The following is a 71833-nucleotide window of genomic DNA, read 5'->3' as shown; positions in this document are numbered from 1 at the left end:
TAGACTACATAATACATTCATACGCACATACATACATATAAAGTACATCGATACATTCATACCTACATACATTTCAGATTCCCTTTTCTCGCTCCATTCCTTCCCTCCCTTCCCTTAAAAGAGGTTCCCGCAAGCCTTCTGTTGATCCCCTTCCCTCGGTGTAGCACAAAGTCGAGAGTTCCTAAACCTTCCTCCACGAGCCTTTTAGTCCGGTTGCATTTTCTTTCTTTTTGTCGTTTTATTTAAGTTTAGTGAATGTGTTGTTGCTAATTACTGGGTAGAGTATTTGTTGTTGTTTTTCTTTTTTTATATATTCTTTTCTTTTTTGTTGTTTTTTTAGTATTTTTCTATAGTTAATAATATTTTAACTGTCATTCTTCACCATCATATGCTTCGTTTCGCTACTTTTTCTTATGTCTTTTTCTCCTCTTTCTCCTCTTTCGCCCCTTCTGTACTCCTCCTCCTCCTCCTCCTCTTCCTCCTTCTCCTCCTCCTCCTCCTCCTCCATCACCGTCCTCACAACCTCTCTACAAATCCTCCTTCACCGCCTCCCTCGCTCTCCCTTCCCCTTTTACCTCTAACCGCTCCTCCTCCTCCTCCTCCTCCTCCTCCTCCAAGATGCTACATACGCAGTGCCACACGTCCACTTCGGCACTAGAAGGAAGGAAGGGAGGAGGAGAAGGAGGAGGAGGAGGAGGATAGCTTCCCTTCCCTTCCCTTCCCTACCAATCACCCTCCCCGGTTATGGCCACTCTATTGGCTCTCGCAGCTCACATATGAATTTCACAGGGACGGACATTTTCCTCTTATCGTCCCCCTAATGTGAAAATTATACAGGAAAGTAAGCTAACACAGGCCGCCGCACTGGGACAATGGTGCCTAGGGCGGGCCGGGAGCGTTTTCTTTCGAGTTTGTTTCACCGTCTTCGGCCGCCGCGCGAGGCCCCTCCGAAGTCCACAACCCAACCCACTGTCTTCCCCGCGCTCTCTTCTTCCTCCTCCGCCGCCGCCGCCTCCTCGCTCTCGTTCTTCGGCGGTGAGCGAGAGTAAACCAGTGAACGAAAGTCTCTGGCGGGAGTTTATGATGTGGGATCCATAAGTCTCCGTGGGGCAGGGCTGGGCGCGGGCCGGACCAGTGTTGAACATCGCGCGGACAAGGCGACTTCGGGGATGCGCTGTTGACACGGGGCGGCGCGCAACGACTCGCCGCTCTCTGACTTTGGGTCATTCTTTTTTTGTTCACACTAGTTCTTGTCTTGTATGTTTTGTGTATTTTGTTTCTCTGTCTCATCGTTTTTTTCTCTATTTTTATCTGTTTCTATTATTTTTATATTTCTTTGTTTTTCTTGGGATTTTAGTAGAGTTTTATTTTGTTACGCCGCCGTGGTCTAGTGGTCAGCGTGCCTGGCTTCTACTCCGCGGGCAGTCGGCGTGCAGTTCACCCAGCTGTTCATCCTCTCTCTCGGGCTGGTCGATAAATGGGTACCTGGGGAAACCTGGGGAAGGTAAACTGTGGTAACCCGGATGTCACACTGGCCCTGTGTCCCGAGGTAATGGGCTCCCTCCCACCACAGGCTCAAGGGCCAATGTTACGGAGATGAGCACCGAGGCCACGCGCTGCTACAGCGCGTGAGGGGGAGGGGGTCATTTTCTTACTTATGGATTTTTTTACGGTTATCTTCTTTTCATATTAATATTTCTTATGTTTTCTTATCGCACATATTTTATTGGGGTGGTAATGATGGTGGTAGTAATGGTTATAACTATGGTGGGGGGTGGGGGTAGTCTTGCCATAGTCAGTGTTGTTGAGAAAGCAGTAGGGATAGGTTAGGTTAAGTTAGGTCAGCTTAAATCAGGTAGAAGAAAAATAAGAAACCTCAGGTATTACAAATTCCTCGCACCTGTTATCTGTCCATCAAGATAAATAATAATGTAATAAAAAGTAGCAATAAAATAATAGAAAATTCTTACCCAGTGCGTATTTCGAGAGAGAGAGAGAGAGTCCTCATCGACATATATGTACTCATTTGCAAAATGTAGGATGTAAAAAAGAGAGAGAGAGAGAACACCTGTACATGCAAAACATCCCTTAACCGTTCTTTCATGACCCAACAGGAATCTAACGCCGCGGTGATGTTTCCTCGAACTCTCTCAGAGAAAAGAAAGACCGAGGTACAAGCAAAACACGGAGAGAGATAGGAACTGAAGGGAAGGGGGAGGGGAGGGGGAGGGGGAGGGGGAGACATAAGGAAGGGGGGGTTGCAGGATGAGGCGAAGAGGAGAGAAGGAGGAAAGATAGTGAAGAGGGGGGAAGGTACAAAGAAAAGGAGAATAGTTCATAGTAGGAAGTAGAAGAGGGGCAGGAAAGAAAGAGAAAGAGGATGGGAGGGAGAGGAGAAGGAGGAGAATTTGGAGGAGGAAGAGGTGCAGTAGAGGAAGAAGGGGAAGGGACCAGAAGAGAATAGTACTTAGATGGAGGGAGAGAAGGAGAGAAGCAGGAGGAGGAAGAGGGGCAGTGGAGATAGGGGAAGGGGAAGGAAACAGAGAATAGTATAAAAATGGAGGTAGAGGGGGAAGGGGGGAGAAGGAGGAGGAAGATGGGCAGTGGAGGAAGAAGAAAAAGCAGAAGAGAATAGGAGGAGGAGGAAGAGGTGACGATGGAGGAAGAGGAGAAGAATGGGAGGAGAGGAGAATAATACACAAATGAAGAAGAAGGAGGGAGCTCTACCATGTATAACCTCCACCACCACCACCACCACCACTGCTTTCCATCCCCATCCTTTACCCCTTCCCCATCCCTTCTAACCCCCCACCCCTCCCCACCCACCCACTCCTTAAAGAACACGTTTGTGGATCACGGAGTATGTGTGCGGACGACCCTTCCCCCTCCCACCCTTCCACCCCCTCCACTTGCTGTTGACATTGCCACATTTTCTGTACCCGGCGTCGCTCGGCATTAACATTTCTATGTGAACCAGACGGACGCCGGTACTCCGCTGCGAGGGCCGTGTTAATGGCTGGCCCGGGCACTCGAACCCCGCGTCAGGAACAATGGGTGAGTAAGCTGGACTCACGTTTTCACCCTCTCGCCTCCACTCGTTTTCTTTAGGGGCGCCCCGTGAAGAACTTGTACTGGAGGAGAAGGTGGAGGAGGCGGGGGAGGCGGGTGAATGGGTGGGTGGGAGGATGGCATGCGGAGGAAAGAGGAATAAGGGAATGTTTGGGTTGGGTTGTGTATGGGGCCATTTGAGGAGGGAGGATGTAAGGGGTTGTAATACTGGTGAAACGAGGGGTGTTTTAAGTGGGGAGGAGAAAGGGTATGGTAAGAATGAGGGGCTGTGTTAGGGAAAAGATAGAAGTAATAGTAAAGTAGTAAAGTAAGAGAGTGGAAATGGCTATGAACGAAGAGAGGCAGAGAGTGGAAGTGAGAGAAGAACGAGGAATTATGTAAGAGGAAGGATAGAAGTAGTAAAGTAGGAGTGGAAATGCCTGTGGATGTTAAGGAATGAAAGAAAAGACGAAGAGAAGAGGAGAGAAGATTTGCTGAGTGGAACGAGACGCAGGAAGGGAAGTGAGAGAAGATAGGGCAAGGAGAGACAGAGACGAGGAGGAGGAAAGAGCGGTCTAACACGATCAACATGGCAAAACGTAAAAGATAACTCCCTCTGTATTTGCATGTGATGCCCTTTGCCTTCAAGACGAGACGAAATGTGCCTCCTCCTCCTCCTCCTCCTCCTCCTGCAGTACGTCGTGTCTTGTTCCGCAACGTTTTCATTCCCTCCTCCTTTGGTGTCTGTCTGATGGTCTTTATGGAAGGTTGAGTTGACGTCGGCGGCGGGAACATCGAAGTCGTCCGTGTCGAAGTCGAAGAAAGGTCGGCGCCTCAGACCTCAAGTGCCTGCGCCCCCACAACACCTTTCCTTACCGTTCTTTCGATGTGCCTTGGAGGATGTTTGTGGAAGGTAATAATTCATGGCATCGAAGTGGTTTGTGTGTGTGTTGAAATAGAAAAAGAACAAGAACAAGAAGATGAGGAAAAAGAAGACGTATATGAAGAATAAGAAGAGGAAGAAGAGAGAAGAAGAAGAAGAAGAAGAAATAGAAGAAGATGAAGAAGACGAAGAAGAAGAACAATAACAACAACCCCGCAATAGCTACATAGTATACGAAGAGCGTTTGGCGAAGTAAAAGAGAGTTTACTACGACAGTTGAGGCGTCTTGCGATAACTTTCTGAACACGTCTGTGCTTCAAGACTTCATTGATTTCAACACCTATAATAACCATAAATTCCTCCTCCTCCTAACCTCCTCCTCCTCCTCTTCCACCTCCTTGTTACACCTTCCCGAACCTGACATTTCCACAAGACTTCCATGATTTCAACACCTATGGAGGGCATGAACTTTCCCTCCTCCTCCTCCTCCTCCTCCTCCTCCTCTTCCTCCTCTTCCTCCTTCTCCTCCTTCCCTCCATCACCCCGTTAGCCGCCGCACCGCCCTCACCTTCCACCTCCCACCTTCGCTGCACCTCTGTTCTCCGCCATTGATAATAACATTTGCATATTCAATTAGTATGTCGGAGGTTAAATTCCCGTCCAGCCTGACCCCAAAGCTGGTTCTCACGGGGACGCTTGCCGGGGCCTGGATGGGTGGATAAGTGGAGAGGAGGGACGAAGTGAATAGTGCAGGCGTGGACAGGTGGAGAGGAAAGGTGGAATGAGTGAGTGGATACAGAATTAACTTTTACACATAGTTTGTCTTACGTGAAAATGTATGCCGATCGTGACCTTTAGATTTAGAGAGAAAGAGAAGGTTTGTCAGAGCGAGATTACGGAGAGGAAGAAGAGGAGCAGGAAAATGGCGCTAGAAACAGAGATACAGAACAGTAATTGAGGTGTTACAATACCTCGAGTCTTTTAGTTTTCAGGAGATATTTTGAGTCTACGTATCGACCCCCCCCCCCCCCTCTTGTTCTTGTGGGTCTCTTAGAGTGAAGAAAGAACTGGCCTTGCCCCTTCCTCCTGGTCCCAATAATGATGATGGTGATTATAAGAAGTGATTGCCTTATGTAATTGTTAAAGGATGGAGGTATGTAGTAATGGGTGTTATAATAGTGATGTTATTTAGTGATGGTGATGGTTGTGATGTCCTTACATTCGCCAGCACCAACACCACCATCACCAAATCAACACCACCAAATCAACACCACCATCACCAAATCAACACCACCAAATCAACACCACCATCACCAAATCAACACCACCAAATCAACACCACCATCACCAAATCAACACTACCAAATCAACACCACCATCATCAAATCAACACCACCAAATCAACACCACCATCACCAAATCAACACCACCATCACCAGGTCAACACCACCATCACCAAATCAACACCACCATCACCATGTCAACACCACCATCACCAAATCAACACCACCATCACCAGGTCAACACCACCATCACCAAATCAACACCACCATCACCAGGTCAACACCACCATCACCAAATCAACACCACCATCACCAAATCAACACCACCATCACCAAATCAACACCACCATCACCAGGTCAACACCACCATCACCAAATCAACACCACCATCACCAGGTCAACACCACCATCACCAAATCAACACCACCATCACCAAATCAACACCACCATCACCAAATCAACACCACCATCACCAAATCAACACCACCATCACCAAATCAACACCACCATCACCAAATCAACACCACCATCACCAAATCAACACCACCATCACCAAATCAACACCACCATCACCAAATCAACTCCACCATCACCAAATCAACACTACCATCACCAAATCAACACCACCATCACCAAATCAATACCACCATCAACGAATCAACACCACCATCACCAAATCAACACCACCATCACCAAATCAACACCACCATCACCAAATCAACACCACCATCACCAAATCAACACCACCATCACCAGGTCAACACCACCATCACCAAATCAACACCACCATCACCAGGTCAACACCACCATCACCAAATCAACACCACCATCACCAAATCAACACCACCATCACCAAATCAACACCACCATCACCAGGTCAACACCACCATCACCAAATCAACACCACCATCACCAGGTCAACACCACCATCACCAAATCAACACCACCATCACCAAATCAACACCACCATCACCAAATCAACACCACCATCACCAGGTCAACACCACCATCACCAAATCAACACCACCATCACCAGGTCAACACCACCATCACCAAATCAACACCACCATCACCAAATCAACACCACCATCACCAAATCAACACCACCATCACCAAATCAACACCACCATCACCAGGTCAACACCACCATCACCAAATCAACACCACCATCACCAAATCAACACCACCATCACCAAATCAACACCACCATCACCAAATCAACACCACCATCACCAAATCAACACCACCATCACCAAATCAACACCACCATCACCAAGTCAACACCACCATCACCAAATCAACACCACCATCACCAAATCAACACCACCATCACCAAATCAACACCACCATCACCAGGTCAACACCACCATCACCAAATCAACACCACCATCACCAAATCAACACCATCATCACCAAATCAACACCACCATCACCAGGTCAACACCACCATCACCAAATCAACACCACCATCACCAAGTCAACACCACCATTACCAAATCAACATCACCATCACCAAATCAACACCACCATCACCAAAGCAACACTATACCAACACCAAATCAACACCACCATCACCAAATCAACACCACCATCACCAAATCAACACCACCATCACCAAATCAACACCACCATCACCAAATCAACACCACCATCACCAAATCAACTCCACCATCACCAAATCAACACCACCATCACCAAAGCAACACTATACCAACACCATTACCACCACCACCAATGACCATCACTATCATCAGCAACTTTCACTAATACCACCACCACCGGTCACCACCAATACCAGTACCAAACCAGTAACCATCATCACTACCACCTCTACTATCACCACGACCACCACCAAAAGCCAAGAAAAACACCACCAAAATAACCACCACCACCATAGCATCCCCACCCCAACCACCCTTCACCACCACCACCACCACCAGTCACCCATTCCCCCCCTGCCGCCGCCGCACGGACAAGCAGCCTCCTTCTCCCTCTCTCTCTCTCTCTCTCCTCTCCTTCTCGCTCTCCCGTAATTGAAGTTTTGTAAGAGTATTTGGTCAGCCTCGGCCGCCTCGTCTGATTCAGGGATCCTTGTTGACATAGACCCTCCCCCCGTCGCTCCCCCCCACCTCTCTCTCTCTCTCTCTCTCTCTCTCTCTCTCTCTCTCTCTCTCTCTCTCTCTCTTGTGCTCGGTATCTTCCCTCCAAGCTTTCTTTTTTCTGTTCCTCCGTCTGTTTTCATGTCTTTCTTCCTCTCTTCATCTTCCCTCCCTCTCTTCCTCCCGTTTTCTTTGTGTGTTCTTCATTTCGTTTCTGTTCTTTCTTTTGTGATTCACTTTTCCTCTTCCGTCTTTTCCTCTTCCTTCTTTTTTTCTTCTCTTTCTTTCCTCTTTTCCTCTACTTCATATTTTCTTTTTTGTCCTCGTTACTTTTATTTCTTTCCGTTCTTCCTAAATTTTTCTCCTTACTTTTTTTTTCCCTTTCTCCCTTTCTTTTTTGCACTGTAAGGTAGAACACATTTTGTTTTTTTTATTTTCTCTCTCTCTCTCTCTCTCTCTCTCTCTCTCTCTCTCTCTCTCTCTCTCTCTCTCTCTCTCTCTCTCTCTCTCTCTCTCTCTCTCTCTCTCTCTCTCTCTCTCTCTCTCTCTCTCTCTCTCTCTCTCTCTCTCTCTCTCTCTCTCTCTCTCTCTCTCTCTCTCTCTCTCTCTCTCTCTCTCTCTCTCTCTCTCTCTCTCTCTCTCACCACTCCCCTCTTCACCTCTCTCCCCCTTCATTCCTATCTCCACTCACAGGTCGTCCTCTCTCCCCTCTACATCCATCCTCTTTGTTCTTCCCCTCGTTCTGTTTCCCCTTCCGACTGTCCTCCTCCTCCTCCTCCTCCTCCTCTGGTCGGTCTTCTCCCTTCCCCTGCCTATATACCCTTACGCAAGGAAGATGAAGGAGGGGTAAGAGGAAGAGGAAGGGGAGGAGGAGGAGGAGGAGAAGTCTGATGTTTACACTAGTTTGAGGCGTCTCTTACTGGACAGACAAACAGACAGATAAGATTGCTTCACCACCACCACCATTACCGCCACCATCACCAACAACATCAACAACACCTAAAAGATTCGTGTGTTCATACATACTCCGTTATCCTCATGCATAAGAAATAGTTACATTATTTCGTCTTCCTGCATTGATTTCTTTTGCTTTTCTTCTCTCCGATTCACTGAACTAATGTTTCCTAATGATCTCTTTAGTTTGACCTACACAGTCACTTGTCAATACTTCTTAGAATGCAATAAAACAGTAAGCATGACTTTGACAGATTATAGGAAAGCATTTGATTCAATTTAAACGTCGGCAATCATGCAGGCACTGAAGGGGAAGGGCGTAGATGAACCGTACATAAAAGTGATGTAAATATTTATGAAGAACACGGTCATTAGAAAAAGTGAGGAGTAAACGGAGAAAATGGTGTTTAGAACAGCGATACAATTTCTCCTTAATTATTCTCGGCTTGCTTAGAGGTAGTATTTTATTTATATTGACATTGCATAGAAATCAAGTTAACGGTGAACATTTTAACGATTTGATTCGCTGATGGCATGGTCTTAGTGCGTGATTCTGGGGCACGGTCGAGGAACTACACCGGAAGAGAGTGAAAAAAAAGTCCTGTCACGAAGGTAATAATTTAACCCGGTAGCAGCGACGGCCCAAATTTGTGGCTTTACCGTGTAGCAGCGACGGCTCAAATTTGTGGCTTTACCGTGTAGCAGCGACGGCCCAAATTTGTGGCTTTACCGTGTAGCAGCGACGGCTCAAATTTGTGGCTTTACCGTGTAGCAGCGACGGGCCAAATTTGTGGCTTTACCGTGTAGCAGCGACGACCCAAATTTGTGACTTTACCGTGTAGCAGAGACGGCCCAAATTTGTGGCTTTACCGTGTAGCAGCGACGGCCCAAATTTGTGGCTTTACCGTGTAGCAGCGACGGCCCAAATTTGTGGCTTTACCGTAAATGCGACAGCCCAAATTTGTGGCTTTACCGTGTAGCAGAGACGGCCCAAATTTGTGGCTTTACCGTGTAGCAGCGACGGCCCAAATTTGTGGCTTTACCGTGTAGCAGCGACGGCCCAAATTTGTGGCTTTACCGTGTAGCAGAGACGGCCCAAATTTGTGGCTTTACCGTGTAGCAGCGACGGCCCAAATTTGTGGCTTTACCGTGTAGCAGAGACGGCCCAAATTTGTGGCTTTACCGTGTAGCAAAGACGGGCCAAATTTGTGGCTTTACCGTGTAGCAGCGACAGCCAAATTTGTGGCTTTACCGTGTAGCAGCGACGGCCCAAATTTGTGGCTTTACCGTGTAGCAAAGACGGGCCAAATTTGTGGCTTTACCGTGTAGCAGCGACGGGCCAAATTTGTGGCTTTACCGTGTAGCAAAGACGGCCCAAATTTGTGGCTTTACCGTGTAGCAGCGACGGCCCAAATTTGTGGCTTTACCGTGTAGCAGCGACGGGCCAAATTTGTGGCTTTACCGTGTAGCAGCGACGGGCCAAATTTGTACCATGATTTAAACCCCCAAAAATAGATGATACATAAACTGATCAGAAATGCTTCGATATGTATTATGAAATGGTTTGTGTGAGTGATGATTTTTCTCATTTTTCTCGCTTAGAGGGACCATTAAGAAACATGATCCCTGCTGCTACCGGGTTAATACTCTGACGGCGGAACAAATAATGATCGGCAAGAAAACAAACAACAGTAGAAAAATATATACCTAGCGAGGGCACAGTGAGGGCAAACTTAGTGTAGGAAAGAAAAACAGGAATAGAGTGCTTTTGGTAAACACAGAAGTATTATGAATAGCAATCTACCACACTCTTTGCATGGAGATAGTCAAAAGAGGAGATAGAAAGCCTGTTTGGTGGATGGAGAAGAGACAAGCAAGGGTGAAAGAATAAATAGAAAGCCTGTTTGGTGGATGGAGACAGACGAAAGCAACGGTAAAAGAAGAAATTGAAAGCCCGTTTGGTGGATGGAGAAGAGACGGAAGCAACGGTAAAAGAAGAAATTGAAAGCCTGTTTGGTGGATGGAGAAGAGACGGAAGCAACGGTAAAAGAAGAAATTGAAAGCCTGTTTGGTGGATGGAGAAGAGACGGAAGCGGGAAGGAAGGTGTACAATCCTGCCAGGCCTAACAACACATGGCCCAGAAACATCCTTGTAGTCACTCCTTCCTCTCCACCAGCATCCTCTCTCCCTCCCCTCCATCCTTCCATTCCTACGCCCTCCCTCCTCCGCGCCGCCCGTCCCCGGCCATCAGCGGGCATAACCAAACAACTGGCAGTAACAATGTGAAACACGATCAATCATCCTTATAACGCGGGCTGTGTTAGAGCGTCATTATCGCACGTTGAACGAAACGACATGTACTAAGCCAGTGGGTGTCAGTGCCGGCTCCGGAAACATTCGCGACTTTCCATAATAAAACGTCCACTCCGAGAACATAAGTACGAAGAGATACCCTGAGGAGAAAGAGGTCATTCGGTGTCTTTCTCCTCCTTCCGCCAGGTGAAACGAGTACACAGGTGAAGGGCGGGATTGCAGTGACTCCTGACCTCACCTTTTTAACCTTGGGAGACCGACGTGAGTTCGTGAGTTCGTGTGACAATCAGATCATAAGATTCCGGAGACGTGACCAATCCGAGAGGGAGAGAGAGAGCAGTGCGGGGACAATATGGCGGCGGTGATTACAGCGCCATCTCCCCTCATAATCTCAAGGTAAACAGAGGGAGAGAGAGAGAGAGTGAGCGAGCGTGTGAGAGTGTGTGAGCCGGTCCGTGAGTGTGGGTTTGGTTCTGTCCGCGCGTCACTCTGCGATGGAATGATGTGAAGGGAAACAGTGTATAAGAGGGAGAGAGAGAGAGAGAGAGAGAGAGAGTCAAGTTAATCATCATTTTTCACACACACACACACACACACACACACACACACACACACACACACACACACACACACACACACACACACACACACACACACAGATTCAGACACACATAGTAAGGCTTCATCTGGCACATACACTAATCAGTTCCCGAAGTGTGTGTGTGTGTGTGTGTGTGTGTGTGTGTGTGTGTGTGTGTGTGTGTGTGTTTGGGACGTGCACGGGCAGACGTAACTAGCATTAAGTAAACCAAGTTAATCCCTTTTAGAGTGACGAGATACCCCTCCCTTGTGCCCTCTTTCAACGGTCACACCCCTCCCCCCTTCCCCCCTTTTCCTCCCCTTTCGTCTACACCTTTTCTCCCTCTCAGCTCCCATTCCCCTTCCTCTGCTCCCCTTCTCCTCTCCCCTTTCCCTTTTCCTCCCCTTTCGTTTACACCTTTTCACCCTCTCTGTTCCCATTCCCCTTCCTCTGCTCCCCTTCTCCTCTCCCCTTTCCCTTTTCCTCCCCTTTCGTTTACACTTTTTCACCCTCTCTGTTCCCATTCCCCTTCCTCTGCTCCCCTTCTCCTCTCCCCTTTCCCTTTTCCTCCCCTTTCGTCTACACCTTTTCTCCCTCTCAGTTCCCATTCCCCTTCCTCTGCTCCCCTTCTCCTCTCCCCTTTCCCTTTTCCTCCCTTTCGTCTACACCTTTTCACCCTCAGTTCCCATTCCCTTTCATCTGCTCCCCTTCTCCTCTCCCCTTTCCCTTTCCTTACCCCCTGTTACTCTCTCCCTCTCCATTTCCCTCTCCCCGGACACCCCCTATTCCCGTTTTCCTTTGCCCCTTGTCACCCTTTCTGTTCCCCTTCCCATCTCCCTTTACTCCACTCTTCCTCTTTCTCCTCTTCCTTTACTTCCCTTTCCTTCCTTTCCCTCTACTCTTTGTTACCCTATTCCACTTCTCTCCCCTTACCCCCCTTTTCTCCTTCCCTGAACGTTCCCCTTATTAGCCTCTCTGGTCCCCTTCCCCTCTCCACTTATCCCCTTTCCCCCTCTCTTTCTTAAGTTCCACCCTTCATGAATCATTTACCCCCCCTTTAGTTTACTCCTTTCCTCCACCCCCTTCCCCCCCCCCCCCGTTTGCCTATCCTTTTCCTCTTTCACGTCTTTCCCCTCTTCCTCTTCCCCTTCCCCTTCCTCCTATCCACCCCACCTCCTCCCCCCCCCCTACTTCGCCCTCCCTCCCCATTACCTTATTCGTGTTCCTCTTCCATATCTTTCCCTTCTCTTCTTTTCCTTTCCCCTGTTCCACCCTTTTATGCCCTCTATCCAAGCCACCTCCTTCGCTTCTCCCCTTCACCCATTTCCACCCCCCCCCCCCCCTCCAGAGTTATCGGTCCCTTGTGAAATAGCTTACTCTCTCACACACTCGTTCACTCCATAACTCACTCCCTTCTGTATGTGAACGTGCATGAGAATAAATAAGAGACTCCCTTCATTAAGTATTTTGTCATTTGTCACTTCGTTTATACCGTATGGGAAATTAGGAAAGATTGGGTTGTTGTTGTTGTTATTGATGTTTTTGTTGTTGTTGTCGTTGTTGTTGTTGTTGTTTTTCAGGGGGGGTAAAAGTGTGGCGCAATGATTTTATAGGTTTTCGTTTAGTACCTTTTTTTATTTACATACCAAAAAAAATAACACCCCCCACACCACACCCTCACACCTCCAAAGCAGACCCTCCCCCTCCCTGACATCCCCGCCTACCCACACCTTCACCTCCAAGCCTCAGACCCACTTCCAGACCCACGCCCCCAATATCCCCCACCACCACACCACTTATACCCACCTCCTTCCCCTTATGTCCCTCTCTCACCTCCCTCCCCACCACCTCATCCCCACCCTCACACCTCCAAACCAAACCCATCCCCTTCCCTGCCCCTCACCTCCTCACACCAACACATCCTCCTCCCATCGTCCCTCACCAACCTCCCCACACCCTCACACCCACCCCATCCCCTATCCTCCACCCACCTCCCAACACTCTCACCTCCAAAACCAGACCTAGCCCTCCTGCCCCCCCCCTTCAGCGCCATAATCATAACAAAATCAAGGGGTGCAGTTGTCGGCCGTTTCAGCAACAATCCCGCCGTTCATTGTACTACCACTTGTGACTACACGCGAGCAGTTAGTCCCTCGTAATTTCCGCGGCATTTATGGGGGGCGACCGGAGTAGTAGCAATTGCGGCCGTATGTGTAGAGTTAATTAATTGGAGCATTTGTAGCGCGGGGAAATGGCTGGCTGGCTGGCTGGCTGACTGGGGGGTTGGGTTCGATGCCTGGGTGGATGGCTGACTGGTTGGGTGGCTGGCTGGCTGGGTGGGGGGTTGGGTTCGATGCCTGGGTGGATGGCTGACTGGTTGGGTGAGTGGTAGTTGGGGTTGGGTTCGATGGCTGGGAGGAAGGTTGGCTGGGGGTGAGTGGATGACTGGCTGGCTGACAGGCTGGGGGTTGGGCTCGATGGCTGGGTGGATGATTGGGAGGCTGGGTTCGATGGCTGACTGGCTGGGTTATGGCTGGTTGGATGAAGGCTTGGTTTCGATGGCTGGGTGGACGGATGGCTGAGGGTTTGGGTGGCAAGATGATTAGGTTGGTAATTGGTTGGATGGCTTAATGGATGGCTGGTCAGGGGGTTGGTTGCGCGGGTGGATGGCTGTTGGTTGTGAGGAAAGGAGAAATGAGATAAGGTTATGTAGGGGAGATGAGGTGTGGTCAGGTAAGGTGACGAGGTAATGTGAGGTGTGCCTAAGAAAATTAGTTGAGGACAGGAAAGGTAAAGGTAAGATATGTTATTTATAGGAAAGGGAAACTAAGTGCAGCATAGGATAGGTTAGTTTAAATGAGGTATAAGAATAGAATAGTTGAGATGAGATGAAGTTAAAAAAAAAAAAGGTTAGGTAAAGTGAGGTAAGTTGAGGCTAGAAAAGGTACGATATGAGTATAGGAAAGGTCAGTCGAGGTGAAGTTAGGGTAGAAAAAAGGAGAGATGAGGTAAAGCTAGAAAATGTGAGGTAAAGTAAGGTGATTTGAGATGATAAGGTGGAACAAAAAAAAAGAATAGGTTAAGTAAGTTGAGGCTAGAAAAGGCAAGATGTGAGCACAGAAAAGGTTAGCTGAGATGAGGTTGGGGTAGAACAAGTAAGGTGAGGTGAATTGAGGAAAGGTAAAGTGAAATGAACTGAGACGAGATAGTGAAGTGATTTTCCCTGGTGGTTATTATTGTCGCTAGATGGCGTGTGAGTCGAGTTGATGTGCCTAATTAGTTTGTTATTTACTTGATTTGTTACTTATTTCATCAGTTAGTTAATCAGTGAGTCAATTAGTTAGCGAAAAAAATTAGCTGGATCCGTGTTGTTGTTGAAGGTGTGTATCAGGAGGAGGAGGAGGAGGAGGAGAAGGAGGAGGAGGAGGAGAAGGAGGAGGAGGAGGAGGAGAAGGAGGAGGAGGTACCAGTCAACAAGATCAAGTATAAGCGAGCGAACCAAACCTAATCAAGATCCTCTGTTTACGTTCGAGTTTCCCGAGAATTAACACTATCAGAAGGAGGAGGAGGAGGAGGAGGAGGAGGAGGAGGAGGAGGAGGAGGAGGAGGAGGAGGAAGGAGAAGAGGAGGAGGAGGAGGAGGAAGGAGATGGTGGTGGTGGTGGTGGTTGGGAAGGAGGAGGAGATAGGAAGAAATGGAGGCAAAAGCAAAAATTAAGAAAAGAAAAGAAAAAATCGAAGAAAAAGAACTAGAACAAGAACAGGAGGAATAATAATAAGAAGAGAAAGATGAAGAAGAGATCAACAGCGATACAAGAGAGAGCAAAAGTACCTTCATTCCTCCTCATCCTCCCTCCCATATACTTTCCCCTTCCTTAAAGAACACCCCACCACCAACAACCACCCTCCCACCACCACCACCCCAACCTTCCCATCCCGTACCACCACCAGCACCATCACCCCCTTACACCACCAGCTCTATCGGCGGATCTGTGCCATACATCAACAAGAACAATGAAGGGAGGTGGTGGCGGGCGGGATAATCCTGTGGCTGCCTGCCCTGATAGTGACGCCCAAACACCGCGGGAATCACGCCGGAGAATCGAGGCTCCGGCGTGCAGCTAAACGGATTTACATGCATATTAATTGCGTCGTCTGGGGGCACGGAGAAGAGTGTGTAGGGGGCGAGTGTAAGGGTGCGAGAGGGAGGGAGAAGGGTTGGAGGGGGGAAGGGGGATGTTAGCGAGGTGTCAAATGGGAGGTAGGAGGAGGTTGGCAGCGGAAGGAGTTGGTGTAGTAGTCAGCGTGTATGTGTGTGTATGTGTGCGTGTGTGTGTGTGTGTGTTGCTTTGTCGTGTTTGTTCTCTCTCCTTTGCGTACTTTTTTTTTTTTTTTTTTGAGTTTAGTTAAGGAGAGTGAAGGCGAAGAGAAAGAAGGTGTAGTAACGTGAAAATAATGAAAAGAACGACTAATATTATACCTTAGCGTCGTTATTCGATTCATAGAGTAATTAATGAAACTAATACAATAAGATCACAAATTGCTTGAACATCTAGAAGAAAAAAAAACACTGATAGTAAAATTCATTCACTAACTTCACACACCAATTCACACCTTTATTCCGTTTACACCCGACCGTCATACACCAGCCAGGATCGTCAGTCACGCCCCCTCCCCTGCACTATCATCCCTTATCATGTTCCCCTACTATAATAACACCACACATGTCCACCATCACCTCACTATCACCACGCGGCCTTTTTTTTGTTTTTTTGCTTTTATTTTTTTGCCCTATTATACTGTAAAAAAAATATAGCGCTAAAAATAAAGGCTACCATCACCAGACTCATAATGAAAACAATCACGCACGCACACACAAACAGATGAACAAAACAAACAAAACAAACCTTGCCAACCTTCCACCAGCCTGACGCACCTCCCTACACCAACGCAACAAACATAAACACACTCCCCCAACCCTTTCACACCTCACTCCCATCACCCCCTCCGCACCTCCCACCTTTACACACCTCCCTCCCATCACCTTTCCCCTCCCCTCCCCACCCCGACACCAACTCAACACCTCCCACACCAACACCAGCACCTCCTCGTACCACCCCCGAGAGCGCCGCCGCCCAGTCCATCAGGCCCCCGCGGGATTATGTATGGTAGGGTGTGTCGTGACAAAGGCGGCTAAGACGATTAACTTCAGTTGTCTAATGGAGATAAGGGGAGGGTGAGGGTGGTGATGCTAAGTACGACAGCAACACGCGGAGGGGGGGGGAGGGGGGGGGAGGAGAAGAAGGAGGAGGAGGAGGCTGGTAAACTGGTGGAAGTGGAGGTGGTAATAGGAGAGTGAGGCTGAAAATGATAAAGAAGAAGGTGAGAGAGATGTTTGTAATAATGGAGATGATTAAGAAGGAACGGGTGGAGATGGTGGTGGTGTAGGAGAAGGAGGCTGGTAGGTGTGAAGAAGAGGATGAAGGAGATGGTGATGATGGTAAAGTCGTGGTGATGGAGGTGGTGGTTGTATAGGAAAAGGCGGCCGGAATGGGTGAAGCCGAGGGTGGGGGAGAGGTTTGTGGTGATGGGGATGATGAGGAAGGAATAGTGATGGTGGAAAGTGGAGGTGGAGGAGGGAGTTAGTTGTAGTTTGTGTTTGTGGTGATGGGGATGTTTAGGAAGGAATAGTGATGGTGGAAAGTGGAGGTGGAGGAGGTATGTAGTTATAGTTTATGTTTGTGGTGATGGAGATGATTAGGAGGGAATAGTGGCGGTGGAAAGGGGTGGTGGAGGAGGTAGTTACTTATAGGATGAGGCTGTTAGTGATAAAGGAAAGTGTGAGGGAGATGTTGGCAATAATGGAGATGGATAAGAAGGAACAATTAAACAGGAATTACGAACAATGTGAAAATATGGAAAATTAGAGAAAACCAAATAGAAGTACAGAGAAAATTTGTCCATTTTACAAAAACAAATATGCAGGAATGGACCGTTTTTTTTAGTATGGAAAGGAAATAAATAAAAATAAGGAATACCTACGATGTTTCGTTTCCATTAAGACATCGGGGACGAAACGAAGAGAACTAAAAAAGATATTTATAATTCTATTCTATATTCTCTCTCTCTCTCTCTCTCTCTCTCTCTCTCTCTCTCTCTCTCTCTCTCTCTCTCTCTCTCTCTCTCTCTCTCTCTCTCTCTCTCTCTCTCTCCCTCAATAATCGCCGGACATAATCTGAGAGAGAAGTGACTTTTTGACCGCCACACAATGGTATTAGTGCGGCTTCTCTCCCTCTCTCTCTCTCCCTCTCTTTCCTTTCCTCCCTCCCTCCCTTTCTCTCCTCCTCCCTCATTCCCTCCCTCTCCGGCTCTCTTTTTCCCGTCATTTCTTCATTTCTTCCTAATTCCTTTCGTCTAACCTTTATTATTTTCTTCCACTTCCTCTTCCTCTCTTTCTCTCTTTTCTCCTCTCCTTGCTTTCTATTCTTTTCCTTTTTTGTGTCCTGATCCCTTTTTCGCCCTCCCTCCCTCCCTCCCTCCTTCCCTCCTCCAATCCCTCGCTCCCTCCTACTCGTGTCTTTTTGTATTTCTCTCTCTCTCTCTCTCTCTCTCTCTCTCTCTCTCTCTCTCTCTCTCTCTCTCTCTCTCTCTCTCTCTCTCGTTTACAAGAGAGAGAGAGAAGGAAAGAAGTGGGAGAGACAGAGAGAGGAAGGGGAGGAGAGAGAGGAAGAAAAAAAGAAAAAAATAAGAGGGAGGAAGCTGGAGAGGAAATAGAGAGAGATCAAGGGCGGATCCTCTCTCCCTCTCCCTCTCTCCCTCGCTCTCTTTCTCTCTCTCTCTCTCTCTCTAACTACCACCATCACAACCATTTTTATGAACACAACTACCACCATCACTTCATCGACCATTTCCCCTCTCCTCTTTTTTTTCAAGCTACCACCACCACCACCACCACCACCATCATCATCATCAACCGTCAACCGTTACCATACCATCACCATAATCATAACCATTTGTGCATGAGGTACCACTACTACTGCTACTACTACAACTGCTACCATTTCTACTACTACTACTACTACTACTACTACTACTACTACTATAGCTAATACTGTAAAAATACCTACTGTTAACACCAATTACAACCATCATTACCTACCACCACCACCAACAACAACAACAACAACAACAACAACAACCAGACAAACACTGGCTATCATTTTTTTACCATAATTTTAGTTGCTGGTATTTCCTCGACATAACAAATTTGATAAAAGAGGAATTAAGGTGAGGAGACGAAACTAAAGGAAAGGAAAGAAGAGAAAAAAAAAGAAAGAAGAGTGAAGGAAATTATAAGGGAAAATGAGAAGAGAAAGGAAAGGAAAAGAAAACATATGAAAGAAGGGGAAAGGAAAGGAGAAAAAAGGGAACGATAAGAGTAAATGATAGGAGAGAAGAAGAATTGAGGAAAGTAAGGAAAGAGAAGAGAAAAATGTGAGGAGAGAAAAAAAAGAAAATAGAATTAAGAAAAATAATATGTGAGAAAAGGAAAAGAGAAAAAAAAGGAAGGAGAAGAAAGAGGAAAAAGGAAAAGATGAGAGGTGAAAAACGTGATGGAAAGAAAGGAAAAGAAAAAAAGAAAGGTAAAGAAAAGGGGAAAAGGAAAAAATGAGAGATGAAAAACATAAGGAAAAGAAAGGAAAAGAAAAAAGGAAGGAGTAGAAAGGGGAAAAAGGAAAAGATGAGAACTGAAAAACGTGATGAAAAGAAAGAAAAGGAGAAGAAAAGGAACGATAAGGAAGGGGAAAAAGGAAAAGATGAGAGATGAAAAACATAATTAAAAGAAAGGAAAAGAGAAAAAAGGAAAGTGAAGAAAGGGGAAAAAGGAAAAGATGAGAGGTTAAAATCATAATGAAAAGAGATGAAAAGAAAACAAAAAGAAAGGAGTAGAAAGGGGAAAAAAGAAAAGATAAGAAGTGGAAAACATGATAAAAAGAAAGGAAAAGAGAAAAAGGTGAAGAAAGAGGAAAAAGGAAAAGATGAGAGGTGGAAAAACATGATGAAAAGAAAAAAATGAAAAGAGAATAAAAAATAGCTAGCTTGATTTCCTTTTATTTCTATTTCCATTAGTTTAACAAGGCGTTCGCTATATTAATTAATTTGTTTTTAGGCTGTATGTGTATGTGCGTATGTATGAATGTATGTGTGTTTGTTTATGAATGCGAATGTATTAATTTATTTTAGCATATAGAGGCTGTGTTTATTCATACATGCATTTCGAGTATGAATAAATTTGTTTCAGCTCATGTTTATAGATTAAATCGTCACACGAGCGTCACCATACTCCCTCACCACACCACTCCACACCACCACCCCCGTCACCACAACCACTAACACTAACCACTATACCACCACCACTACCACCACTAACCACCACCACCCTTTCCATCCCTCGTTAATTCTCACATTGTGTATCTCTGCATAAAAATACCATTTCGTGCAGCGGGCTCACTCACTTTCCCCTCCCCCACTACCCCGTCACATCCCACCTGTCCCTCCCATCCTTTCACCTCCTCTCTCTCTCGCTCACCTGGCCTAGCTCACCTGTATATATCCCTCCTCCTCCTCCTCCTCGTACCTACCTCCATCCCCCTCAGCCACCCACCTTTCCTGTGACTTTCCACTTTGGCAATTACTAACTACCTAGCGTGTATCAGAAGTATCCAATTACTAGATTACTCACAGCCCAAAAATGTATTCTGATGTGCTGTCGGCCGGTGGGCAACAGGAAAACAGCGGCTAAAAGGCTATATAGAAGCGACGCGAGCCGAAAAGTGGACTGGTGATGCTGGGTGATGCCGAGAGAGAGAGAGAGAGAGAGAGACATAGACGTGTGTAAAAAAAATTATACAAAGAGGAAAAGAGAGAAAGGTGACCAGGAGAGAGAGAGAGAGAGAGAGAGAGAGAGAGAAACAAATGACGCTTGGGGTTCAGCGCTGCCCTGCTCGCCCATTAAGTCTATTCCCGCCACTTTTTAAAAATAAACTAAAAGGATCATTTAGCGACTGACACACACACAGGAAAATATTTATAGGTGTATTTTACTCTCTCTCTCTCTCTCTCTCTCTCTCTCTCTCTCTCTCTCTCTCTCTCTCTCTCTCTCTCTCTCTCTCTCTCTCTCTCTCTCTCTCGTATAGATGGTAAGTAGAAAAATGGCAAAAAACAAGAAGTATTGGCCCTGGATTTTTTTTTTTTTTTTGTCGATGATTATTAGAAAGAGAGCAAATGCACCATTCTCTCTCTCTCTCTCTCTCTCTCTCTCTCTCTCTCTCTCTCTCTCTCTCTCTCTCTCTCTCTCTCTCTCTCTCGCTCTCTCTCTCTCTCTCTCTCTCTCTCTCTCTCTCTCTCTCTCTCTCTCTCTCTCTCTCTCTCTCTCTCTCTCTCTCTCTCTCTCTCTCTCTCTCTCTCTCTCTCTCTCTCTCTCTCTCTCTCTCTCTCTCTCTCTCTCTCTCTCTCTCTCTCTCTCTCTCTCTCTCTCTCTCTCTCTCTCTCTCTCTCTCTCTCTCTCCTCTTTTTCTCTCTCTCTCTCTCTCTCTCTCTCTCTCTCTTCTCTCTCTCTCCTTCTCTCTCTCTTTTCCTCCTCCTCCTCTCTCTTTCTCTCTTTCTCCCTCCTCTTCTGCCGCAAATGATGAAAAGTTTGGGTGATGTTTTTTATTTTTTATCCGTGTGTGTTTTTTCCGTTCCGTCTCGTGGAAGGGGAAGGCGGAACACACCGGCTCTCCCTGCTGCCAAATTAAGGGAAAGGTTAATTTTTTCTCACCTGCTGCAAATTAGATACGAGTCTGTTTCCGGCCGGATTTTTATATTGCGGCCTGCTGGTTCCTCCTCCGCCTCTTCCTCTTCCCTCTTCTTCCCCCTCCTCCTCTTCTTCCTCCTGCTACTCCTCCTCCTCTTCCTGTGTATGTGTCCGTCTGCTTGTGTGTCTTTGTTATCGTTTGTTCATACTTTTTTTTTTTGTATGTCACTTATCCAAACTTCTTTTTCTCTCTTCAGGTTCAGGTGTCACCCCAGCATACGCCTTACCTGCCCTCAATAATTAATACAAGTAAGATTGAGTGATTTTGTTGTTATTCAAAATGTCAGTCTTTTTATACGAGGCATGAAAACACCACTCGAATAGCTTAGTTCTTTTGATATAAATGAACACAAAAAATAATTATATGTTACGCACGAACTTAACCCTTCTGTACTATTTATTCCTCATCTCATTTCAAACCACTTCCCTTGATCCTTTTCCTTCTCCCGCCCTCCCATTCTTCCCTTCTCCTCCCTCACCCCACCTCACCCCTTTCCCGCGTGTCACATCCTCCTCATATTCCCCTTTTCCTACATAACCCCCTTCCCCTCATCCCTCACCTTCTCCCACCCTCTCCATCTCCCCTTTGCTCCTTCAACTCACCGCACTACTCTTCTTTTCATCCCTCTCCCTCTCACTTTCTTCCTCCACTCCTTCCTTTTGCTTCCTCACCTCTCCTCATACTTTGTCCACCATATGTTGCTTTCTCGTTTTTTCCCCTCCATTCCCGCTTTCCCTGGGTGTGGGGGGGGGGGGGGGCGACCGAGAATACGTAAACTTAATGAAAGGAGAGACGGAAAGGGGTTGTATCAGGTATAAGGAGAGGAATAGGGGAGATGGGGAAGAAGTGAAGGGAGTGTAAGGCAGGGGAAAAACGAGAAGAGAGGAAAACAAAATGAGGAAACGTAAACAAAATAAAAAAGGAAGGAAAGATTTAAAGGGAAAGGAGGAAAGATGGTAAAAGGGAATAAAGAAATAGGGAAGCAAGTGTAAGGTGAGGGGAAGGGAAGTGAGGGGAAGGGAGGGGAGGGGAAGGGAGGTGAATCGATGTTGCCAGTTCAGCGGTCGCTCAGTTTAGCGCTTATTGGCTGTGCTGTATCGGCAGGCTGCACGATAATGGCCGGCGTAATGAAAGGCGCCGCTGTTAATAGCTTCATTACAGACGAGATTCACTGATGTAATCGCTTGACGGCTGCCGGGACGCGGAACACCAACCAGCCTGCCGCCCGCCCGCCCTGCTCGGCCTGCCCCCACCTGCCCTTCCCTAACCTGCCTCGACTAACCTGCCAAACCTACCCTCACTCGCTTCACCTGTCTGGCCTTCCCTAACCTACTTTGCCTTACCTAGCTTACTTTACCTATCTGGCTTACCGTACCCTACCTTGCCTTACCTAGCCAATCTTAGTAACCTACCTCACCCTTCGTTGCCAACCCCACCTAACCTATCCTAACCTTCCTAGCCCTAAGAAGCCTGCCCTGACCTGCCTTCCCCTACAGAGCCTGCCCTAACTTAACCTGCCTTGTCCAACCTAGCCTACCGCACCTAACCTACTCAAGCCTAACTTAGTAACCTATCTTGCCTTCCCAAGCCTGCTTCATCTTAAATTCTAACCTACCTAACTATCCTACGCTAACCTACTTGTCCTACCCAGCCTACCCAACCATATTTAACCTATCCAATCCTGTCTAGGCTTCCCAACCTTACCTAGCCTACCCATTCCTACCTAGCCTACCCAAGTCTATGTGATCTACTTAAGACAATCAGACCTACCTATTCGTGTTTCATTCCATCATGTTGCATACTGTTTTTTTTTCTTCGGGGGGGGATAATTAATTGATATCGTTCTTCGTTTTGAGTTGATCATTAGTACTGTTTTCGCAGCTTTGATTTTTTTTTTTTTAGATTGTTTTCGATTTATTTTTGTTCGTCCGATACAAGACTATTTATTTTCTTTCCTCTCTCATTCACCTCCTCCTCTCCCTCTCTTCACCCCCTCCTCCTCCTCCTCCTCCTCCTAAGTTTGAGATGAATGTCTTGGGGTGATGATGGAGAGAGACAATTATTCCGTCCCCTATTTTTCTTTCCTGTGAGAGAGAGAGAGAGAGAGAGAGAGGAGGGGGGGGGAATGGGCGAAGGGTATAAGAAGTTGTTGAGGGTAAATTATTAATATCGTGTGTGTGTGTGTGTGTGTGTGTGTGTGTGTGTGTGTGTGTGTGTGTGTGTGTGTATCTTGATTTTCGTGTTATTAAATTTATTCTCTTCTTGTGCTTTCCGCAGTATTATACCACATCTGTGACTCCTCCTCCTCCTCCTCCTCCTCCTCCGCGGCTGAAGATTAATAAAAACTATTATAATATCCGCTGGCCCTCGATAATGAGTAAACTTTTTAGTCAGACCCGGAACAGATGTTTTCCTCTCTCTCTCTCTCTCTCTCTCTCTCTCTCTCTCTCTCTCTCTCTCTCTCTCTCTCTCTCTCTCTCTCTCTCTCTCTCTCTCTCTCTCTCTCTCTCTCTCTCTCTCTCTCTCTCTCTCTCTCTCTCTCTCTCTCTCTCTCTCTCTCTCTCTCTCTCTCTCTCTCTCTCTCTCTCTCTCTCTCTCTCTCTCTCTCTCTCTCTCTCTCTCTCTCTCTGATCATTCTTTTTCCTGGTATTATTTCACAAGATACATATTTTCGCTGCTTTACATATTATCTTTTCATCGTTTCCATTGTTTGTACCGTACTTTCTCTCTCCCTTCATTTTTCACTTTTTCTGCGATCTCCACAATGATTTTCTTCCTCCATTCCATCATCCTTATAATCACTCTCCGCCCTTTTCTTCCTACCCTCCTTCCTTCATTCATTCCTGCCTTCCCTTCTTTCTGCCTACCATTCTTTTTTTTCCTTACAAACGTCATTCGCATCATCATCGCCTTCCTTTTTGCACCTTCTCTCCTCTTTAACCTCCTCCTCCTCCTCCTCCTCTTCCTCATCTTGCAACTCCTCCTCTTCCTCCTCCTCCAGCGCCTCCTTCGAAGTGGATTCCGGCGCGTTCCGTCCAAGGAAAATCCGGGACAAATTAAATACCGATCGTTAGTTAAGCGACACGATCCATCATACGCCTTCCCCAGCCCCCCCTAGCCCCCTGCCCCTCCCCCTTCCCCCCTCTTTGCGCTCCCTCCACGCCCCTCCAACAATCTCAATCTCTCTGAAATTACGCTCAAATGAAGAGAGATGAGTCCACACGCCCCTCGCCCCTCAATATGTGGTGGGCGCGGCGCGTGTGGAATGTTGGATGTTCTTAATTACAAGCCTCTGATATACTGCCGACGCCTTGCCTCTGCCTCCTCCTCCTGCTGCTGCTCCTCCTTCTGCTCCTCCTTCTGGTGGTGGTGGTGGTGGTGATCTTCCTCCTGCTATTTCTTGAACTTCATTTGCTTCGTCTGGTGTTGGTGCTCGTCTTGTTCCTCGTTCGTTTGCAGTTGGTCTTTTTCCTGCTGTTATTTCTTCGTTTTTTCTTTCTTCTATTGCTCATTTTCCTGCTTTATTTTCTCCTACTGGGCCTCCTTCCGACTGATTCCTCCTCCTCCTCCTCCTCCTCCTTCTATTGCTCATTTTCCTGCTTCATGTTCTCCTACTGGCCCTCCTTCTTCCGACTGATTCCCCTCCTCCTCCTCCTCCTCCTCCTCGTCCTCGTCCCGTGCGTCTTCGTCGTATAATGCATATCCTTCTGCACTTGCACTGTGTTGTTCCGATGGAGGGAAGGAGGAGGAGGAGGTGGAGGAGGAGTTGATATCATGCATCTCATCATCAATCAAAATTTGTGGTGATCGTGATAATAATGATCATGTGTATATTAACTTGGATGATAAGAATAATTATAGATAAGTTAATGATAATAATAATAATAATAATAATAATAATAATAATAATAATAATAATAATAATAATAATAATAATAATAATAATAATAATAATAATAATAATAATAATAATAATAATAATAATAATAATAATAATAATAATATAATTCTTTACGGTTCACAATATTTCCGCGCAAAGTAAAAAATATTATAAAATGCAAACGAAATAATTAAGCCCGCGTAATTTTATACAGAACCGAGAGAGAGAGAGAGAGACGGACAGACAGACAGACAGACAGACAGACAGGCAGAAAATAACAGACGGACTGACGAATATCTATAAATACCGTAAATACAAACACACAGACGGACAAACTAACAACCAGGAAGAATACACACACACACACACACACACACACACACACACACACACTCTGTACGGTATAATGAGCGGAATGTTCCCTCGCCGGCCGCCACCACCTGTCCCTTGCCATAACGCGCCCACCTAAACTTGTCGCCACATTAGCATACGGGAAACGCGCACAGTTTTAATTACCCTCTCTCTCTCTCTCTCTCTCTCTCTCTCTCTCTCTCTCTCTCTCTCTCTCTCTCTCTCTCTCTCTCTCTCTCTCTCTCTCTCTCTCTCTCTCTCTCTCTCTCTCTCTCTCTCTCTCTCTCTCTCTCTCTCTCTCTCTCTCTCTCTCTCTCTCTCTCTCTCTCTCTCTCTCTCTCTCTCTCTTTGTATTTTTATCTGAGTGGGGAACAGGTTTTGCGGTGTGGGCAAGATTTTTTTTCGAATATCTTGGAAAATTAGTTTTGGGACCAGTGTGTGTGTGTGTGTGTGTGTGTGTGTGTGTGTGTGTGTGCATAATTATGGTATACTCTTGGTATTTTGTGAAAATGTTTGTAATTATTTACTTTTTCTCTCCTATCTCTTAATTTGTTATCATCCGGAGCTATTGTTCAAAACGTTCTGGTCCTTAAAATTAGATAAGAGTGACTAAGTAGCTACTATTGAAATACCCGGTAAGCACGAAAAGCGAGCCGATAAGACAGTGAGGCAGACGTGGAGGCATGCCTTTAAAAGAGGACATAAACAAGACAAAAATTGAGAAAGAGAAACAGAGACAGAAACAAATGAGACAGAACAAGATAAGGAGAAGTACTTTTATATTTTTTCACACCTAAACGCTTTGATCTCCCCCTCAACAAGTAGACTTTCCCTTTCATTACTAGTGGCAGCAGCGTGATGGCAGTGGATGCGATGTTGATGGCGGTGGTGATGATGTTTATGATGCAAGTGATAAGGTTTTGGTTAGTGTTGGTGGTGTCGGTAGCAGGGTGGTGATGATATTCCCGGTGATGATGGTGATGCTAGTGGTGAAGCCGGGGTAGAAAGTAACTCGATATTGCATGGACACAAGGAGGAAGGGTGGATAAGGATAAGGCTGAGGCAGGAATGGGGCAAACAGGGGCAAGTGGAATAGGTGTGAAAGGGCAAGGTGATGGGGCGGTCAGGGAAAGTGGGAAGAAGCAGTACAGGTAAGCTGCCGATAATGAGAAGTAAAAGGGAAGGTGGTGATGTAGCAAAGGTGGAGAGAGACAGGTGAGACAGGGAGCAGGGAAGGTAAGGCAGCGGTACAGTGAGTAGATTGGTAGGTAGGTAGGTGGGTAGGTTTAGTACTTTAGGGTAACGTTATGCGACAGAGAGCAAGGCAGGTGTAGTAGGCAGGTAGGTAGGTAGGTATAAGGTAACAGGTAGTAGGGAGGTAGGCCGACGGTATATTGCAAGGTAGATAGATAGGTAGGTAGGTAGGTATAGGCCATAGGGTAACAGTGACAAGGAACAGAGAAGGTAAAGCAAAAGTAGAGTGGGTAGATAGGCAGGTAGGGAAGGTAAGTAGGCATATAAAGGACTCTAGGGTGACGTGGTGTGACAGGGGGCAAGGGAAGAGAAGGCAACAGTACAGTGGGTAGGTTTAGGTAGGCAATTAGGTATAGGTAAGTAGGCACAGGACTCTAGGATAATGTAATTTGACAGGGGGCAAGGAAAGGTAAGTTAACAGTACAGTGGGTAGGTTTAGGTAGGCAATTAGGTAAGTAAGTAGGCATGGGACTCGGCAGGGGTGACAGGGGGGGCAGGGTGCGTTACAGTGAGGCTTCCAAACACTATCAAGTCATCTTTGCCGTCCCCGTTACGGTTATGGCGCGGCCCGACGTGGCGCCGCGCTTGTTATGTCCCCGTAACTCGCACCTGATTGTTACCTGGTCGGCGCCCGCTTTTTCCCGGCTTAATGGGCAGGTGTGTGTGGGGGGGGGTAGGGGGGGGAGGGAGGGTTTGTGTAGGGGGCGGGAGGGTGTTGCGTTGGGGGAAAGGCTGTGTTTGCGTTGGGGGTGGGGGGTTGTTTGTAGGGGGGAAGGGGGTCTATCTGTCTGTATTTATTCCTGAATGTCTGTTTGTCTATCTATGCGTCTCTCTTTTTTTTTTTTTATTCTCTCTCTCTCTCTCTCTCTCTCTCTCTCTCTCTCTCTCTCTCTCTCTCTCTCTCTCTCTCTCTCTCTCTCTCTCTCTCTCTCTCCCCATGTCCATACAGATGCCTCCAAAAAGGGTGACGGTGAGGCACAAAACGGGAAAAGTGCGTCGCGCGGAGACCCTGAAAATTAGCGGTGGAAGTGGACTTTTAATTTTTTTTTCTTTTTTTTTCTTTCCTTTTTTTCTGCATAAACGCCTCGACTCATCTCGCTTAGCCTCGCCTCGTTGAACAGTGCGTGGAAATGTCTCTCTCTCACTCTCGCTCTCGCACTCTTTTTTTTTTTCCTCTTGTTTAGTTTGATTTTTGTCTGTTTTTGGTGTAATTTTTCGTTATTTTTTTGTTTTGTTTTGTTTAATTTCTACCGGATGGGTATAATACTTTTCTACTCCTTCAGTTAATTTTGTGTTTAGTGAAGGGATGTGCGGGTTCTGAAGGTGGATGCTAAAGGTGAAAGCGTTAGTAATAATTTTAATAACAGTAATGCCAATCTTTTTTATTCGGGATCAGATGAAAAAAATATGACCATTGGTGTTATGTTTTCTCGGCGCCTTGGAAGACCACGACAAATTGTTCAAACACGCATAAGTAAGTCCGTGAATGTAGAATATGTGAGACAAACTCGGAGAAAAATTGCAAGACCAACTAAGTATCGCAAAAGAAGAAAGTGACTTATTTCTGGGCACGGAACACATAGATTGTATACATGAAAAAGAAAAAGAGAAAAGAAGAAGAAGAAGAAGAAGAAGAAGAAGAAGAAGAAGAAGAAGAAGGAAAAAAAAAGAAAAAAAAGAGGAAGAAGAGGAAGAAAAAGAAGAAGAAGGAGAAGAAGAACAAGGAGAAGAAGAAGGAGAAGGGAAAGAAAAAGAAAAAAATTAAGAAAAAATACACGAAAAAGAAAAGGACAAAAAACAAAGACGTAAAAGAAAAAAAAGAGAAAGAAAAAGATGGAAAACAAATTGAAGAAAAAGAAGAAGAGGAAGAAGAAGAAGAAGAAGAAGAAGAAGAAGAAGAAGAAGAAGAAGAAGAAGAAGAAGAAGAAGAAGAAGAAGAAAGGAGAGAGAGAGAGAGAGAGAGAGAGAGAGAGAGAGAGCAGCACCATCAACAAACCAATGCAAGCGGCTCAGAAAATGAAAAAACGAGAAAAGCGAGGGAAGAAAAATAGAAGCGGAAACAAAAGAAAAGAAAATAAGAAAAACGGGAAGGCAAAGAAAATAAAGCAAAAATATAGAAAAAAATAAATAAAAAATAGACCATACAATAACTCGGAATTTAGGAAGTGAAGAGAAAGAAAAAAATAGAGAGGATACAAACAGACCATTTAGAGAAAGAAACAAACATAAAGAAAAAAAGTAAGAAGTCGAAAATAAGTGGGAAAACAGATAAAAAGAAAAAAAATAGAAAAGAAAGAAAACAAAAGATAACAAAAAAAATAACGGACGAGACCAACAAACAAAGTCAAGTCGATAAATACAAAGAATACGAGACAAAGAAAAAAAGAAAAGGAGTGAGAGAGACAGGGAGCGAGAGGGAGAGAAAAAAAAAAGGAGAGTGAGTGAATCTGCCGAACCGAGTCGCGTCCAACTACTCTCCCTTTCTCCCTCCTTCTTTTTCTCCCTCATTCTCTCCCTCTCCCTTCCTCTTTCTCTCCCTCTCTCACCCTGCCTCTCTCCCTCCCTCTTTCAATCTCTCCCTTCCTCTCCCTCCTCCTCTCCGTCCCTTTCCTTCTCCCTCCTCTCTCCCTTTCCTTTTCCCTCTCTCTCCTCTCTGCCTTTTTCTTTCTCTCCCTCTCCTTTCCTCTTTCTCTCCCTGTTTCCCTCCTTCCCTCTCCCACCCTGCCTCTCTCCCTCTCTCTTTCAATCTCTCCCTTCCTCTCCCTCCTCCTCTCCGTCCTTCCCATCCCCCTCCTCTCTCCCTTTCCTTTTCCCTTACTCTCCTCCCTGCCTCCCTCTTTATCTCCCTCCCTCTCCCTGTCTCCCTTTTTCCCTCTCTCCCTCTCTCTTTCAATCTCTCCCTTCCTCTCCCTCCTCCTTTCCGTCCCTTCCCATCTCCCTCCTCTCTCCCTCACTCTCCTCCCTGCCTCCCTCTCTCTCCCTCTCCCTTCCTCTCCCTCCCTCCCTGTGTCTGTCTGGAGGGCCCGAGGGAGGGAGGGAAACAGCCGATAATAAATATAGAGGGCAAGTGCCACGTGATAAATAGGGGAAAACAGAATAATTGAGGGGACCATTTACAGTGTCGGGCCCACGCATCGCTGCCTGTGGTGGTGAGGGGGGGTAGGGGGGGGGAGTAGTGGTGGTAGTGCGTCAGGATAGTGCGGTGGTGAAGGGAGTAAACGTAGTGGTAGTGGTGGTGATGAGGGTAAGGATGGTGGTGGTGATAGTGGTGATGAGAGAGTATAGATGAGAGGGGTGTAAAGATTGTAGTGGTGGTGGTGGTGGTGAGGGTGATGGTGATGGTGAGGGTAGTGCTGGTTATGGTTTTTGAGGGTAAGAATAGTGTTAGTGGTGGTGGTGGTGGTGATGGTGATGGTGAGGGTAGTGCTGGTTATGGTTTTTGAGGGTAAGAATAGTGTTAGTTGTGGTGGTGGTGAGTCATGGTAAGGATAAAAAAAAAACATCGATTGACACAAATTTAAAAAGAAACATCAAAATCATCAACATAAACATCACACGAGGAACAATATCAGTGGTGATGATGTTGGTGGTGATGAGAGCAGTAAGAGCGACGGCTTGAAGGGAATTGAGGAGCGTAGAACGAAAAAATAACAGTGAAGAGATTATTAAAAGCGGCAGATGTGGAGAGGAAAGGAATGGACGGGAAGAGAAGGGAAACAAATACAGGAAGGGATGGGAAGGGAAGGTCTCATTGCTATTTATTGATTTTCTTGTGCTTTTTTTAAATTCGATTTCGATATATTAAGAGGTTTTCTGTTAATATGTACAACTGTAATATTAAATCAAACCCAATGTTCCGACAGCTACAATGTATCATAAAAAAAAAAGAACTCTGTAACATGTCTTTTTTTTTTTCATGTCTCCAGGAAGTAATAGTTGTACATCGAAAGGAAGGAAGGGAAAGACAGGGAGAGAAGGATGAAGGGAAAAGAAGGACCGGGAAATGGAAGGAGAAGGAAGGTCAAAGGCAAAGGAGGGCAAAGGCAGGGAGAGGAGGATGCAAGGAAGGGTAAGGGGAGGAAGGGCAGAGGCAAGAGGCAGGGAAGGCAAAGGAAGTGAAAGGCAGGGAGAGGAGGATGAAGGGAAAGGAAGTAAGGGAAAGATATAGAGGGGAGGAGGGAAAGGAAGGGCGAGGAAGGGGAAGGAATGGCAATTGTCACTCAGGTTGCTATGGCTGTGGAGGAGAGTCGCGGCGTGGATTTATAGAACTGTTAGTGGTGGTGATACTCCCCTGGTGGTGGTGGTGGTGGTGGTGGTGAAGCCAATCTGAGTACACACTAAGATTTGATGGGGCAGGGGAGAGAAGGACTGAGCAGTGATGGGAGAACGAGCGGTGATGGTGTTGTTGGTGATGGTGTTGATGGTGGTGGTGAAGGAAATGGGTGGTGTGTCCGGGAGGGATGAAGAGGTGGTGGCGGTGGTGGTGATGGTGATGATTTTTTTTTTTTTTTTTTTACATCAAAGAAAACGGCTGAAGGGCAACAAAAAGAGTGAAAAAAAAAAAAAAACGCTGCTCGCCGCTCCCATAAAAGACAAAAGTAAAAAGTAGCCAAAAGGGAGGTCAGTTGATGGCGCAATGAACAAGGGCAGGTGATGTCGGTGGTGTTGAAGGGTTAGGAAATTGGTGATGATGATGGTGAGAGGGAATAGGGGTGATGATAGGCAGGAAAGCAGCACGAAAAACAGTTAACAAGAAAAGAAAGAAGGAAAGAAAAAAAGAAAACAGCAGTGGTTAAGAATGATGATAATGATGATGGTGGTGGTTGTGGTGGTGGTTGTGGTGGTGGTTGTGGTGGTGGCGATGTTGACAATTGTGAAAAAGGAATTGTTAAGTGAAAGAGAGAATCGAATAGAAACGATGACGATAGGAGATAACTTTCCTCCCTTTATTATTTTTTCTCTTTTCCCCCTTCTCATCTCCCTTCCGCTCCCTTCCTCCCGTCTTCCCTTTTCTCCCTCCCTTTTCTCTCCCTTCAAAAATATCCCTAAATCCTTTTCTCTTCTTTCCCCATTCTTTCCCCCTCCTCCTCCTCCTCCTCCTCCTCCTCCGTCTACCAGTTTTCGACCCAAGTATCTTCCCGACTCCAGACTGCAGATTCCCGATTCCCGATCTCCGACTTCCGATTTTTTTTTTCCGATCGTTGACTTTTACTAATTCCATCTTCCTTGCATGGCTAACACTTGAATTTACTCCTTCACGTTGCTTCTGTGATTCTTATGTCTTGTCTGAACTACCCCGAGACTTGTTACTTTGCATCCTTTTACTTTTTCTTTATCTTCTATTCCTTAATTAATATCCTACTCTCTTTTACTCTTCAATCCTCTATTCCTGATCCTACTTCATTTTACTTTTCCAGCTTCATGTCTTCCTTGTCTTACATTTATTTTTCGATCTTCCTCTAATATGGATCCTACTTTTACTCTTAAGATCTTCCTCTATTTCTGATTCCACTTCCTTTTACTCTTCGAACTTCCTCTATTGCTGATCCTATTTCCTTTTCTCTTCCATCTTCCTCTATTTCTGCTCCCATGCTTCCTTTTACTTCGAACTTCCTCTATTCCTGATCCTACTTCCTTTTACTCTTCGAACTTCCTCATTTCCTGATCCTATTTCCTTTTCTCTTCCATCTTTCTCAGTTCCTGCTGCTATGCTTACTTTTACTGCGAACTTCCTCTATTCCTGATCCTCGCTTTTTTTTACAGTAAAGGAGGCAGGCAGCTCAAGGGCAAAATAATATAAAAAAAAAGCTTGCTGCCTTCCTTTAACTAATGCCAACACGCTGTCCAACACTTAGAATTTACTCCTTAACGTCCCTCCTTCGTCTTCTGCGATTATTGTGTCACGTCTTTATGTGTGTCGAGAGACTTGGCGTAATGTTTGCTTATTTTCCGTGTGGGAGGATGAGTAGGTGTGTCGGGGGGAAGGGGCGTTGAGTTGTGTGTCTGTGTGTGTGTGTGTGTGTGTGTGTGTGTGTGTGTGTCCACGTAACCTCTTGATATCTTAATTATCATCTTTCGGCGTTTTATATATTTCATCGTTATCATCAGATGTTTGTTTTTTTCATATTCACGGTGGTTAGAATATTCTGAGAGCCTTAATCGTCTCAATATTACGTATCAAGAAAACACGGAAGCACAACAATCATCTAACGTCTAACACGGTGGATTTGGCTATTTGTGTCATCAATATTAATACGCTGTCGAAAGTAGCACTGATTTGTTTTCTTCTTCTACGGCCTGTTTTCATTTCACTGCGACCATCGTGTACGTCACAGAACTGGTCTGATCGTCTCTGCCTGATAAGTGTGTTGCCTCATCCCTTCATTCCCCACGTTCTGCCTCTGCTGTCGGTGTAGTGAAGCACCTGGGAAGGCCGCGGCAGGTGAAGTGTGGAGTCCCGGGTGGCCCAATCAGATGAGTCGATGAGTAAGATTATTTTTTTTACGTAGGAGACACACCAAGAGTTAAGCAATAGGAATTTCCGGTACTTGCTGTACTTCCAAAGAAAACAAGAGTTATTTTTTTTTTATTAATTATGTCATGATCGTCGCCCGAGACACCACAGGTAAACTTTCCTACTTCTCCAAATTCCTTCTTTCCCTTTCGTCTTAATAAGCAGGTGAAGGTCAACATGCCGACACCTGTCCGATGACCAAGGTGAAGCCAGCGTGGGATGTTCCTAAGAGTTCTCTGACACGTGAGAAACAGCAAGTAGCGGGCTTTTTTTCTTATTATTGTTTCCTTTTTTTGTGCCCTTGAGCTGTCTCCTTTGTTGTAAAAAAAAATACCGACACCTGCCCGCTGACCAAGGTAAAGCCAGCGTGGGATTTTCCTAAGAATGCGCTTACACTTGAGGAAAATGTAAGAAAAAAATCAATTAAGTAAAATCAGCAGGTGGGTGTATACATGGTGACACCTGGCCAAAAACCGAGGTAATAAGTAAAGTTGGGAGCATATGCCATAGCTGCGCGTTGCCTCAGTGCTCATCTCCACCGCGTTAGCCCTTGAACCCAGGCAGACCCAAGAATAGTAAGCAAGAGTACGAAAACACGGATAACCTAAAAAAAAATAAAGAAATCTGATAGAATTAAAACATCGGTGGCCTCATTTTTTCACTGTTTGTTTCGGTGTCTGGTAAGCATTCAAGATTGACGTGGAAAAATATAATGAAATAATTTAAATAAACAAATGAAACAGCGGCGCCCTCGTGTTCAATTTCTTTTTTCTGTTGATATGTATTCTCCTTTCTTTTCTTTTTTTTCTTCTTTTTTTTCGGTGTCTTCGTGTTCGTCCGCGCGGGGCTGTGACGGGCGGCGACACGTACGCCATCTATCATTCACGAAGATACAGCGAAACGCACTTTTTTGTTGTGTTTAGCGAAACCTCAGCATCAGTTATCATTATTATTATTATTATTATTATTATTATTATTATTATTATTATTATTATTATTATTATTATTATTATTATTATTATTGTTATTATTATCATCAGCATTGTCTATTATCTTTTTTCTAACACTATTATTAGATTCATTTTTCATACTACTTGTGGTTACTCAGCTTAAACAGTTGTAGTAGTAATAGTAGTAGTAGTAGTACTAGTTGTAGTAACGGTGGTGGTAATGGTGGTGGTGGTGGCAATGGTAGTAGTAGTTGTAGTAGTAGTAGTCGTATTAGTAGTGGTGGTGGTAGTGGTGGTGGTGGTGGTAGTAGTAGTAGTAGTAGTAGTGATAATAGTACTCGTAATAGCGACACAAACACATTTTAAATCGCCTTATAAACGTCCTTAATCCTACAACTTGAGTGAGAGAAGGTCCAGCAGAGGAGAAGGAGGAGAAGGAGGAGGAGGAGGAGGAGGAGAAGGGGGACGATGTTCTACTGAGATAAACCCTTTTTTACCCCTGACAACCTGCTAGCTGTGTGTGTGTGTGTGTGTGTGTGTGTGTGTGTGTGTGTGTGTGTGTGTGTGTGTGTGTGTGTGTGTGTGTGTGTGTGTGTGTGTGTACCTCGCTCAGTGGGTTGCCTTCTTACCAGATAAATCTCTCCGCCGCTAGCGTTCCTCCTCCTCCTCCTCCTCCTCCTCCTCCTCCTCCTCCTCGCCTTATCACCATTATCGTCATCTTCGTGCCTTACATCACCATCAGTCTGCGGGTCTTTGTGTCGGGTTATCTTGCTGATTGGAACGACACAGCATCAGTAGTGAAGTGGGGGGGAGGGGGGCGTGGGCAGGGGGTGTTGTTGTTGTTGTTGTTGTGGTGGTGGTGGTGGTGGTGGTGACAGGTATAGTGGTTGTGGGTCTAGTAGTTATAGTAGTAGTAGTGGTAGTAGAAGTCGTAGTCGTACCAGTAGGATCTGAAACTACTATAAACATAATCCTAACACTCATCCATCTTTTTTTTATATTGCACTTACAATAACAATCCATTTTCTCCCATCGCTTCATTTTTCTTTCTTCCTTTTATACATCAGATCCATCTATGTCCTCTTTAATCCACATAACTTGCTATTCTCATGCCCCTTCCTTCTTCTATATGTACTAATTCATTCACACGACTTAAATTCCTTACTTGCGAATCTTATTAACGCCCATTTTTTTCACCTTTGCTCCAGATCGCGAGGGCCAGAGAACAGCATGCAAGAGACGTGCCATGGAAGGAAGCTCTGGGTCGCTTGTTTCATTCATTCTGTCTTCGAGGATGCCGAGAACCTTCTTATGCGACCCCCTTTCTGCCCTTCTGTTTGCCTACCTTTCCTTTTATACTGCCTCTCGTGCCCCTCAGGTAAACAATATGGTAGTAGTAGTAATAGTAGTAGTAGTAGTAGAAGTAGTAGTAATAGCGACCTCTGTCTCTCTCTCTCTCACTCATCTCCTCTTCCTCGACGCTCCCGAACTATTAATTTTGAGACACACACATGTATATTATAATGGCGGACTCGTTATATTCGTGTACGGGCGAACGACAATGGCCAATGACGTCATGAATCAAAAGTCAAATAGTAGGCCTTTGTGTGTGTGTGTGTGTGTGTGTGTGTGTGTGTGTGTAGAGGGAGAGGTAGCCCCGTCAAAACTCTTCCCCTCCTCCCCCTTTCGCCCTCCCCCCTCCCCCCAAAGACCAGCTGCATGCCCGCCCGACGCCCTGTTCAGATCAGCAGTAAATAATGACCTCTTACAAAGCCACACAGGGCACCTTAGACGCGACATTGTCCATCTCGGGGCCTCAATGGCGACCCGAGTTCCCGGTGTACAAAGCCTTTGGCGAGGACGTTTACAGAACCCCCGAGTGTGGTGATGAGGGTGGCCAACTGTGCCCTGCCCCCCCCCCCCCCTGCCTGGAAATGGCGAGGGAAGGAGGAGGAGGAGGGGTTGTTGAAGGCAGGCAGGCAGGGGGGTTTGTTAGGGTGGAAAGAAGGGGGGTGAAGGAAGAAGAGGGGGCTTTTGAGAGAGAGAGAGAGAGAGAGAGAGAGAGAGAGAGAGAGAGAGGTGGATGTTAAGGCCGTGGAAGTCCCCTTAACTCCCCCTCCCCTTCCCCTTCCCTACCCACACTCCCGTTTTCATGGAGGTGGTGGTGGTGGTGGTGGAGGAGGAGGCCGAGGTGGTGGTGGTGGTGTCGGTGTCCAATAGATCAAGAGGGGCCGTGGCAGTCTTAATGGCTGTCGCTCGTTTGCTAAGCGTTGCGGGGTCATCACACCGCCGCCGGAGCAATTCTCACTCGGGGTAAATGAATCCTGTCTGGTCGGGTTAGGCATTTAGGGTGATGATGGAAACGGTGTTGCCCTTTTTTGTCGACAGATGGAGATAGTTTCTTGCCTTTCGAGCGTCAGAGGAGGTGATAGGCCACAGGCGACCAATCAGCGCCGAGCCTCCGACGATCGATTCCGTCCCGAGCTCAATCAATTAGTGCTCCCGCCAGGCGTCAGGGAAGTGGAGGCGGCGATTTTTTCCCCTTCGCCGCCTCGATATTTTGCGCTCACACACGCTGCTTAGAGGCTTCTTGCGGAGATATTGAGTCCCGTTTGCCTGTTTTGAGTCCTGCCGGCCTGAAGCGTTAGGCATGTGGCGGGCGGTCAGCGGCATCCTTCAGCTCCGGTTCCCCCGCCTCCCCCTGCGTCGACACTCCCTCCGTGCTGCCGCCTGGTTGGCCGAGCCGCTCGTCGCCCCGCCCGGAGCGCCTCAGACCCCGCCCTAATCCCGCCTCCGAAGGTGATGTAGCAGAAAAATGGTTGGACTACATAGTGTTCACTCGTGTTCCCGTTGTAGGACACGCACTTTTACAGCGTCAACTCTATGTAGCGGAGGTGATAGCAAGTCACCTACAACGCGTACCACAAGTTCAGCTTGTTCATACATCCACAGCTTAAGCGTTTACTCCCAAGGTAAAGATATTTCTCCAGCAGAAACTTACTGTAGTGAAACCCTCTTGTGCACTGGTGTTTATGATCGCCGTCGAATTATAAGTGTTTTGGTGAACGGAGTGTCGGGCAGCGCCAGTTTTTCCCAGCAGTCAGCCTGAGTGGAGGCGCGGCCCTGGCTCTCCTCTGCCTGTTCCTTGGGACGCCCCGGCTGTGCTCTCTCGTCGACACAGCGAGACACAGAAGAAAACTATTTTTTCCCGGTTGACAGTGTTTGCCGCGAGCCGGGGTGGCAGTGCGTGGCGGTGATGCCCCGGGCCGAGGAGTGACGAGCCGAGCATGAAAAGTAGTGCAAGCCCTCGAGATGTGTGAGTGTCGAGGGGAGGACGAGGAGGCAAGGAGGAGGGCAAGGGCGGCGACTCCTCCTCCGTCATTAGTTCCACGGACCAGGACGCTAACGGAGAGAGGGCAGGAGGGAGGCCGGGGGAAGCGGGCACCCCCATAGTGTTCCTAAACGTCACAAGCTTAACGTTTCCTCTCACAGACGTTTATTTTCTTGACCTAAAAGACCTAATTTCGGTTCAAAATCTTTAAACAGCGGCCGGTCAGTGTTGTGCCGCGTAGCTATTTGATATCAAGATGAATCAAGGAAGACTTTACTTCTCCCCTAAACTGACATCCTGACGGTCTTGGATAAGCACAAATTTAGAATCAGAACCTTAAAACATAACTCTGAGGTCCTTTCGTCGGTGCCTCACTCCTGCCCCTTGTCCTCGTCTGCCTAGCCCCGCCCTCCTCCTCCTTCCTCCCTCTAGCAGCAAGCCCTCCTCTTCCTCCTCCTCGTGGTCGTAAATTACACTTTTAGGAGCCTCACGGACGAAGGGTGTGTCGCGAAGGTAGATAGTCCAGGTGTGCGGCGGATCAATTAAGGAAGCGTGAAGGTGTGTTTGTTCCTCTACGTGACGGTGTGTGTGTGTGTGTGTGTGTGTGTGTCGCTGTGTGCATGTCCGACAGATGTGAATAAGGTCCTAATAATTGTCTGCGGAATTGAAATCGGAGTTGTTACGGCGAGAGAGGGTTGAAGACAGGCGTGAATCTACGGACCGTGCACACACACACACACACACACACACACACACACACACACACACACACACACACACACATCTCAATAACATGCAGATAGCGCCGACATTCTTCCTCTTCTCTATCTCTCCCGATCAGCCACGGTGGTGTCCTCGGGATGAGAGAGAGAGAGAGAGAGAGAGAGAGAGAGAACGAGAGTACAAGAACATACCCTTCACACAGCTTTACTCTCTATGAACTATCGTAAAATCACTCATTCTCTCTCTCACAGTCTACATACAAGCCCAACTGACACACACACACACACACACACACACACACACACACACACACGCCTAGTATCAGCGAACAAGGATAACACGCACACCTCACCTCACCTCTCCCCTCACCCCCGAAAAAAAAAAAGGCGTAGCACAGTGCAAAAATACCGCACAGTTGTAAAAAGATGGAAAGGGGAAGGGAACGGGCGACGACGAGGAGAGAACGGATGAACGAGAGAACAAACACACACACACACACACACACACACACACACGTACACGGGCTAAAAATGACACACGCAAGCACCCTCACCGCCGCCGTCTATAGCTGTTATAACCGCCCCGTGTAGCTCCGCGTTAACCTGTCATTTCGTCCGCACTAATTAACGCTTTTACAAGTAACGTCGCTCTCATACGCACACCTTTCCGACGCAAGTGACTCCGTGCTTTCCCTTTTTATCGGCGGGTGAGGTGAGTGTGGGTGAGCGGCGGGTGTATGGGTGAAGGTGTAGATACGTGTGTGGATGATAGAGGAAGTGTTACCATACCGGACGCTTATTTTGGGTGTAGGCGGGTGACGGAAGGTGGGTGACGGCGGGGGATGTGTGTATGGTCGGGTGTGCGTGTGCGTATGCGGATGACAGACAAGCAACGAGTGGATGAAGGAAAGACTGTGATTTTGGGTGCCCGGATGCGGCATAGCGTAGAGGCGGATGCGTAGCGGCGGTGGGCGGAAGTAGGTGCGGACTCGTATGGGATGGGTGATGGAGGGACAGTGGATCCGTGGATGACTGTGATTTCGAGCGTGTGGATGAGGAACAGCGGAGAGGCGAGTGTGTGTGTGTGTGTACGTGTGTGACGACGGGCGAAGAGATTTAAAAACGAGAATGGCTAATATTGTAACTGTGGATACGTTTGAGGGTGATATGAATGAGGAATGGCGGTGGTGTTGGAGTCGGCTAAGGGGAAGAATAAGAAAAATAAGAAGAGGAAGTAAGAGGAGGAGGAAGAGGAGAGGGCGGCTAGATATGAGAACGCGTCTAAATAGTACTGGAACTGTGGATGTGTTTTAGAGTGTGTGGATGAGGAATGCCGGTAGTGTAGGAGGAAGAATAAGAAAAGGAAGAAGGTGCAGTAGTAAGAGGAGGAGGAGGAAGCGGAGGAGAGGGCGGCTTGATATGAGAACGCGTCTAAATAATACTGGAACTGTGGATGTGTTTTAGAGTGTGTGGATGAGGAATGCCGGTAGTGTAGAGGAAGAAAGGAGAAGAGGAAGCGGGGGAAAAACCGGCGTATCGTAACATGGCACTCTCTCTCACACTTCCCTCACCGCCTTTAAAACAATTCAGAACCGATATAGCCTTTTCCCTCTTGATTTTCGTCCCTGATTTTGCATTGTTTTCCGAGCAGCAACATTTTCATTCCCCAGTAGCGGGTCTTGAGCGTTCCCATCGCGCCGCGGAGTTCTCGTCGCCGCCCCACAGCGTCACAGAGCGGAGGGAAGGTTGACCGGCCGCCACCACCACGAGGAAATGCTGTTAACTCTGCGGATTACGCTTGTCACGTTTCGCTACACGCCGCCTTCCGCGTTATCTGGCTTCTCAACGCGCTTAACAAATAATTTACCTGATATTTTTTGTCATCTTTCACAGGTGTAGTGCGAAGGTATTTTATTATTCTTCATGTTCCTGTTCTTTGATGTCGATGGTATGATTTGTTTTGACTATACCAATGACATCGTATCGGCGCTTCAGTACGTATGCCTGTTTGTGACGCCTCTCGTAGATGTTGTTGGGGTTTCCAGGGACTGTTTTGTGATGCTGGTGATGTTTTGACACGGCATCTGCATCTTGAACGTAAAAAACACCCATGAAAAGTCGGCTAATCTTCTCTGTGGCTTTGGAAAATAGTCGCGTAATAGGAGTCCGATTATGTCTGGACCTTATCTCCTTGCTCGCTAATATCATCGTAATTTAGTGTTTTCCAGATAGATCAAGGCATGTGGAGGTGATTTATTGTTACCTTTACCTGGATTTTAGAGTATATCAATCTCTGTAGGCAAATCGGCGGTCAAATAATCAACAGGTTACGGAGATTTTAAGTGTCGGAGTAAGAATGGAAGACGAAAAGTGTAGGATATTATATTAATCGGTCTTACTATACTTCTCCTTCCTTCTGGGGTTTTTTTTTTTCATTTCATCTACTTCACTGCACGTCTATTTCCTTCCTTCCTTTTTGTGTTTCCTTCCTCCTCCTTCACTGACGTCTACTTCCTTCCTTCCTTCCTTTTTGTGTTTCCTTCCTCCTCCTTCACCGACCTCTACTTCCTTCCTTCCTTACTTACTTTTCGTGTTTCAATCCTCATCCTTCCACCTACTTTCCCTTCACTCCTTCCTGTGTTTCCTTTCTTCCCTCCTTGTGCATTTGCGGAAGCGCGGCGAAACAGACAACCCGTAATTGAAACTTTATGGAAGAATGTGAAGCAAAACCCGACCGATATTATACCAAACTTACTTCATCGGGTCTTCTCTTTCCCTCTTCCCTTCCTTCATTGTTCCTTCATTCAATCATTCATTCATCCTCTAATTACAAACTGGCGCCCATATAGTCAAAAGGTAAAAGATTTTCGGCGCCGTGGAAAGATTATGAGCCAAAATTTGCACGCTTGTATAGAAATCAATCGGTTTTCAACTTACACTCCCTTCCTTCCTTCATTAATTCATTCATTCATATCTTTCTTATTTGTTTACCTGATACCTTCGTTCAAGACTTATCACATCTATCTCATTGTTCCTTCCATTCTTTCCTCCTTTCGTAGTTGATTTTCCTCTCCCTTCCTCCCTCCAACCTTCCTTATCCTTTTTCCTTTCCTTTCTTTCCTTTCCTTTCCTTTTTTCCTCCTTTTTTTTCGCAAGGGAGTTACACGTATGCAGCGCCACCACATGTAATAACGCACACACACATGAACACACACACACACACACACACACACACACACACACACACACACAAACACACACAAACACACACATTATTACACCAGCGAAAGGGATTCATTAGGACGCATATATCGTAAACACACACACACACACACACACACACATCAATTATGAAACCCTAGTATGTTTGGATTTACTTACTACTATTTATACTACTACTACTACTACTACTACTACTACTACTACTACTACTACTACTACTATTACTTCTGTTACTACTACTACTACTACTACTACTACTACTACTACTACTGATAATGATGACACTGCTTCCTCGCTCACTTCTCACTCTCGTTATAGTCGCTGTGCCTTAGAGAGAGAGAGAGAGAGAGAGAGAGAGAGAGAGTGTACAGCGATGAACATTCACTTGACGCTGTTCATCTACTATTCCAGTTTCACAAGTTTGAGAGTCAGAGTGGAGAGAGGGAGAGAGAGAGATTAAGCAAGTGGTGTTCTCTCTCTCTCTCTCTCTCTCTCTCTCTCTCTAACTATCTATATATCTCTATCTATCGTCTTTTAATTATCTCCTTATGGGCGGCAGAGATTTTTCGACTTAACTATACGCCTTGATTTTCTTTTTTTTCTTTTTTGCATACTTGTTTTGCCTTATTTTATAGTGTTATAATTCCGAGTGTTGCGATGGACTAGATTTAAAATGACTCCCTTAATTATTAGTGAAAAGTGTGTGTGTGTGATATTGGAGTTTATTTTTTTATTTTTTTTTTTTCGTAGTAGTTTTACCGACTTATTCAGTGTAGCTATTATAATGTGTGTGTTTTTCGTTACTGTTATTATCTTTATTATTATTATTATTATTATTATTATTATTACTATTATTATCATTATCAGCGGTGAGCAACAGTCGTATTTTGCGGTGAATTTAGAATGATACTGACAGTTAATGATGATGTTAACAGTAATAATAATAGTAATAATAATAATAATAATAATAATAATAATAATAATAATAATAATAATAATAATAATAATAATAATCAAATAGGAAATTATTGATAACGCAGGCTATTTTTTCTCGTCTAATAAGTTTCAAGATGTTGCGTAGTTGAATTCTTAACAGATATTACTGGTTATCCTCTATATTTCGGTTTTACTTCTTTTTATCATCGCTTCTTCCTTCTTCCTCTTCATGTTCTTCTAAACCATCATTTTTACCCCAACTGAGACGAGAGAAGGAAAAGCAGACTACGAATTTCAGTCTCCTTTCCACTTTTCCTTCCTTTCCTCCTCTTCCTTCACTCCGGTGCCTCTCCCTCCTTCTCTCCTTCGTTTTCCCGTACCTCCTTCATTCCTATTCTTCTCACATGCTTCTTTATCCTCCCTATTTTTCTTTCTCCTATTTCGCCGTCCGCCTATCTTACTTCCCTCCCCATTTTCCTTTCTTCCTCTATTTATCCTTTTTTCCGCTCTTTTCTCTTTTCATACCTTTTTTTCTTTTACCTCTCACCTTGTCTAGCCTTCCCTTCATCCTTTTCTCCCTGTTGCGCTTTTTTTTCCTTTTCTCTATCATTTACAATCCATATTTTCCTTCTCTTCCTCTGCCATTCTCTTTCCGTCTTCCTTTCCGATCTTTTCCGCATTCTCTATCCCTCCTTACTTCCTTTTTTCCTCTTTTCCTGTCTCTGTATTCTTCCCTCATTCGTTTTTCCTTTTACCCGTCTGTCTCTCCATTCCCTCCTCCCTTTTCTCCCTTCTCCCCGTTGCCTATCGTTCCCTTCCTCCCTCCCTCCCTTCCCCTCTTTTCCCCTCACCGACGGACGGGCGTCAAGCAACCGTCGGCCCTTACGGAGTTAATCTTCAATTTAGCGATTTCGACGGCGTTTCTCCCTTTCCCTCCCTTCCCTTCCCTTCCCTTCTCTTTTCCCCTCCTTTCCCTTCCCTTCCTTTCCATTCCCTTCCCTTCTCTTCCATTGCATTCTCTTTTCCCTTCCTTTCCCTTCCCTTTTCTTCTCTTTTCCCCTCGTTTTCCTTCCCTTCCTTTCCCTTTCCTTCCCTTCTCTTTTCCCCTCCCTTCCCTTCCTTTCCCTTCTCTTCCATTCCATTCCCTACCATTTCCTTCCTCTCCCTTTTCTTCCCTTCCATTCCATTCCCTTTTCCCTTTCCTTCCTTTCCCTTCACTCTCCTTTTCCCTTCCCTTCAGGACGCCGCCACCTCCTTCCCCTCATCACCCATTCCACTACTCTCCATCCCTTCACTCCTCTTTTACCTTCCCTTCCCTTCCCTTCTCTATAGGACACTGCCATGCACCTACCAATCCACCTCCTTCCCTTCGTCGCCCCTTCCACTACTCTCCACCCCCTTCACTGCCTCCCTTCACCCTCACCGCTGCCGACATCTCTTCCGCCACGACCACCGCTACTCCCTCCGCCGCCGCCGCCGTCGCCGCTGCTCCGGGAGGCCGCGAATGATTACGACGAAGTGTTGTTTATATGCAAATCAGAACGACACAGATTTAACTGCGTTGTTTGGTCATTACCGCCTGGCCGTTGGAGGGGTAATTGTCCCTCTGTGTGTGTGTGTGTGTGTGTGTGTGTGTGTGTGTGTGTGTGTGTGTGTGTGTGTGTGTCGCCCCGCCTCGCTTCGCCTCCTCCCGCTCATTTTAATTGGTTGTTTTTTTGTAATTGGGAAATGGAATCGAATTTGATGTCTGCCTTTTTGCCGCTGGCGGATGATGGCTGTTGTTGGCTGGCTGAGAGAGAGAGAGAGAGAGAGAGAGAGAGAGAGAGAGAGAGAGAGAGAGAGAGAGAGAAGGGTCTTGAGTTCGGTGATAAAGTCTTTGCCGCATCGTTCTCACCGCCGCCGCGCATCGACCCGCTGAAGAAGACGCTGTAGGTGTTGCCGTAAGGCGAGGCGGGAAGACAGACAGACAGAGAAGTAGACGAACATACGGATAAAAGGCAGACAACAAACAAAACGGGGGCACGGGAACAAAGACGGAAATTACAAACAGACAGACTCACACAAACAGATAGATGGGCGCACAGATAGACGGACAGGCATATAGAGACGGAAACAGAGATGCAGATACGAATGCGCAAAGAGAGACGGCCGGGAAAACAGAAACACACCGATAGACAGACAATCAGATAGACGCGCAGAAAGACAGATTGACAGATAAACGGACACAAGACACAAACTCAGGTAAACACGTAAAAGAACACATGCAGACACAGACAGACAAAAATACACCGACATAGAACCGCGACCTCACAGAAACTGACAAACAAAAAAACAGCGAAATATAACAAAGAAAGAAACCTACAAAGCGCTCAGATTAACAGACAGACACAGACATACACATGCGAAGATAACCAAATAGAAGTAGGAAAAGAAACACAGATATAGACGTTAAAACAAACCCAGGGAAACAGACAAACAGCGGGATCTATTGAAGTGGCGGAAATGCTGAAGTTTATGTTTATGATTGATGTGATTATTAGACCAGGCGGTGAAGGAGAAGTGGGAAAGAAAGTAATGGTCTAGACGGTGTGAAGATATTGATTGCTGTAGCGGGAGGGAGAGTCGCTGCCGATATACAGAAGCCGATTTTTAGCCTTCTCATATATAGTTTTGCTTCTTTATTCAGATATTTGCTTTTACATGTATAGTTCAGCTCTTTATATAGATTTTTAGCATCCTTTTAGAGATTTTAGCTACTTTATATGAACATTAGCGTCTATTTTCTTTTTTTCTTTTTTTACAGCAAAGGCGACAGTTCAAGGGCAAATAAAAAAAGGGAAAAAGATTTTTATTGATTATATTGATTGTACTTATATTGCGTTGATCTTATTGTATTCTTCAACGTATCGTCGCCTCAGTTCGCCTGTTTGAGAAGCCCCTTGTGGAAATCGTTGGGATTCTCATGGACAGTTTCGTGACCCTATAGTGATAGTTTTACACGATCTCTAAACCTTCAACGGAAAGAAATCACCCTTGAAAATCCGGTTAATCGGTACGTTTGATAATGCGGACATAAATATATATACATACTCCACTTTTTTTTTTTACAACAAAGGAGACAGCTCAAGGGCACAAAAAAAGGATATAATAATAAGAAAAAGCCCGCTACTCGCTGCTCCTAAAAAGAATCCAAAGAGGTGGCCGAAAGAGAGGTCAATTTCGGGAGGAGAGGTGTCCAGATACTCACATGATTGCTTCGATTACGCACGACTCTGGAATTATATAGTGAATGATTTATCTGTGTTTGTGTGTTAGATAAAACCGAGAATACATCACTCAAAAAATAACGACGCTTTTACCATCATTACTCTTTCCGGAAATAATAGTCTCGTTATCCGGTACTTTATTTTTTTTACAGTGAAGGAAGTAGCTCAAGGCAAAAACATAATTAACAAAAAGAGCCCGCTAATCACCGCCCTGTAAAAACGAGTATAGATGAGTGGAAAAAAAAACTTCAGTAAAATTATAAGAAAATAAGAAAACACTAATGCTAATAATGATAAGTCGTGCTAATTATACCAGGAAGTGACAAATATACCTGTCTATTTACGTATCCGCGTGTGTATGTTTGTACGTGTGTGCGTCTCGCAGGTGTTGGTGGGCGTGGTCATTAAGTCGTTAGCAGCCCCGTCAACACCTCGTTATGAGCCGCGTTAGCGAGGCGACGATCGGCGGAAGCACAAGTTGTCTTCCCTACTAATAGCTGTCTTCCTTATTGTTATCACCGGGTTGAGGCGTACGTGACGTGTGTGTGTGTGTGTGTGTGTGTGTGTGTGTGTGTGTGTGTGTGTGTAGTGGACTTCCTGTTACTTCTTCCTTTCAATAATTGCTTTTCTTCCATTTCCATATTCTTCTCTTCCTCCTCCTCCTTCTTTTCGTCATCATCATCATCATCATCCTAATCGTACTACTACTACTACTACTACTACTGTCATCGTTACCATCATCATCATTTTTAATTACACACGTTCCAGACCACGCGAAAATCTCTTTACACTATTCGTTTCCTCCATAATTATTTACCGCCGCCGCCGCCACCGCCATCTTCGTCCAACCACCACCACCACCACCACCACCGTCATCATCATCCCAATCAGACTCTCCATCACCACCATCACCATCATCAAAAAAAAATTCCAGCCTTACCCTCGCTATAAAACCTCTCCTCCTCCTCCTCCTCCTCCTCTTCTTCCTCCTCCATCTCCTCCTCCTCCGGCACACGGTAGCTCCGGAGGCTGCCCGGTAGACGTGCTAACTGGCTAATTATATCCTTCAGGTAGGGCGGTAGAGTCGGATTCCTTTGACTCGAACTAGACACAGTTGACCCTCGACCTGTATAGAGGATTGGAAACTTTATGGCTCTCCCGACTCCCCCTCCCTCCCCTCTCTCTCTCTCTCTCTTTCTCTCTCTCTCCGGTGGGCGGGTTGGGTTGGGCGGGCGGGCGTCGCGGCAATTCTTGTTATTCATTTGTTTATAACCGCGCCACTCCCTCATTATCCGACCTCGTAATGAAGGGGAATTTAGGATCATAACTCTGGCTAACACGCCCTCCTTTCATCCCGCCGTGTGTGTGTGTGTGTGTGTGTGTGTGTGTGTGTGTGTGTGTGTGTGTGTGTGTGTGTGTGTGGTTATTTATCGGCATGGTTTATCGGCTATTTTCGACTATACCAAATAATTATCGACCTCCATTGTGGTGTTGTCATCCTGGAGAACAAGAAGAAGAAGAGGAGGAGAAGGAGATGGAGGAGGAGGAGGAGGAGGAGGTGGTAGTGGTGGAAATTAAACTGAAGATGGAAGGAGGAGGAGAAAAGACGGATGATGAAGATGGAATGAAAAAGGAGAAATGGAGAGGAATGAAAAGGGGAATAGAAGGAAGGAAGGAAAAAAGGGAGGAGGGAAAAAAAAGGTGATTTGAGCCTATGAAAAATGGTGATGTTCGTTAATTATATAGTGCTGATTCTGATATTATAGTTACTACTGACACTATTATTATTGATGATGATAGTGATGCGCTGATAGTGATGCTGATGATTCTGGTGACGGTGGTGGTGGTGGTGATGAAAGTGGGGTTGATGGTAGTGATGAAAGTAGTGTCGATGGTAATGATGATGGTGGTAGTGGTGGTGGTGGTGATGAAAATGGTGTTGATGATAATGATGACGGTAGTGGTGTTGATGCTGATGATGACGATGGTGGTGATGCTATACTCTCAAGATCACCACACCACCAATCACACCTGTATACCACTTACCAACAACATATACCATCACAAACCACAACACCAGAACTGCCTATACCACTACATCAATTCCTCCTACTCCTCCCTCCCTCCCTCACTCTCCTTCTCCCTCTCTCCCTTCCTCCATCCCTCCCTTCCTCCCTCCAGCTGCGGGTAACTTAAAACAAAAGCCTTAAAAAAAAACAGCGCGGAGGTTTTCCAAAGTTTATGACTGTCTAGAGGTGCTAATGGACGGAGGAGGAAGGAAGAGGAGGAGGAGGATGGGAAGACAGGCGGGAGGGCGGACGGACAGGCGGGAAGAGATCGAGGCAGCGTTGTTAAATTATCGTACTTATCGCATTGCATTTTCTTAGTTTCTGCCCGATAACTAGAGCAAAAACAAACAAACAGACATCAATAAATAGGAGTTTTAACGCTAACTTCAATTTTCTATCGTTATTTATGTAGGTACGAGAGTATGAGGCTTAGAAGTAATAAAGACGATGTGGTGAGTACGATAGTCTGGCAGCGCTGGATCGAGGTCGGGTATTCTCAGCCGCTTCCGCCACTCACATCCACTATTTCCAAAGGCCAAAAAGATGATCAGTCGGGTTCTGATGAGCGTTCTTTTAGGTTCACGGTAAAGAAGAAAGGTCAAACTACTACCAGGGTCATTCAACTACCCCTGGAAATCGGGTTCTAATAAGCGTTCTTTTAGGCTCATGGTAAAGAGGAAAGGTCAAACTACTACCAGGGTCATTCAACTACCCCTGGAAATCGGGTTCTAATAAGCGTTCTTTTAGGCTCATGGTAAAGAGGAAAGGTCAAACTACCACCAGGGTCATTCAACTACCCCTGGAAATGCCCAAAAGTACTACGAAAACCGTGTCATATGTGTGTGTGTGCTTGGGCGCCGAAGTGTTTGAGAATATGACCCTCGAAAGACGTGATGGGTTTGGGTTAGCGGGAAGAACGTCGCCGCCTCGGATGTCTCCTCCTCGCCTTATCTCCGCCAACATCTAATTATCGCCAGAAATCGAGAGGGAGCTTATCTGTGTGATCGGTCCCCCGGGCAGTCACACACACACACACACACACACACACACACACACACACACACACACACACACGCACACACACACACACACCTGGCCTCTCTCTCTCCCGACGGCCTCCAATTTTTTTTCTTATTTTGCTATGTTATTTTTCTTTGCTTTATCTTCAGTACTATCCCTGTTTTCTTGTAGTTATTCGGGTTTTTTTTTCCGAACTTTATTATTTATTAGTGATGCGAGTCGTGCAGAAATAAATAAGGACGATTTTGACGTGTACTGTTTCGATTCTGGTAGCTTGGTGGTGGCTGTAATGGCGGTGGTGTTGCGAAAAAGTGGTGGTGGTGGTGGTGGTGGTGGAGGTGGTAGCGGTGAAGACATCTTAAGAGACTTGTGGCGTGGTGAAGTTGGTGTTAGTAATGTAGTGGTAGAATGAGAGAGAGAGAGAGAGAGAGAGAGAGAGAGAGAGAGAACAGGGGTAGTGGTGGTGGTGGTGGTGGTGAGGTGAAGCTGATTGGTACAGAGATGAAGAGCGAGAGACTAGTGGTGGTGGTGGTGGCGGCGGCGGCGGCGGCGGTGATGAAACCCAACACTCGTCACGAACACACGTGACTCGATACTTTGGGTAACCTGAAAGGAATCGAAAGCTTGATTTGCACGACCCGCCGCCATCACAGCCTCGCCGACCACGCACCATCACGGCCGGAAGAGCGAAGGGGGGAAAGGGAAGCTGCGGGTTGGTTTGTACCCCGTCTGCTGCGCCATCTTGCTTGCATCATACACAGAGCTATTGAAGGGTAGGTTAGGTATAGGGTTGCATTGGTGTATAAGGTGAGAACAGCAGTATAGATAGTGACTAAAATGGTGATTATGGTGTTTGTTTTTTACTGTAGTCATGAAAATGGTAATGAAAGTGACGATGGTGATAATGATATGGATTGTAATGGTGACCGAGGTTGGTGATGATGATGATGATGGAGATAGTAGTAGTACTGACAGTAGTGGTGATGATATTAAAGATGGTGGTGGTGATGATGGTATGGGGTGGTGACGCTAATATTGCTAATTGGTGGTGATTTGTAAGGTGGTGGTGATGGTGACGGTGGTATAGTGGTGATGATGACGGTGGTGATGACAAAGATAGTGGCAGATTGGGTGGGGTTTTTTCGTTTTTTTTTTCTATTTCGTTTCTGTTTAGTGGTTTTCGACTTTGTGCTACACATTAAAATTAAGATATATAAAAATAAAACACACACACACACACACACACACACACACACACACACACACACACACACACACACACACACACACACACACACACACACACACACACACACACACACACACACACACACACACAAACAAACAAACACACAAATGACCAGGCACAAATACAAGAAAGAAAATGCAGAGACCTAGCATATATTCACCAAAGAGGAGGAGGAGGAGGAGGGGGAGGAGGAGATGGAAGAAGAGGAGGAAGAGGAGGATCATGAGAGTATATATACATAATTTCACCGATTCGAGGCAAGACAAATATAACAACACACACACACACACACACACACACACACACACACACACACACACACACACACACACACACACACACACACACACACACACACACTAAGGTATCGGAAGTCATAGTGTTTTCTTGCAGCGCCTTACACACACCGTTCTGTCAATAGTGCATTCGTAACGCCGCGTGTCGTGCAATAAACATGGCGCGCTACGATGTAATAACGCTTTTTTGCAGCGTGAGGAAACGCGACTGTGTGCTGCCTGGCTGGCTAATATTAGGGCGAGTTATAGCGATGAGTGTGTTAGTGCCGCTGCGTCTTCTGTTTGTGTTTGTTTGTGTGTGGAGTGCTGCTGTGTGTATGTGTGTGTGAGTGGGGATGGAGTGATGGAAGGTGTGTATGTGTGAGTGGGGGTGGAGTGGTGGAGGGTGTGTATGTGTGTGTATGTGTGAGTGTTTGTGTGGAGCGTTCTCATGAGTGGATAGAAGGGACTGAGGGAGCAGAACAATCATAAAACATTGTGACTTCAAAATTAATATATAAATAAGTTAGAAAGGAAAACAGTAGCACTACTTTTTTCATTATATTCGTGATCGTTTTTTTTTTTTGTGTGTGTGTGTATGTGTGTGTTTGAGAAAGAGTGTTTGTTTGTTTATTATGGATTAGATGTGCGTTCAAGAAAAACTATATAGGCAATCGTAGCAGAGTTTTCGCTTTAAATAGAAAAGGTTAGGTTAGGTTAGGTTAGGTTAGGTTAGGTTAGGTTAGGTTAGGTGGGGTCTCAAAATAAAACCAAGCCGCACAGCCCAAGCACCGGCCAGCCCGACAGTCCCTTCACCGACAAGCATTCACAGTTCCCAGCTCGACCAATTAGCGCTCTCGTGTCTATTACTACTACAGTTAAATAGTTAAGGCAATTATTTACTTGATTTCGGTAATTATGCATGCTGAGTTTTTTTTAATATTTTGGTAATTACCACAAAGTTAATTAATCGAGTGGTAATTAGCGTTCCAGATGTGTTTCTTACTACGATTAAATACAATTAAGTATTTTACCGGCTTTCTGTGGTTATTGCGTTTCTTTCCATATTCTCTTACTTTAGCCACGTTTATTTCATGTATTACCGGCTCTGTGTAATTTATTTTTCATATACTCCTTCTTTATCCACATCATTCTCATATTTCGTAGATTCCTCAACACTGCAGCATTTCTTTTCTTAGTCCTACCAAATACGGACTCGTGTATCCGTCCGTGTATCTACAGAACGACGTTGTACAAAAGAGATTCATAAAACAAGAAGGAGCGACGTGCCTCTGAGTTCGGGGATGTAGTTGTGTTCGTCGGGGATGTCGTAGTGTTCGTCGGGGATGTCGTAGTGTTCGTCGGGGATGTCGTAGTGTTCGTCGGGGATGTCGTAGTGTTCGTCGGGGATGTCGTAGTGTTCGTCGGGGATGTAGTTGTGTTCGTCGGGGATGTCGTAGTGTTCGTCGGGGATGTAGTTGTGTTCGTCGGGGATGTCGTAGTGTTCGTCGGGGATGTAGTAGAGTTCGTCGGGGATGTAGTAGTGTTCGTCGGGGATGTCGTAGTGTTCGTCGGGGATGTCGTAGTGTTCGTCGGGGATGTCGTAGTGTTCGTCGGGGATGTCGTAGTGTTCGTCGGGGATGTCGTAGTGTTCGTCGGGAATGTAGTAGTGTTCGTCGGGGATGTCGTAGTGTTCGTCGGGGATGTCGTAGTGTTCGTCGGGGATGTCGTAGTGTTCGTCGGGGATGTCGTAGTGTTCGTCGGGGATGTAGTAGTGTTCGTCGGGGATGTCGTAGTGTTCGTCGGGGATGTCGTAGTGTTCGTCGTAGAAAGTTAAGCTACTCGACATTTTTTTCCGTAACCGCGAAACACTCTCGAGGTGAAGCGAACCCGATGAAGACGTGACATATCTGTGTAGCTCCTCATGTATGTGTGTTTGTGTGTGTTTGAGTGTAAAGTAGCTATGTTTTGCACGGGGCAGTGGCGGCGGCGATGGTTATTGGTACTTGTGGTAGTGATTGTGGCAGTAGTGGTGATGATTGTGGCAGTGGTAGCGGTGGTGATGGTGGTGGTGATGGTGGTTCTTCTTATGTTAGTGTCATTATGGCGGAGGTTCGTATACGTAGATTGCTGTCACGTGTGTGTGTGTGTGTGTGTGTGTGTGTGTGTGTGTGTGTGTGTGTGTGTGTGTGTGTGTGTGTGTGTGTGTGTGTGTGTGTGTGTGTGTGTGCTTGTGTGTATATTTCACCCACTAACTACTCGCACATACCCATCAATTATTCACCCACGCACACACAAGTCACCAAGTACCTACACAATATGAGTTGAACAAACGCGGCCTGAGAAATCACTGAATCTAATATTAATGGAGGACCAAACAAGGACACGGGAAGGTGACGACTGCAAACCGATAGAACTAAGAACGCATGGCCCCCCCCTACACACCGTCCCTCGTGCATGCTGTCCCGTTGTGCTGCAGTCAGGTGTTGGAGCCAGGCGTCGTATGCAGAACTACTTTATCGGCGCCAGGAGTTCACATGCAGGCCCCGGCGGAGGAGAGGAGGGAAGGAGAGTTGTTTTATTCATCGGTCATGGCAATGGAATAAATAGTAAACGAAGTGGCGCACGAATATTATTACTTCAACGAGTGTATCGATAGGTTATGCAAAGGACCTGACGTATATTTTGCAGGCAGGACGGACGTAGGTGATTTGCTGGAGAGGTTTTAGGGATTTAGGAAGACAGGCAGATAGGTATAGATAAGTCGATAGGTAGAAATGTCAAGGAAATAAGTTGTGTTGTGCTAAAAAGGCATAGACTAAGTAGAAAAAAGGTAGGTAGATATAGATAGACAGGTAAAGGAAATAAATTGAATGTGCTGTGTTTCTTTTTTCGATGCAGAGGTAGATAGAGGTAGACAGATAGGTAGATAGACAAGTAGGTAGACAGTCAGGTAAAGAAAATAAAATGAGTGCCCTTTGTTGCTTTCCTTCCATAGAGAGGTAGAATAATAGGTAGACGGACAAATAGAAAAGGTAGGTAGATATGTAGATAGTTAGCAAAAATAACAAACTAACTCCTCTAACTCTTTTTAGGAACAGTGAGTAGCGGGCTTTTTTTTTTTTTTTTTTTTTACATTTCTCATACATTGTGTTCCTCTTCTTCATGTGTTGCGTCTTTTATTCTTTGGTGGTTTTTCTTACTTGTGTTTCGTTTTATTCGGGATACTGGATTTCTTTATATGGTGTTTGCGTTGCGCTTATTCTTAGTCTCTTTGGTGTTATTTTGCGTGTCTGGATTTCGTACCTTTTCATTTTGTTTTGATTTGTTCTTCGCCTGTTTGTTTTTCGTGTTGTGTTCCTTTGTTTCGCGTTGTGCATTATCGTATTTCGCGTTTCACCTATTTTTTTTTTCTTAAGCATACCTGTATTTTTTTTTTTTTTTGATATGCGGTACCATCTATAGTCTTTATTCTCTTTTCCGTCATATTTCTTCGTCCTACACACTCCTCCCACTCTCTCGTCTACCCTATTTTTTTCGTCCTACACACTCCTCCCACTCTCTCGTCTACCCTATTTTTTTCGTCCTACACACTCCTCCCACTCTCTCGTCTACCCTATTTTTTTCGTCCTACACACTCCTCCCACTCTCTCGTCTACCCTATTTTCTTCGTCCTACACACTCCTCCTTCTCTCTCGTCTACCCTATTTTTTTCGTCCTACACATTCCTCCCACTCTCTCGTCTACCCTATTTTTTCCTCCCACTCTCTCGTCTACCCTATTTTTTTCGTCCTACACAGTGCTCCCACTCTCTCGTCTACCCTATTTTCTCGTTTCTGTCCCCTTGTTCTCCATCACCTCTTCTCCCTGCACCGTGCTTCTTCTTTCCCCTCTCTCGTCTGCGTATACCGTGCCCGCCCAGGTTCGATTTTTTCTTTTATAACAAAACTATGCTAACTAAATTTTTATGGGAAATTTAAAGTGAGAAAAAACAGACAGACAGACGCAAACAGACAGGGATGCAGACAGACAGACAGAGATGCAGACAGACATAGTTTCATACATTGCTCTCGGACTCCTACTTTCATTTCGACTCCAGCGCTTCTTCCTCTCCTCCTTCTCCTCCTCCTCCTTCTCCTCCTCTTGCTCTTGAAGGACCTTGTGACACTGCGATATATCCTCCGCCACGTTACACACACACACACACACACACACACACACACACACACACTAAAGTAACTCCTCCTAAAATCCCAAGTCCATAAACATTTGATTAATCCCGCAAGAAAGCTTCCATCGTGACAGGAGGAGGAGGAAGAGGAGGAGGAGGAGAAGAAGGAGGAGGAGAAGAGGAAGAACAAGAACAAGAAAAGAAATAGGAGGTAGAAGAAAACGAAAAACAGTATACCATTTTGCTCCTCCACTCCCTTTCCATCCTCTCCTTCCACCCTTTTTCCCTTCCTTCCTTCCTTCTGCTCCCATTCCCAGCTCCTTCCTTCCTTGTTCCCTCTCTCTCTCCCTCGCTCCCTCTCTCTCCCACTGCTGCTGGTGCGTCTTGGTGTAACAGGAGGGCCGGCGGGGATTACATTAAGCTGCGATTACATTATCCAGGTCCTGCTGTAGCTGGTTGCCTGTCAGCTCCAACAAGGCGGAAGCAATTTATGGCGCTGCAGCCCCTTCCTCCTCCGCCGCCACCGTCTCCGCCGCCGCCTCCTTCGCTAGCCTCCTCCTCCTTCTCCCCCCTGCGTCTGGACTTTCCCCTCCTTCGCCAGATTTATTCGGGGGGTTGTAGGAGAGTGCGTTTCTTCCTCTACAAGTGTCCAGAGAGAGAGGGGGGGAGGAGGGAGTAGAAGGGAGAGAGGAGAGAAGTAGGTGGGGGGGTGGAAATTCAAGCGGTAGGAGAGGAGAGTTAGTGAAGAGAGAGGGAGGAGAGAAAAGGAGGGAGGAGAAAGTAGATACAGAGAGAGGGAGGAGAGAGTGGGAGAGGAGATATAGGGAGAAAGGAGAGAGAGGAAGAGGAGAGAGTAGACAGAGGGAGAGAAGGGGGGCCAATACAGCGGATCCCCAAAATTAATGAATATGTTGAATAAATCGATGGAAGATAAAAATAAGAGGATTGAAGCAGAGTTTTGAAGACGTAAGAGGCGGAGGAACACAAAGACTAGTTTGTTCACGCTGAATAAATCGATGGAATGGAAAAAAAACTAGGCGGAGGAGGAGTTTGTGAAAATTATAATAGAGGAGCAAGAAGAAAAAGATATGAAGACAGATTTTGTGTTTTTATTAGAAAAGAAAAATGGGGAGAAGAAAAAGAGGTGAAGGAGACGAAGGAAAAGGTAAAAAGGACAAGAATAAGAGCAGGAAAAGGAAAATAAGGAAACTGTTATTAGCTTTTCTGTTTATTTTTGCCATTTCAGTTTGCGAAAACACGCACACCTGAAATAAAAAAGATCCGAAAAACAATTTTTAATAATACATTTGATCGTATATTTTTTTTCTTGTTTCTTCAAATAGCTTTAAAAATGTTGGCAAATGTTTTCCTCTTTTTGATAAATAATTCTTACATGGATTTCATATAACTCATTTTTTCTTACGTATTTTCTTATTCATATTTTAGCACAGTAACATTACTTTCTCTGTTAGTCTATTTTTTTCGACGATTTTTTTTCTCCTTCCCTTCCTGATGTTTACTTCTCAGAAACTTACTTATACTTTCCGTCTCTGTTTCTTGATGTACCGCTTGTTATTTTGTTTTCGGTCAGTCATTTTAGTATTGGTAGTGTTACAATTATTATCACTGTCATTGGTGTTATTATTATTATTATTATTATTATTATTATTATTATTATTATTATTATTATTATTATTATCATTTACCCAATAACTACCACTACCAGAGCAATAACTTCTACCACCACCACACCACCACACCACCACAACCACCACTAACACCACACCCTCCTTCCCCCACAGATTGGATGACCCCCTTAGTCAGCAGCAGCCAGCTGAGCCCCTCGCCCACAGCGCCCACGGTCTCGGCACCCACGCCCACCCTGCCCCCCGCCCCCCCGCTGGCAGTCATGTACTCCCCCGCAGCCTACCCGGACCAGCCTGCGCCCTACTCCCTGCCTACACTGGGGGGGGAGCAGTCGGCCTTCTACTCCCCGACGGTAAGGGTGGGTTTTGCTTTTGTTTTGTTTTGTCTTGATTTCTGAGCGTTTTTCTTGTTTTGATTATTTGGGATGTGTTGCTTGTGTGTGTGTGTGTGTGTGTGTGTGTGTGTGTGTGTGTGTGTGTGTGTGTGTGTGTGTGTGTGGCTGTTTTTTTGTTTATTAGGAGGATTAAAGGATGTATGGGGGACGGTGTTTTGTCTATTTCGTGGTTGTATAATAGTAATAGTAGTAGTAGTAGTAGTAGTCATTGTTGTAGTTGCTGTTGTTGTTGTGTGTGAGTGTGGGAGAGAGTGAGTGAGTGAGCGGGGAGTGTACTCGCATGACTGACTTCTCACCACACAACTCTCCCTCCCTCTCTCCCTTCTCCCCTCTCACTCTCCCCCTACCCTCTTTCTCTCTCACCCTCCCTCTCACACTCTCCCTTACTCCCCTCCTACCATACCCTTCCTTCCTTTCCCTCTCCCAGTCTTTCTCACCCTCTCTTTCCCAGCCCTCACCCTACTCAGCCTCCCTTTATCTCCCTCCCTCCCTCAACCTCGCCCATCCCTCCTCTCACCCTTCTCTCCTCTCTCCCTCAATCTCTCCTAACCCTCACAGCCTCTCTTTATCCTCCTCCCTCCCACACCCTCACGCATACCCGCCTCCCCCACCCCTTCTAACACCCACCCTTTACTCCCTCGTCCAGGCTGCGGGGCTCGAACTGAAGGACTCCCTGGCGGCCTCACCGATGGCACCCACTTGGCCCTATCCGTCCGTCTACTACCCCTACGACACCGCCCTCGCCTCCTACCCCTTTGCCGGGTAAGTGTGGTCCCCCCCTTCCCCTCCCCCCTGCGTCGCACCACCTGCAGGAGGGATTTTAGACATGGTTGACAGGGTTATTCTTGTTTCCTTGTTGTTATTGTTAGGTTTCTTTTTTTATCATTGTTGTGAAGACTCTCAGGCCTTGCTGCGATGTTACATTTGTTTGTTTGTTTGCGGTTGAGTTTGTAAGGATAGTGTTCACGTTTACTTTTTTGTTTGTTTGTTGTTTATCTGATTTTATAGGAATTTGATACTTTATAAATAATTGTCACTTTTTCAAATTAGGTCATTTAACAATTTTTTTTTTTTAATCCATGTCAACAAAATGCAAGCTATCTTTTCTGGGCTAGGTCACATTTTTTCTCGATTTCTTCAACCTTGTGATGCTCCTTGTACGAGTATGTCATTTTTTTTTCTTCGCTGCGTAATAGGCCTACAAGAGACGCAATTCTCGCTTCATATCACACGGGTAGGAATTGGTCAGGTATAAGTCCTCGTCGTCGTGTTCAGGGCTTTACTATAACTCCTTTTTCGTTTTCCTTTGGTCTGGTGCAGGTACGGCGTTGGTCTTGACGCCGCCCGGAGGAAGAACGCGACGAGGGAGGCGACGGCGACCCTGAAGGCGTGGCTGAACGAGCACAAGAAGAACCCGTACCCGACCAAGGGCGAGAAGATCATGCTGGCCATTATCACCAAGATGACGCTCACACAGGTGGGTTGGCGCGGGTGTTGGGGAGGCGTTGAGGCTTCTCCGATCATCTCTTGGTTTCATTATTCTTTTTCTCTATTGGCAGCTCTTTATTTTTTTCCTTTTATAATTGTTCTTTGTCTTCTCCTTTCAGTGTTTCATATTCTTTCCGTTGGCTAATTTTCTCTCGTTTAAAGGATATTGAGTTCTTTATATTTCCTGATCTTTTTCCTGGCTTCACATCAACTACATTATTATCTCCTGTCCCCCCTGTCATTGTCGTAACGCGAGATGTGTATAGGAGAAGGAAAAGGAGAAAGGAGGAATATGAGGAGAAAGAGAACATGACAGTTAAATCTTCTTACTCATGTCCTTTTTTAACCATCGTTTCTTTTGCCTCTCTTTCCCCTCTCACCCAAAATTATCCTGTCTACATGAATTCTTCCTCTTCTCTATCTCTTTTTTTTTCCATAACTCTTCATTCTCTCCCTAAACTCCCCTTTAACCTCCATTTCCCCTTCTTCACAAATTTCTGCCTCTTTTCTTTCTCCCTATTCCAACTTTTCTTCCTTCCCTTCCTAAATTCACCTTTCCCACCACTCTTCTCTTTTGCACTAATTTCTTCCTGTTCTCTAGCTCTTTTTCCCCAACCTGTCTCTTCATTCTCGTCCTTTTCTCTCCTTTATTATTCATTTTCTCTTTTTACACTAATTTCTTCCTTTTCTCTGTCTCCCATTATACCAAATATCTCCTCTGTCTCTTCCATACCTCCCCTTTTCCCTTCCATACCAATTTTTCCTCTTTCCTATCTCCCTTTTCCCAACTTTTCATTCTCTTCCTTACCTCCCTTTTCCCATCTCTTCTCTGCCCTCGTCAACCCTAAACAGTGGGTGGCGGCTGCAATGAACTACGATGTAAACAATAATACTAAACTTGTGTACACGTCTATAGGAAACAAAAGTGGGTCAGTGTATCAAATCTAAGCATCAGTATCGATCGGTTTGTGTGTGTGTGTCTGTGTGTGTGTGTGTGTGTGTGTGTGTGTGTCTGTGTGTGTGTGTGTGTGTAGGTGTGTGAATATGTATTTTTGGCCTATATTCGTGAGTGATCGTTTGTTTGTATTTTCTCGAGGATAGTGAAAGTGATGGTGATGGTGATAGTGATGATGATGATGATGATGATGAATATGAGAAGGAAGAAGAGAAGGATACTTGTGTTGTGAGGAGAAATATTTAAGGTGAAGTAAAAACAAAGAGAGAGAGAGAGAGAGAGAGAGAGAGAGAGAGAGAGAGAGAGAGAGAGAGAGAGAAGGGGAGACGAACATTACTAGGGCCTCTGATCTGTCACGCCCTTCTTGTTCGTCTCTGCCTCATCCCGGCTTATCCACCTCACCCCTCCTCCTCCTCCTCCTCCTCCTCTTCATTGTCGTCGTTCTTCTCCTCGTCATCCTCGTCCTCCTCCTTTTCGTTACTTTTCACCTCTTTGTCTTTTTCTCCTCATATTGTTTTGTCTTCTTTCTCTTTCTTCTCTCTTTTCCTGTATTCTCGTCTCGTCATCGCATCTTCCCCGTTTTCTTTTCCTATTCTTTTTTTTTCAGTCTACTTCCTTTTTAATTATCGTTTTATCCTCTTTTTGATTTTTTTCTTTTCCATTCATCTTTTTTTTTCTCCTATTTTTGTGTTTTTTTTCAGTCTTCTTCCTTTTTAATTATCGTTTTATCCTCTTCTTGATTTTTTTTCTTTTCCATTCATCTTTTTTCTCCTATTTTTTTTTTTGTCTTCTTCCTTTTTAATTATCGTTTTATCCTCTTTTTGATTTTTTTTTTCTTTTTCATTCATCTTTTTTTCTCCTATTTTTGTGTTTTTTTCAGTCCTCTTCCTTTTTAATTATCGTTTTATCCTCTTCTTGATTTTTTTTTCTTTTTCATTCATCTTTTTTTTTCTCCTATTCTTATTTTTTACACTCCTCTTCATTTTTAATTATTGTTTTATCCTCTTTTTTATTTTTTTATTTTCCATTCATCTTTCTTTTCCCAATCTCATATCCCCACCTCTTTCTTCTTTTCATCAAGTTCTAAACTATTCCCATTAACTGTAATTTGTTTTCTCCTTTTCCTCCTCCTGATCCCCATTTTTCGCCTTTCTGTGCTGTTTTAGTTGTTGTTTTTTGTTCCATTTTGTTGTTCTTCAGTTGTTGTTTTTTAATTCCTCCCCTGATCCACTTTTTACACGCCCTTCTTCCACTTATATTTAATCTCCTTATCCTGTTTGTTTTCACCAGCGCATTATAATTATTTCCACCTTTATCAAATCGCTCAATTTTATCTTTTTATTCCATCCTCCTAACTTCTTTGTCATCAACTTTCATCTTTCAGTTCTCTACCACCTTTTTTCTTCTACAATCTCGTCATCATTTTTTTCCTCTCGAATGCCATCCATCAGACTACTTCGACATTTACTCTATACCTTTTCTCAGCTTTCCTCATCTAACAATTACCTCCGTGGTTTGCAAGCGCTCGTCACCTCTCTATCACCTTTTCATCTTATAATATCGTAATCACTCAACTCATTTCCTCACTGATACTTTTCCCTTAACGAGTCTGTCATTCACTTTTTACCGTTCTTTCTTATTGAGTTTGTCATTCCCTTTCTGCCTTGCTATCTGTCTCGCACCTTTTCTCATTTCGTTTGTGCCTTTCTACTTTATCTTTGTCATTACCTTCCTGCCTTGCTATCTGTCTCGCACCTTTTCTCTTTTCGTTTGTGCCTTTCTACTTTATCGAGTTTGTCATACCCTTCATCCTTATCGATTTTGTCTTTCCCTTCCTACCGTTCACCTGTCTTACACCTGTTCTCATCTCCTTCCAGGTGTCGACGTGGTTCGCCAACGCTCGCCGGCGCCTGAAAAAGGAGAACAAGATGACGTGGGAGCCGAGGAACAAAACGGACGATGACGACGACGACGATGACGACAAGGACGACGATAAGATTGACGACAAGGATGACAAGGACGACGACGACAAGAAGGATGACAAAGATCGTGAGTGTAATGACTTTGTGGGTTGTCTTCTGTTGGTGTACGAGTGAGAGTTTGTGTTTGTATGTTTGTTTGTTTGTCTGTCTGTCTGTATGTATGTTTGTGCTTGTGTGATGGGTCTTACCTCAAGTGTTACGTAACTCTAATTGTGTAGGGATCCAGGTATCAGTAATTATCTACGTTTGTTTAGTAAGTGTATAAAAGATAGTTCGGTTTTATTGTGCGTATAGCTGAAGGAACTGAACCTTTAATGAAATAGTATTAGCTACAACATCAACATTAGGTGTAGTGATGGTAGTAGTAATAGTAGTAGCAGTAGTAGTAATAGTAGTAGTAGTAGTAGGAGTAGTAGGAGTACCACCTATCAGACGAACCCTCAACACAGTGATAGACAAGTATAGCGCACCGCCCGCCGCCCCTCGCCGCGCCCCCGCCCGAAGCCCGCCAAGTGGGGGATCAAGCAGCCAGAACACCCGCTGTGGTGCTGTCGCTCGGAGCTTTCTCACACGCCCGGCGCTAATGCTGCTCGACAAGGGATTTTGTTCAGGGCTCTAAGTCTCTCCACCACCACCACCACCGCCACCACCACTACCATCTATATAACATGTAGTCAGCGAGTCAGCTAGCTAAAGAGAGTGTCGAGAAGTCAGCAAGTCAATCTGTTCGTCATTCTTTGCGCTACTTTTCTCGATTAGCTTTGTGTTAGTTTTATTTTTGTTACTGGTGTAATTGTTGTTGTTGTTGTTGTTGGCAGTTATGATAGTGGCATGGGTGTGAAAATGGTTGTGGTTCTGGAAGTGAAAGAGGTGTGTTTGTGTGTGTTGGGGGGGGGGGGGGAGGCTGTGTGTGTGTGTGTGTGTGTGTGTGTGTGTGTGTGTGTGTGTTTCTGTTTATCAGTGGGTGGGTGTCTTATGTAATTTCTTATAGTGCTTACCTACTTGTGTGTCAAATACTGCTGTAAAGCATACCAGTGTAATACACCATTGCCTTCCTAACCTCCTTCTCGTCTTTTCTGTCCTATAGTTATGTTCAGCGACGGAGAGAAAGAGAAGAAGGACGTGGAGAGCGGCCGGTCCAGCGCGGGGGCCACAGGCGCCGGCTCCCCCGGGGTGCCGCCCACGGACGTGGTGCACCCCAAGCCGCGCATCTGGTCCCTCGCCGACATGGCCACGTCAGGGGGCGTGGGCGGCGGCAGCGCTGGAGGCCTCGGCGGACTGAGTGCCGGGGCGGGGAAGATCATGGGGGGCGGCATGGCCAGGGGGCTGCACCTGGAGGGGTCGCCGTACTCCCGCCCGCTGTTCCCCCACGCCTCATATCCGTACATCCCGCCCAGCGTCAGCGAGTCGCTGCTCTCCTACTCGTACAGCAAGTCCTTGGCGGCCGGCTTCGCCCCTGTCACCCTGACGGACGTGACCACCGCCAGCCTCCTCGCCCCCAGCCCACTCGTCCACGACCTCTCCAGACACGACCTCTCCAGACATGACCTCTCCAGACACGACCTCTCCAGACACGACCTCGCGCGACACGAACTCTCACGACCAGAGGCCATTCGGCATGACCTCTCCCGCGAACTGTCACGTGACCTCTCTCGTGACCTGCCCCGCGACTTGCCCCGATCAGAGCTGGCCCGACCCGAGCCCCAGCGACCGGAGCCGCGCTCAGCGATGGACAAGGACGTGTGATGCCCCGCGCCAGCCACACCCACCCCCTCGTGTGTTGAGTGTCAGGACTAAGTAAGTTAAGGCTGCGAGTGGCCGCCCGTCTCCCGCCGCGGCCCGCGCAGTGCATGCAGGCCGCCGCGCCAGAACGGACTGCCTATCCCGAGGAGGACACCGGCGGCCCAGCCCCCCAGCAGGCGCTGCCTTGACGGGAGGGAGGCGCCGCGCCCAGGCAGCGGGGACAAAGTGCCGCCACGACAGGCCACGAAAGGAGCTCCTGCGCCGACGGGGGGCGCGGGAGCGGAGGCGCCGAGTGACTGGTGACTGGTGACGGGCGGCAGGATGGAGGTCTTGTTGCAGTGCCGCTGACTGACTTGTCACAAAAATAGTTGCAATGGTGAAGTTTTTTTTTTTTTTTTTTTTAGATGTTATCGTCATCCAATCAGCCAAGACGCTAATTTTCCACGGACAGCGACTTGTGTTCTTACTGTAGACGCCAAAGATATTTAAGTATAGAATGTTCCTGTAAGCTACGTTATATTACCTGTCATTTGCCATTTTATTATTACTATTTGTTTCGATTATTATTATCATTATTATTATAATTTTATTTATTTATTTATCATTATTATTATTATTATTATTATTATTATTATTATTATTATTATTATTATTATTATTATTATTATTATTATTATTATTATTATTATTATTATTATTATTATTATTATTATTATCAAACTCATCATAGTCGTTCATAAATTTCGCCAAGGAGAGGGAGAGAGAGAGAGCGCAGTGTGTGCCCCTCAGGAGTGGTCGTCGGTGGCGGAGACGCAGCTTCGCCGGCAACACAAACATATCAGGACAACACAGACCAGCGCGGCGACCAGCAGTGTGCGTGGAGGCAGGACGTGGCGTGGCGTGGCGAGGCGTGGATGAAGGCGTGGGGGATGGGACGCACGTGATACACACACACGCACACGCACGAAAGAAAAAGGAAATGGAGAAAATCATTAAACTCGAAAATATTTGCCGTCAGAAGAAAAAAAATCTAAACGTGCCCGTCTGAATCCAGTCTTGTGTTGAGGTCTTCTGCAGGAGTGTGTGTGTGTGTGTGTGTGTGTGTGTGTGTGTGTGTGTGTGTGTGTGCGTGTGTGTGTACGAACGCAAGGACGAAGACAAATAGCGATGATGGATGATGGAAGAAAAAATGTTCAGTCCATTAATTTTGAAAAGAAGGAAGAGGAAGAGACAGACATTCATAATTGTTACCTTGTGCAAGAAAATGGAGCCAGGAAGAGGACAGGTGGGGCGACACACGTGGCTTACCTGTACCTTCAGTCGTCCGCCTCAAAAGTTGTGACGCGGAGCTACGACTTCTGGAAGACAAATAGATCACCCCAACTCACCGCTCGCACCACGACCACCACTGCCACTACTACGACTGCTACCACGACCCTCCTGACGACGACGACTCACGCCTACTACTACTGTTGCTATTACTACGAGATGTGTCTCAAGTGAAGAGGAACTTTTGAAGCGACCACTCTACGACTGTCAAGATCAATTCCAACTTCCATTACCACCGCCACGACTACTATTACTGCTACCACTACTACTACTTTCGACGACGACTACGACTACAACCCCAAGACATCAAGGAGTCGTCACTTGGCGTATTGAAGGGGCATTTCTGTATGTACCTTCCCCTCCCCCCTTCCCCTCCCCCTCCCTTTCCCCTTCCCCTTTCTCTTCCCCTTCCCCTCTATCCCCTTTCCCTCCCTTGTGCCAAATCCATATAGCGTGTAATGCGCGTGCCAAATGTCCGAGAAGAAAAGAAGAAAGAAAAAAGAATTGCACAAGATGTTGATGATTTTATATAATTTTCTCTTTTCTCTCTCATGTTGGTGATTGAGATTTTTTGTTTTTCATTGTAATCTTGTTTCGTGGTTGAATAAGTGTGTGTGTGTGTGTGTGTGTGTGTGTGTGTGTGTGTGTGTGTCGATGACGTTGACCGTGTGTTTACTTGACGGGTCGCAGGAAGAAGTGTTACGTTATTTTAATATTTCCGTCTTCGTGGGTATGTTAACGAAGAGGAAGCCGAGGACGCGAGGAGAGAATGGATGGAGTGACTGACCGACTGACTTGTGTACTATAATGTCCCTCCGCTGACATGTCCAGTTTGCAAGCTGTCCCGCGTCCCGCACCTTCACGTCACCGCTGCTGCTGATGGTGATGATGATTGTGATGATGTGCAAAAGTGGCCATGGACGTGACAGAGCAGTGGCGGACTACACGTATACATAAGTGGCGTTTACGTATGAACAAACACTTAATAAGAGTGACACTTGTATGTAAAAAGAACGTTAAGTATAATCCCTGCACGACTTGAAGCACTTAAGTGTACGGATCGTGACACCCCCCCCCCCACCGTCCCTTAAACTCCCCTCTCCTCCTCCTCAACACATCCCATATTCCCTACATTCCCATTACAGCCTTCCTCCTCTTTGGCTTTCTTGCACCCCTCTTCCTCCTCCTCCTTTACCTCTTTCTTTTTCTCCTGCTCTCATACCCTTAGGACATCTTACCCCTCTCCGAACCACATCCCTTCATCCCTTACATTCCCATTACACCCCTCCTCCTTGGCTCTTTATTTATCTCCCAAACTCCTCTTAACTCCCCTCTTCTCACATCCTCAGTTCATCTTCCCCAACATCCCCTACATTCCCCTCTACACCTACACACCCACACTCACACCTGCACCATGTATACAAACTCTCATATCCAGGTGTCACGTCGTCCCATGAAGGTGTGTAGGCTACCTGTATACCGCCAGGGGGGCTACCTATGTGCTACCTCCTCCTCCTCCGTGATTGTTCTCCTCCCCTGAGTCAATGTAAAGAGCAACTCGTGAAAGCAAAGGAAGCAACAGTAATCTTTAGGGTGTTCTGTGTTGGTCTTTCTCTTGGTTTGCTCCTTCAGCCTTTTACGATGGAGTGGAGCGTGTTGGAGGATGTGGAGTGCTTGTGTTGTGGTGGGGATTTGTTTCAGGAGTAATGTTATTGTCTATGTTCCCCTTATTTCCCCCTCCCTTCCCTTCCCTTCGTCAAAACTGTGTGGCTCCTTCATCATCGTAGTAGTCGTCATTGTTGTCATTTTTTGTTCGTGTGTTTGTGATTTTTTTTTTTTTTGTGTGTGTGTGTGAACGAGTGAGACTTCATCGTAGGCTACAACCATTTTCACAACTCCATCATTTCATCATTAGTTCGTGAGGAAAAAATAGAGGATTAGAAGAAGAGTTTGGTTCGACCCCTCCTCTTCCTCTTCTCCTCTCCCTCCCACCCCAGATCTCCACTGAGCCTCCCGCCACCACCACCACCACCACCACCATTACTACTACCTCCCCCCCTCCATCACCTGCATCACCACCACCACCATACTACCTCCCCCCCATCACCTACACCACCACCACCACCACTACCTCCTTTCCATCACTACATCATCCCCTCCCCTACCACTACCTCCCCCCCCAACACCACCACACCACCACCACCAGAGGGCCGCGTGTCACCCCCACCCCCCCTCCCCCTCTTACAACCACCACCACCACCATGTTCGCCGCCGCCGCCGCCGCCGCAGGGTGTCGCCGCAGCCGCGTGTGTCAACCTCTACCTTAAGACTTTCCTAAACACGACGTGATTTTTGTACATATTGTATTATAAAGATGATATTTGAGGAAATAAATGATTGTGATAACTACTCTGACTCCATGCGCTTTAGTGACCTCATGATTATGTTGTAAGGCTGTGCATGACGGTTGTTGAAGAGATTGTAAGTATAAATTATTGGTATCAATATTACTATGCATGTTGTTTATACTACTACTACTTCTACTACTACCGCTACTACTACTACTACTATTACTACTATAACTACTACTCCGAGTGACTGATTTTTATAACACTCCTATTTAAATAATTGGGTTTTTTTATGATTATATATTTACTCTGATCATTTACAGTCTTTTGGTGTGTTGTTTTATTTTCCATTTGGATATGATTAATTTACCTTTTGCTGTGTACTGCTGCTGTTATTTCACTCTTATATATGATGATTTGATGGACTTTGTTTATTACTTCTTTTGCATTTCAGTATCAACATTCTTTCGCTGCGTTTTTCTCATATTATTTGAACTTCATGTATTTTTTTTAATGATTCTACTGAAGGGGGTATTCCTTTAGCACTTATCCCATATTTGTTTATTATTCTGTTCTATTCATCAAATGCAGCATCCTCCATTTCGTTCTATATATTATTTTGTATTTCATGTGGAATTATTGCTTTTCTAAATATGTTGCCTGTGTTTAACCCATGATTCTGGTGATGATTATTTAATTATTTGATCATGTTGGTGCGTAATATTTTCTGATGTTCTTTTGGTTTTTGATACAGTCTGTTGTTCTTGCATATTTACTCATATTTTACATTTTTCTGCAATTGCCTATTTTTACATTTTTTACTAATATTCTACTTCATCTGTGTCCAGACTTTAGGAATCTGTGCACTCATGCTGACCAAATTTATGATATTGTGTTGGTCTTATTTCTTTGTTACTTCATTTTAATATTTCCCCCAAAGCGTGCAGAGTCGAAGCGGTTCATCGGTCGTGTTGGTAATTTCCCTTATTTATCTTTAATGGAAAGTGTTTGCAAACATTACTGTGTGGCTGATTCTTCGCTTATTCTTCCATTGCTTTTCTAACCATGACCAACAGCTTCAGGAAGTCCGAGCGAATGAAGAAGTCTAAGCCGCCACAAAATCATAAGGTTAATTTTCCCTAATATTCTTACTGGTAAAAGGTAAGGCTGTAGGCATACGCTATAGTTGCGCGTGGCCTCGGTGCTCATCTCCGTTGCAATAGCCCTTTGAGCCTGTGGCGGGAAAACCCATCACTCAGGGACACAGCAGCACCAGTGTGACATCCTGATTCTTGTTATTATGCGATTACTCTCCCGTGTTTGCTGACCCTGATCGGCATCCACAAAATCCCCAAACACGACGATACTCTCTCTCTCTCTCTCTCTCTCTCTCTCTCTCTCTCTCTCTCTCTCTCTCTCTCTCTCTCTCTCTCTCTCTCTCTCTCTCTCTCTCTCTCTCTCTCTCTCTCTCTCTCTCTCTCTCTCTCTCTCTCTCTCTCTCTCTCTCTCACGACACAATATCACTATTTCCTGTGGTATTCTTATTGAGTTACTTGATCATTAGCGATTATTATTATATTTTTCAGAAATTGTGTTGGGGTTAGAGGAAGACAAGATTAAAAAAAATTACCAGGGTTGAAATAACTCATAAAGCCCTATTTTGGTCATTTGTGTGTTCGGTTTTATTTGCATATAATTTGAATGATTCTATTTTTCTGCGAGGATTATTATCTATTTCCATGTGTACCTGGAAGATCAATAGGGAAAAAGGAAATTCAAAGCTTTGTTGTAAGTTATTCCATCAGTTGATCTTTTATTTTTCTATATGTATGCATCGTATTCTATAACATATTTATTTCTCTATTATTACTATATGATGTATCTTAATGCAAGTGCTATAGAATATACTGCTTGGTGTATGTATATATATATACATTAACACACACACACACATACACACACACACACACACACATACACACACACACACACAATCACGGGGCGGACACACAAATCACGGAGCCTACGTGTGTGTGTTCCTACCTGTGAGTGTGTGTGTGTGTGTGTGTGTGTGTGTGTACCTGAGGGCCGCCAGGTATACGTGGACACACTCATTACCGCCAACACACCTCATCTTCGGGACGTGTCACAGCGGTTTATGGCCGGGGAGTGTTCGGGGAGGGAGAGAGGGAGAGGGAGAGAGAGGGACGGAGAAGAGGGAAGGGAGAGGGAGAAGGGGAAAGTAGGAGAGTGATGAGTAGAGAAAGGGGGTGACAGAGAGAGAGAGAGAGAGAGAGAGAGAGAGAGAGAGAGAGAGAGAGAGAGAGAGAGAGAGAGAGAGAGAGAGAGAGAGAGAGAGAGAGAGAGAGAGAGAGAGAGACAGAGAGAGAGAGAGGAGGAGAGGGAGAAAGGGATAGAGAGAGAGAGAGAGAGAGAGAGAGAGAGAGAGAGAGAGAGAGAGAGAGAGAGAGAGAGAGAGAGAGAGAGAGAGAGAGAGAGAGAGAGAGAGAGAGAGAGAGAAGACGAAGAAGCGACAGGGTGTATTGAAAAGAAAAGAGGGAAGAGGGAGAACGAGGAAGAGAAGGAGAGATTATGCAAGGGGTGTGGCTAGAGAGAGAGAGAGAGAGAGAGAGAGAGAGAGAGAGAGAGAGAGAGAGAGAGAGAGAGAGAGAGAGAGAGAGAGAGAGAGAGAGAGAGTATTGTCGTTGGCCGTCTTTGAAAAGAAAAAAGAAAAAAAAGGCTGGAGGAATGTTGACAGGAAGAAGAAAAGGAAGGGACGGTGCGAGGAACAGGAAGGAAAGAGAAAGGACGAAGTGGAATAAAGGAAAGATGGGAAGGGAAGGGAGAACTAAGGGCAAGGAGGGAAGAAGGATGGAAAGACCTACAAATGAATGGTGGAAGAGAGAGAAAAGGAAGGGAGAGGGAAGGAAGGGGAGATATAGGAAAGTGACCCACTGATTTTAAAAGCCAAAGGAAACAATACGACGAGCAAGAAAGTCACTTATTGGTTGATGTTGTGTTTGCAGGAGAAAAAAAAACAGCAGTAATAAAATCTTTCTCAGGAACACTTGTCTCGCAGCAGCCACGGCGGTAATTTTTCCTTTGTCACAAAAAAATAAAAAACACGAAAGAAAAGAAATTATCGTGAAAAAATATAAATACTGCAAGACAATGAAAGGATATTTTTGGATTTTATTTAGTTTATTTTTTGTCATTGCAGAGAGAGTGTTCTGAGGATGATGGTGATGATTATGGTGGTGATAGACAGATTATATATTGATGATAAAATTAAAATATTACTAATAACTATAATAATAATAATAATAATAATAATAATAATAATAATAATAATAATAATAATAATAATAATAATAATAATAATAATAATAATAATAATAATAATAATAATAATAATAATAATAATAATAATAATAATAATAATAATAACTAATAGTAAAAATAATAAGTAAGGATAGAAGAAACACACACACACACACAAATAAGTAACAAAGACACACACACACACACACACACACACACACGACCAGGGAGCGAGCGTGGCCTAAGGGACTGTGTGTGTGTGTGTGTGTGTGTGTGTGTGTCGGCTGCCGGTGGTGGTAACAGTGGGCATTAGGAGTTGGCAGAAGTAAGTAAAGAAGCTGCTAATGTTATTATCATTATTACTGTTGTTTCCGCTTGTTGTTGACGTTGATGTTCAGTGCTGTTGTTGTTCTTGTTAATGTGCTTCTTTTTTTCTATTATTGTTTCTCTTGTTTCCGTTGTTTGAGTGTTGTGATTGTTCTTGTTGGTGTCGTTCTTCTTTCCCTCCACTTGTCGCTGTTATTGTTGTTGTTGTCGTCGCTGTCGTCCTTCACTCTATTGTCATTCCTATTTCGTATTATTGCCTCGTAGCACAATGGCGCGCGTGTGTGTGTGTGTGTGTGTGTGTGTGTGTGTGTGTGTGGTGTGTGTGTGTGTGTGTGTGTGTGTGTGCGTGTGTGTGTGTGTGTGTGACTGCTACCTTGATGGAGCAACACACACACACACACACACACACACACACACACACGCACACACACACAACCCCTCCTCGTCCCCCCTCCCCACACACACACACATGCACACAGAGCAGAACACTGGAGGATAAAGAGACATTAATCATCCCTCGGGCGCCGGTGTATTAATGCAAATCTGCCTGTTTGACTTGCAGGAGTTGCGGAGGCATTAAAAGGGCGCAATTGCAGTCTGTCATTGTCCTCACCCACGGCACGCTGAAGGCACCTGGCTGGGCGACAATGGACAGGTAAGTTACGACAAGTCCATTCTGAAGGGAGGGAGGGAATGGGGTGGTGGTAGATGGGTGTATATAGTAGTGGTTGTCACGGTAAGGTGGTAGAGGGGAGGGAGGGGGTAGTGGGGGGTTGGGTGTCATGTTTATCCTGTCAACACTCATTTGAATCGCAGACTTGGTGCAAAAATGGTGTGCTTGCCGGAGGAATCGATTTGTGTGTGTGTGTGTGTGTGTGTGTGTGTGTGTGTGTGTGTGTGTGTGTGTGTGTGTGAGTGTGTGTGTGTGTCTGTCATGCCATTCGGTCTAATAGTCCTTTATGTCACTTATTTTGTTTTTCATATCTGTGTTTATTTTATTTTATTACTCTCTCTCTCTCTCTCTCTCTCTCTCTCTCTCTCTCTCTCTCTCTCTCTCTCTCTCTCACACACACACACACACACACACACACACACACACACACACACACACACACACACTCAGAGAGAGACAGACAGACAGACAGACAGACAGAGAGAGAGAGAGAGAGAGAGAGAGAGAGAGAGAGAGAGAGAGAGAGAGAGAGAGAGAGAGAGAGAGAGAGAGAGAGAGAGAGAGAGAGAGACCGCTCCGGTAGCTCAATCGGATAGAGCGCCGCGATGCAAGGCTTCACGACCAAACAGGCGGCGGTTCGAGCCCCGCTCAGGTCGGATTCTTTCCGTTGACTAGGAGTGGTTACTGTCCCCGCTTGAGAAAGGGGGATGGGGTGTGTGGTGTGTGAGGTCCTGGCAGCACTTGCTCACGTCGTGAGAGTACCTGCTGGCGAAAGTGAGTCCAACTCGTGATCAGGCCGTGGTGAATTACACACACACACACACACACACACACACACACACACGTCAACGTTATTGATATATTTATTCCCCGCTAAATGGAGCACCCACGTAGTTTTGTTTGTTTGTCTTCCTCGCATATTTTTTCACCTGAATGTGTTGCTGCTTTTGACACCTTTCTCGTCTCGCGCTGAGCCGCCACCGCTGACTCTCTCTCTCTCACTCTCTGTCTCACTCTCATTCTCCGTTCTCGTCCGTCAGGTGAGCGGCCGCGTGCATAAAACATCGGCAGGTCAACACTGAGTCGCGCCACAGGTGTGTATAATCTATCGAGGCTATACGCAACCATTACCTGACGACGCAAACAGGTTGGCCCTCTTAAACCCGGTAATTAAGGCTTTCATTGCGTGCACTTATGTATCTACAACCCACAAAGACGTGACGGAGTGCTGTATAATCTTAAGGGGAGGGGGAGGGGCGGGGAGAGGTCATTTTTTTTCTCTTCGTCTCTCTCGCTTTCTCCCGCTTTCTCTCTTTTGTCGAAGCCCCATTCCGTCGATCAAGCTAACGACGTTTTCCGAGCATAAAACATTGACGCCGCTGGTTTTTCTTCGTGTGCG

General features: G+C 45.7%; 1 protein-coding gene and 1 pseudogene across 4 annotated transcripts; both read left to right on the top strand.

Annotated features, from left to right (window-relative positions):
- Positions 1-21232: 21232 nt before the first annotated feature.
- Positions 21233-66164, top strand: LOC126995597 (homeobox protein araucan-like). Of its 4 annotated transcripts, XM_050855292.1 has the most exons (7): positions 21233-21265; positions 35175-35344; positions 56030-56232; positions 56915-57030; positions 57589-57745; positions 60589-60760; positions 61781-66164. In XM_050855292.1, the coding sequence occupies exons 2-7, from the start codon at positions 35197-35199 to the stop codon at positions 62437-62439; spliced, it is 1455 nt and encodes a 484-aa protein (XP_050711249.1). In that variant the 5' UTR covers positions 21233-21265; positions 35175-35196; the 3' UTR covers positions 62440-66164. The 4 variants fall into 4 exon arrangements, with proteins under 4 accessions (XP_050711249.1, XP_050711250.1, XP_050711246.1 ...); XM_050855293.1 differs by lacking the exons at positions 21233-21265; positions 35175-35344 and adding an exon at positions 35932-37282; XM_050855289.1 differs by lacking the exons at positions 21233-21265; positions 35175-35344 and adding an exon at positions 35933-36938.
- LOC126995349 (protein SREK1IP1-like) lies at positions 27925-28419 on the top strand (annotated as a pseudogene).
- Positions 66165-71833: the final 5669 nt, after the last annotated feature.

The sequence above is a fragment of the Eriocheir sinensis genome, chromosome 8, assembly GCF_024679095.1.
Source record: "Eriocheir sinensis breed Jianghai 21 chromosome 8, ASM2467909v1, whole genome shotgun sequence".
NCBI lineage: Eukaryota > Metazoa > Arthropoda > Malacostraca > Decapoda > Varunidae > Eriocheir > Eriocheir sinensis.
The sequence above is the reverse complement of the archived record's forward strand: the minus strand, read 5'-3'. Positions and strand labels throughout refer to the sequence as shown.

Bases quoted from the DNA above. Each gene is read 5' to 3' on its own strand.
- LOC126995597 (XM_050855289.1), top strand. From the start codon at position 36,782: ATGGTTGGACTACATAGTGTTCACTCGTGTTCCCGTTGTAGGACACGC. The intron at 36,939-56,029 runs GTAAAGATATTT...CTTCCCCCACAG, and splicing joins CTTAAGCGTTTACTCCCAAG to ATTGGATGACCCCCTTAGTC. The intron at 57,746-60,588 runs GTGGGTTGGCGC...ATCTCCTTCCAG, and splicing joins CCAAGATGACGCTCACACAG to GTGTCGACGTGGTTCGCCAA.